Below are 72,089 nucleotides of genomic sequence, written 5' to 3' on the forward strand. Positions count from 1 at the left end.
TGCACAGAGAATACAGGGCGTTTCAAAAAGAAAGAGCAGATTTCAAACATTTATTTCTCAAAAACTACAAATGATAGAAACACAATTCAAACGTTTCTTGTCAGAGAAAGGTTCAAAGTTTTTCAATGGTCCGCGCAGAAGTTCCATGCAAATCCGCAGTGGCGCTGGCGTTTGTTTGTAGGAAAATGGCGACGACACCACAGGAACGATCATTTTGTGTGCTGCAATTTGCAAAGTTAGAGTCCATTGTTGGTGTGCAACGTGCATTCCGCCGTCAATTCAACAAACAGCCGCCTCGTCATAAGCAAATTTATGAGTGGCATCACAGATTCGTAGAAGATGGTTGCATCTGCAAGCGAAAAAGCACGGGTCGTCCACGCACATCGGATGAAAATGTCGAGCGTGTCCGTGCAGCTTACGAAAGGAGCCCTAGAAAATCCACGACACGGGCAAGTCACGAACTAAACATGTCTAAAACAACGGTATGGCGCGTTCTGAGTAACCGTCTGCACATGAAGCCGTACAAACTGCAGTTATTGCAAGCATTGCGTCCTGACGACCACAACAAAAGGTTCGAATTTTCAACTGCAATTCTACAGGACATGGAAGAGGACAATTTTGCCGAACGATTAATTTTTTCAGATGAATCAACGTTTCACATTTCTGGTAAAGTTAATCGGCATAACGTACGAATTTGGGCGAGTGAAACTCCGAGGGACGTTATTCAACATGAAAGAGACTCACCAAAGGTTAACGTCTTTTGTGCAATTTCGGTAAACAAAGTTTATGGACCTTTCTTTTTCATGGAGAAAACTATCACAGGAACCATTTACCTGGACATGTTAGAAAACTGGCTATTTCCTCAACTTCAGGAAGATTCAAATCACTTCATCTTCATGCAAGATGGCGCCCCACCACACTTCTCTGAACCTGTACGACGGTACCTAAATAACACCATTCCAGGACGGTGGATTGGAAGAGCAGGAGCACAAGATCAATGTCATCGTCTGTGGCCTCCCAGGTCACCAGACCTTACTCCCTGCGATTTTTATTTGTGGGGGTACATAAAGGACTGTGTTTATGTCCCACCTATGCCCGCTACTCTTCAAGAGGTACGACATCGAATTGTTGCGGCCGTGAATTCGGTAACTAAAGACCAGTTGCGTCGTGTGTGGCAAGAAATGAGATACCGGTTTGATATTTGTCGTGTAACAAATGGTGCTCATATTGAGGTACAGTTTTGATATTTGTTGTGTAACATTTGGTACTCATATTGAGTGAAGGACCGTTGGAATTGTGTTTCTATCATTTGTAGTTTTTGAGAAATAAATGTTTGAAATCTGCTCTTTCTTTTTGAAACGCCCTGTAGTTTAATCATCGCTGACACTTAGTTTCAGACTCATCAAAAAAAGAATATATGCTTGGAAGAGACTTGAAGACACCTTAAGCTTGCAGATTGATAATAGAATGGTAAGACAGAGACATCGGAAACAGATTTTAAAACATAAGACAATGCAGGGGCCAGATGAAGACTCTGGTCACAGTTTAGTGCTTATCAACTATAGGCTGAAAGTGAAGAAACTGCCAAAATGTAGGACATTAAGGAGATAGGACCTGAATAAGGTGCAAGAACTGGGGGTTGCTGAGAGATTCATAGGGTGCATTAGGCAACGATTGACTGTAAGAGGGAAGAGGAATACAGCAGAAGACGAATGAGTAGCTTCGAGAGATGAAATTGGAAGGAAGGCCTGAATTGGCCGTAATTTTGATGATTTATTAACAGAAAAATTGATTTTCGATCACAATATGATCACCTTCATCACTTTAGCGTACAAATTAAAGCTCGTAGGCTCTGGTGTCTAGTTATTAGCAGTGATCGTTTCATAACTTCTGTTACTGCTAATAACTAGACACCAGTTACCTACGAGCTGTAGTTTGCGTGCAAAAGCAGTGAAGATGATCACTATGTGATCGAAAATCGCTTTTACTGTTAATAAAGCATAATAATTACTGCTGACCTTCCTCCGAATTTTATTTATGATATGGTAGTTGTGCACACAGCACTCCATGGAGTCGCCAATCAATTTGAGAGATGAAATAATGAAGGCAGCAGATCATTAGATAGGTAGGACAATATTGAATTCAATTTAGTAAAGAAGAAAATATAAAAATGTAGCAAATGAAGTAGGCGAAAGGGAATACAAACGTCTAAATAATCAGGATGACAGGAGGTGCAAAATGGCTAAGCAGGAATGGCCAGATGACATATGTAAGTATTTAGATGGATACCGTCTGCAGGGTCCTTTGGACAATAGAGAAGTAGCTTTGTAAATATCGAGACTTGAGATAGAAAAACAACACTAAGCAAACAATGGAAAGCTGAAAGATGAGAATAAATGGATGGTCTATATAAGGGAGATGAACGTGAATACAATATTATAGTAATGGATGAGGACGTAGAGGAACACGAGATGGAAGATTTGATACTGCGAGAGGAATTTGATAGAGCACTGAGAGACCTATGTCGAAACAAGGCCAGAGGAGTAGAGGACATTCCGTCAGAACTGCTGTATAAATGGGAGAGCCAACAAAGACAAAACTCTTCCATTTGGTGTGCAAGATGTATGAGACATGCGAATTACCGTCAGACTTCAAGGAAAATATAATAATTGCAATTTCAAAGAAAACAGCTGCTGACAGATGTGAATTTTACCGTACTGTGAGTTTATTAAGTTATGGTTGCAAAATACCATCACGAGTTTCTTACAGAAGAATGGAAAAACTCGTAGAAGCTGACTTTGGAGTAGATCAGTTTGGATTTATTTGGAAATGTATTACCACATGTGCAATACTGACCCTGCAACTTACCTTGCAAGTGTCGCAGGGTATGAAAGGGAATCAGTGGTTGATTAGGAACTGAGACAGGCCTGTAGCCTATCCTGGATCTTACTCAGTCCGTACACTGGGCAAGCAGTAATCAAACCCACGGAATAGTTTTGAGTAGGACTCAAAGTTCAGGGAGAATAAATAAAGTCATTGGACTTGACAACGTAGTTCTGTCAGAGACAATAAAGTCTTACAGGAGAAGCTGAAGGTTGTCTCCGTTGATCCATCGTGGATGCGGGACAGCGGCTGGTCATTTATTTATGAAAAACTAATCATTAAACACCCATACGTTTTTAGAAATGGTTATTTTATTTGCAAGACCAGTTTCGGCAATCCATTAACTCCACCTCCAGGCGGCTGCGTGTTAAAAACATCTAGTATAAGTATAGTATACGAAAATTGATATTCTAGAAAATGAAGCGTAGTGAGATAAATTCTCAAAAACCTACAAAATGCATTGGGCGGTGTTAAGAAGTGTATCTGTGCACACAATGCACAACGAAGTGGAATAAGTACACTTGCTGGTTAGCAACGAAACTAACTACTTTGACATCACAGAGTTATAATAGAACATGTCAAACATTTCAAAAACATAAATTAGAAAGTGTACAGAATCAGAATCACATAGGAATAATATTTGTCTAGCTTTTTTAAAATTATATCCACAACCCTTACAGATGAGAATCACTCTTGTTCTTAGGAAACACTATCGGCACTCAAATTAAAAACTCGCGATACGACATATCAAGTACACAATATTGTGAATACCTATTGATTAAGCAACACTAGTGATATATGAGATGCATTTATGACAGTATCAAAAATCTCTACCAGAGGCAAAAAAAGGGCGACAAATTACTATGTAAATGATGATAAGTGAAGAACCTGCAAGGAATACTCATAAAATAGTCAGAGGGCGTAATACTGTATCCCAAGTAAAAAATGAAACGATATGACTTATTGTGTCTTAAACATCAATTAATTGGCGGGTGGACAAACAAGGGACCCCAAACACCATACTATTATGTTGACGATATATTCGTTGTATAATGGAAATAAGAACGAGGCACTCAGACTACAAGAAATTTTTAACTCTTTATACCACAAGTTTCATTTCACTATGGACTTTCAAGTTGAGGGCTCTGTTAACTTTTTTTATTTACACGTAAGTAAGAATGGCCAGTGTTCAGAATACGAGGTTTCTCGTAAGCAGACAGCAAAATTGTCATTAAAGCTGCGAATTCCGATCATCATCCATTACGGAAGAAAGCATTCTTTCTTTCAGTTTTTCACAGGCTAATATTATTTGCACTTGAACAGGTGGCAACTGCATCGATAAAGCCTCCATTGTAAAGATAGGCATTGTAAATGGATGTAGAGAAAATGATAGAAAGGAAATGGATAATAACTTTGTGAAAGATGCGCGAAGTGAAAAGTTTATATGCTATTAACACACTGGGGAAGCTCCTACGACAAAATATAAGACTGTCGGTTTATAAATTTTGCTGTTGGTGGTCTATAAAATTAAGTGTGTAGATTGTGACAAGTTTTACATCGCACAAACTTGAAAGGAGTTCAGAACTCTACATAGGGAACCGGTTATCCTGGGTGTGATAATAAACTATGAGATCATTTATGTCAGTTCATCAATCAGCTTCGTGACATCGAAAACAATTTACATATTCTTCATTATAAGAGTAGAGATGTTAATTTGGATACCTCAGAGGACCTAGAAATTTTCATACATACAGGGCGCTTCATGGCCGATTAGTTAATAGCCAGATCAGTGGAGCAGGAGATTGGTTTTTAATAGTTTTGATAATGGCTTCAATTGCCGTTGGAAATACAACTTGTAAACTCATTGCGGCCACCGTTTATAACACCTAATGTGCAGTGACGTTTGCTGATACTTTGAGTATATTTTTATATGCATTTATTTTTCACATATGTATCATTTTCTGTCATGTCTTACACGTTTTTATGCCTTTTCGCTTCATTTGTGTCATTGTGCCGTGCGCGGTTCGTGTTCATTCCTTTTATTGTTTTTCATCTTCTCTTACGTTACTGCCGCCTCGTTTCCTTATTCCATTTACTGGCGTCACTAACTTCCTGACGTATCTGCCGTGAGTGGCAGCAGCAGCGCTTATCGATAAGTGCACTGTCGTACCATCTCTGCAGCGACCGATAGTATTTCTGGGTCGTCGTGTATCTCGAGTTCAGTTGTGAGCTCAGTCGGGACGCTGCAGAAGTGAAGTTGGGGACAGATAGGATTTGCAGACCGCTGGCCACACACGTGAACTCACCGACGGAAGCAGATTTGAGCGGAGACGACAGTTGGTTGGTCGTTCGTTCGGTCGTCTCATCGGGTGTCGTGTATTTGATTTTCCGATCGCTTCTTTACTTTCAATTGGTCATCTTGCGGGACGTGGGTCGGTTCCTTCCTTGTGCAGAGATATCGGGTGGCCAATGTGCCGGTGTTCCCTCTGCATGGTTGGATCTGAGCCAGTGTCTCCGGGTCGTCTTGCGTACGAGTTGATTTCGGACGCAGCAGCAGTGAAGTCAGAGACGGACCAGCAGTGAGTCGGTGGATGGAGTCTGTGGAGTGAGTCGGTGCAGTGAGTCGACAGAGTAAGTCAGAAGGCAGACAGTCGCATGATAGTCAGTCGGCTCTGAGTCTCAGTCGCTTTTGGGTTGTGAACTGAGTCGGGTTCGTCGTTACTCGGCTGTCGGACGAGTTGGCAGTCAGTAGCAGGCAGGTCCGCACAGTGCAAGTACGCTCCAGGACCGTGGCTGACGCAGATGGAAGGCCATTGCTCGGTCGGTCGGCTTGTCGTCGGATGGCGACATGTGATCGTCTGATCACTGACATCAGTATCAGACGGGCAATAGTGGGCAGCCTGCAACAGTCGGGTCCGAATGGTGTTAGTATTCGCCGGGACCACTGTGGGCGAAAATGGGCTCCCGTTGGCCATTTGCTTGGCTGGTCGTCTCAGTAGGCGACGCCTTGGACCCTCAGGACGAACACCATTTCCAGAGTTGGGATGTAGTTGGACCTCGTTGGTTTGTTAGGACTGAGGAGGGACAAAGTCTCCACAGTGTGGAGCCAGGCCGCGGAATTTGGTGGAGGGCACGCTCTGTTGCAATTGGAAACGACGCTAGCTGTGTGAGTAGCTTTTCGCTTTCCTCCGAAGCAGGATCCTCAAATTGAGTAATTAGTTACCTGTTCTTAAAACGCGACTGTAACGATTTTTTGGTTATTTGTGGATTGTTGTTTCCTCAGCCGTTGACGCGTGTGATGACAAGTCATGTGTTTTGTTGCAAAGAATCTGCAGCCTCCCATAGTCACTTGACAGCTGTGACTTGTGTTTTCGGTTATTCTTTTAAACTTGTCTTGAGTGGTGTTTGATGCCTTGATCTTGGTGAGGCCGAGTTAGAAGTTATTGGTATACTGGTTTATACATCATCGGCCGATATTTTCCAGTAATTGTGCAGTTGTATCTGACCATTGGGAAATCGGTCAGTTTGTCGGTCGGTCGTGAACCGTCCCTAGGTTGTGTTGCCTTCCGATTAAGAGGTTGTCTGTCTGGCTGCCTGTCTCACGTAAACGTGCGGTAGTGTTACCTTCCCAGGCCGATCCTTGGAACCTTCTGAGCGCCGTTCCCTGTGTTTTACATAGTGATTTCCTTTTTAGTCTTAAGTACACTGTGTGACCTTCAGCCGAGTTGCAGCATATTAAAATTGCAAGGATGTTCTTCTTAGACCTTAAGCCGTGAACAAAAATTTGTTTCTTGTTTGGTATGTGGCCTTCCGGCGAGAGTTGTGTGAAGCATTTTAGGATAAAGCCTTTACCCGACTTTAATTGAAATTTAGAAGATCTTTCCTTTAGGCCTTAAGCCGTAAAATTGTTTTCTGCATTGTGTTTGGCCTTCGGCCGAGTTTTAATCTCTCTTAAATTAAAAATTCGAAACCCTTGTCTTGCCCTTCAGTCACAAGATTGTTATTCTTTAGTAAGAGGCCGTCTGCCCAGTTTACACGAAATATTTTAAAATGAGGCCTCCAGCCGTTTCAAATTGAAAGCTCTTCTTCCGAGGCCATAAGCCGTTAAATTGTTTTGCTGATATGCGGCCTTCGCCAACTTTCAGCCTATTTAGATTAAACTGTGAACATTTTTATCTCGGCCTTAAGCCGTAACGCTGTTCTTGTTTAATGTGAGGCCTTCAGCCGATTTCTATGGGAAAAATTTTAGCTTATGCTTTCAGACTGTTTATATTGAAGATAAAATAAATTCTAAAGAAGTGAGACCTCCAGAGGAACTCCTCTACCTCAATTACTCGCTTAGGGCTTGTGTGTTGGATTTTAGATGTGGCCTTCAGCCGATCTAAATTAAATCAAAGGAGGTCTTTCGTTAAAATTTTGAGAGATTTGATTCTTGCTTGTGCGATTGTGTGTTTTAAGAAATGAAGTTTATATGTTGAGTGCAACTGACAGTAACATATTTTGGCCCCTTACCACAAATATAACCGCATCCGTTCTGTCCTGCTAGTCCAGGGATTTCAGTCAGTAATGTGGATATACATCTTATATTAAATTTCCTGGCGTTGTATTAACCCACGGTCAAATTGCAGTAGGGTTTTGAAATACATACTGTATTCGAACATTATGAAGTACCTCGACGAAAACGATTTATTGATGCATAGTCAGTACGGTTTCAGAAAATATCGTTCTTCTGATGCACAACTAGCTATTTATACCCAAGAAGTAATATGATATGTGCCACAGGGCTTTCCAGAATTCATCGTAAATTCCGAAGCCGTCGCTAAAATACACTCATATGTGGTCAATTACTGGCAGATTTTCCGAAGTTTTTCGGTAAGAAGGCAATCTTGTGTGCTTCGACATAGGTTTTGAATATCCTGAATGAGCAGCCAGTAAACTGGAGCATGATATCTTATATACCACACTTTTGTTCAATTTTAGAGAATTTTATTTATTATGTGGACTAGAAGGTATCCTCACTTATTCATGGTGGAGAAAGAAATCGTTATTTTTTAAAAATAGCTGAGCAATTATTTGTGAAATTCGGCTAGATAAGCGATGCTTCATTCTTTATATTCGTGTTCACAGAGTGCATTTTTTCTGTTTAGCAATTGACCATGGCAATATTTTATTATTGTGCCAATTTCTGTGGTAATTCTATTTTCTCCCAAATCAAGTGAGTGTGCTTTGCGGAGTGGTGCGTAAGTGCTCCATGTTTGTGTGGCGCGAATTGGTGTTATATGTCTTCAGTTTTTATTGTATGTTATAGATTTTAGTAGCAATGAAATTTATGCTATTGTCGTCCTCATGCTACACAATTAATTTCATACCATCGTGGAAAATGTTGCATTGTGTAAGCAGTGCTCGAGTCCCCTCCCAAGTATAATCATGTACAAGCAATTTATCATCAAAATACCTCAAGTAGTATACTGTTTTTTATGGAGCCTATTTACTTCCTTGAAAACATTAATTTCCAAATGATTCAGAGATACATTGTGCAAGATGTATGAGACATGCGAAGTATCCTCAAACTTCAAGAAAAATATAATAACTGCAATTCCAAAGGTAGCAGATGCTGACAGATGTGAATATTAACGTACTATGAGTTTAATAAGTCATGGGTTCAAATAACAAACACGAATTCCTTACACAAGAATGAGAAAATTGGCAGAAAGAGACTTTGGAATAGATCAGTTTAGATCGAGAAGAAATGTATTAACACATGTAGCATTACTAAGCCTGCTGCTTACCTTAGAAGATAATTTAAGGAAAGGCAACCCTCTTTTTATAGCATCTGTAGACCTACAGAAATTTTTTGACATCGTTGACTGTAATACTCAAATTTACAATGTAGCAGAGGTAAAACACAGGGAGTGAATGCCTATTTATAACTTTTACATAAACCAGATGGCTGCTGCAAGTGCCAAAGTGCGTCAAAGGGAATCAGTGATTGATAAGGAACTGAGACGGGGTTGTAGCATATCCTTGATCCTATTCAGTGTATACAACGAACAAGCAGTAATCAAAACCACAGCAAAATTTTGTGTGGGACTTATAGTTTAGGGAGAATAAATAAAATCTATAGGGTTTGCCGATGTCAATGTAGTTATATCAGAAACAACAAAGGGCATAAAGGAGAAGTTGAAACCAACGGACGGCCTCTGTCGATCCATCATGGATACGGGACAGTGGCTGGTCAGATATTTATGGAAAACAAAATCCAAACAGCCGTACGTTTTTAGAAAATATTATTTCATTTACACGACCAGTTTCGGCATCCCATTAATGCCATCTCCAAGTGGCTGCATGTTAAAAACGAGTATACCTTTTGTAGGTGTCAAGGTATACAGCAGTTGAGTTGACGTAACAGAAAGTAAATTGCAGTGGTAAAAATCCTCAAAAGCTTACAAAATGCAGTGTGCAGCGGTAAGAAGAGTATCTGCGCACACAACTCATAACAAAGCATCGAAGCTAACTACTTTCACATCACAGAGTTATAATCGAACGTGTCAAACATTTAAAAAAAAGTTTAGTAAATCAGAAGCACAAAGGAATAATGCTTGTCTGGCTTTATTATAAAAAATATCCACAACACTTACAGACGAGAATCACTCTAGTTCTTGGGAAAAACTATTGCCATTAAAGATAAAAAGTCGCGATATGACATATGGAGTACACAGCAACGCGCATACCTATAGCCTAAGTAGCACTAGTGATATTTCAGATGTAGTTATCACAATATCAAAAAACGCTACCAGAGGCAAAACATAACGGCCGACAAATTATTAAGTGAACGTCAGTAAGCAAACAACTTGCATGGGATACTCATAACACATCTAGAAGGCATCATATTATATCCTAAGTGAAGAATGAAACGTCATGACTTGGTGTCCCTTAAATGCTACTTAATTGGGGGGAAAATAGCACAGTGGAACAAAGAAAGAACCCCAACACCAAATTTTTATGTTGACGATGTATTCGTCGTTTTTAATAAGTGTAAGGATGAGTCGATCAAGCTACAATAAATTTTCAACTCTTTACACTAAAATTTTAACTTCATTACGGAGTTTTTGGTTGAGGGCTAGCTTAACTTCTTGGATTTTCAGGTAAGCACGATGGCCAGTATTCAGAATACGAGATTTTTAGAAAGCAAACAACAGGAGATGTCATTATTGCTACGAATTTTAATCCTCCCCGATTACACAAGAAATGTTTCCTTTGTTCAGTGTCTCACAGGTTAAGACAATTTGCAATTCACCAAGTGGAAACAGACAGTCAGATAGCCACCACTGTACATATAGGGACTGCTAACGGATTTAGAGAAAGTAATAGTACGGAAATGGGTGAAAAAATTTTGTCGAAGACTCACAAAGAGACCAGTATAAAGAAGGAAGATGTCAGATATGTTGCTGAGACCCACGTTGGCCCAACCTCTCTGAAGACTAGTAATGAGTTTAAAAAGCATAATATGGTGGTAAGTTTCAATGCTATTAACAGACTGGGGAAGCTCCTTCGACATAGCATAGAGCAGCCTGTTACTACAATTTTCAATGGCCCGTCTACAAGATTGAGCGTGGAGCTTGTGACAGATTTTATTTCGGACAGACTGGGAGCGAGTTCCGGACGCAAAATAGGGAACACTGTTGTCCTAGCTGTGGTAGTGTACTAGGACCTCATTTACGTCAGTGCACCCGTCAGCTTCGTGACACAGAAAACAAATTACAGTCTTCATTATGAGAGTAAAGTTGTTTAACTAGATATCTTCAAAGACCTAGAACTTTTCATACATAGAAGACCCTTCCATGAAAGTTTACTTAATGAACACATCACTGGAACAAGAGATTGTTTTTTCATACTTTTGAGTATGTTTTCTGTAGCGATTGGAAGTAAAAATCGTGCACCCTTTGCGGCCACTCTTTATAACAACAAATGTACAGTGGCGTTTGCTGCAATTTTGAGTATATTTGCATATGCTGTAATTTTCACATCCGTATTTTTGGTGTCATCTTACAAGTTTTTATACCTTTTCGCTTTACTTTTGTCATTGTAAGTAATCTGGATATACAACTGTTTTAAACATCATTATGATACTGACGGCGAAGCCACCTGGCGTTGTGTTAGCCCAAGTGTCCTCTATCGGCCGCAGGGCGCATTAACTGCAACTCTGGCTCTGGAAAATTTTGTTTCTGTATATGCGAGTGGGAAGCTATTGTACCTGAAATACCGTATGCATTTCTTGATGTACGGTACTTACAACTGCCTGTTGAGTTCGTAAAATTGCGTATGGTATGTACATTTTCGCCTACTGAGACCTTCGATTTTTTCAGCAACCAACAAGAACTTTTAGAGTCAATTTTATTACATTTGTCATGGTTACCTTCTGGTGCCTGACATTTCAGTCTTAGATAGAACAAATGATCCTCCTTTATGCGCCACTATGAACGTTAACTAGTATCCTTTTGCTTTGTAGTCCGGTTGGTTTTCGTACACTCACTCTGCTTTTAACCTGACCCTTTCCCTCAGTACCTTCTGTGCTATAGCTTTCTATGTGTTAGCTACAATCTGGCTGCGTTTCATCATTCATTACACAGGTTGGTACCTTGTATTCACAAGTGAACAGTAATGACATAGTCAAGTGAGACCCCTTATGGTTGACATGTTTGTAGGGGTTCTCTACTTGTTCCTACCTAATATTTTCTGGACAGTTAGCTGATGTTTTAGGAACAACATATCACATCTTTTCATCTTCATTTTGGTGTATAGTGTTACGCTCTCAAGGTATTTTATGAGTATCGCCCGCATATTCTTTTGTTACCGTCATTTACTCAGAAATTTTGTCGCCCTTTGGGTTTTTCCTCTTTTAGCGCTTTTTGGTATTGTGTTGACAACATCTGATATATCACTCCTGTTGATAATATTTAGACATTATGTATGCAGAATATAGTGTACTCCATATGACATATCGAGAGATTTTAACTTTAGTGAGAGTAGTTTTTTGTAAGAACTAGGGGGATTCTCATCTATAAGAATTATGGATATTTTTTATAAAAATGTAGACAAGCTATATTCGTTTGACCTTCTGACTTTGTACATTTTCTATGTTTGGTATGATCTATAGCAAGTCTATGATCTCAAAGGAAATAGTTTCGATGCTAACCAGTGGGTGTTACGTACTGTGCTTTGTTGTGCTGTTTCTGCATGGGTACACTTTTTAATGCTGCATACTGCATTACGTAGGTTTCAAGCGCTTTTATTTCTATGTCTTATTTTCTCTAATGTCAACGGTTGTATATCTTAACATATCGTACACGTATACTCGTTGTTTTTAACATGCAGTGGCGATGAATTGGCGTTAATGAGACTCCCAAAATGGTCGTGTAAATAAAATAAAAATTTCTGAAAATATACGGCTATTTGGTGATTTTTCTTTACCAAAAAGAATGGACAGTGTCTTGAAAAGAAGATATGAGATGTACATCAACAAAAGCAAAACAAGGGGATTGGAGTGTAGTGGAAATAAGATCAGTACCATTAGAAGGTCATAAAATTGACTGCCCTGATTTCTTCTGAACGGTGAGTTCTTACACTGGTTATGAAATGCTGTTAAATAGCGTGAGTTCGTCTCAAGTGTGTAGGTTGCTGTTAACATGGAGAGAAATGAAAGGTCAGATTTCTAATATTATTGAGATTACTGTAAAGAATGGTATTTTTGTGCTTTCTTATATTGTACTGATGCATGGTATAAGAAAAATTCGTTACGTCTCAACCATCCATGCATGTTATAGATTAACATTTGTATTCGGTTACACATGTGATAGGAAGTCCACTCTCAAGACAAGTACCATATCTTACCTGTGATGGGAAGTCCACTTTGAACACAAATACAAGATTCTTTGTATTGTAAAAGTCAAGGTTAACTGAAGTAATAATTTTTTGTTAGTTATCTCAGTTCATCATATAGTTAAAGTAGAAAACATGTAAATTAACAATCGTGCTGCTTAAGAGTGGACTACATCCACACTATTGTCTCACTGGCACAGCAGTACTCACAAATGCACATGCGACCTACTAATTTTAAAAGTTGTCTTAATCATATGCATGTATGGGCGGAGTAGTTGCTGAGGTGGGGAAGTTGTGGAGGGGAATTGGTATGCCAGATACTTATGAAGTATCAGGTACCAATTTATTCGAATACAGTGTACAATAGATCTTCATGTGCTATGTAAACATTCCTTCTTGTAACTTTTTGAGTGATGAAGCAAATAGGACCGTAACAAAGAAGAATAATACCGGAGTACTAACAAATTTTATTCTGATTCGAGATATGAATCTGTGAAGTTACATTTATCGTATTATACGAGGGAAGTCAAAAAGTAATAAACTCTTCTTTTTTTAAGATGTTAAGAATGCAACTACCTGGGTTGAAAACACAACATTGACGATTAATTTAAGTATTTTCAATATAATTGACGTCTATTCTCACTATCTAGATCCGTCTTTTAACAATGGCATATATTTCAATACAGATAAAAGCTTGGTCCTGCTTCCGACGCATTTGATGCAAGAACGTTTTCACAATGTCCTCATCTTCAAGGTGAATCCAATGATGGGCTTCCTTAAGGGCCGAAAAAATTGGAAGTTTGATCGTCGTGTAAAAGTAGAACATCCGCCATAACTTTCGTTGGGCAAACTCTCTGAAGACGTGCTTTAAAGTGCTAGGAGGTAGCGAAGTTTCGGTCTGTAATGATTGACGATCCCTGCTCCAAAAATCGACCATAATCACACACTTTGAATTCCACAATACGGTAACATGTTTTGAACTTTTCCTCCTCCAATGAGTTTCTGTGTTGCTATTCCATTTACAGCCTCCTTGATTCTGGTTAAAAGTTTCTTCTTTGGGTAGTTGCTTTCAAGAAACTCCTCTCTGTCCAAACGGAAGCGCTGCATGAGCGGAGAGGCCGTTCCTATTCTGGCCTCTTTATCGTGATCGGTTAACGTTCTTGGTCCTCAAGATGCACAAACGGTCGAGTATCCTAGTTGTTGAATAATCCTAATCGCCCTGAATTTACTGAGGGAGGTAATGGGAGGCAAATCATATGTAGTCACCCGGTGACCACCACTGACGAAGTCGACTCGCTGAATGTTATGTGGAAGCCTTAAAAGCACCAGTCTGCCGCTCAGCGATTCATCAGCCAACGGTGTTTGCCCTTCACTTTTGTTACAGCGATAAATCCATTTTCTAAAGTTACTGATATCCACTGCTGAATCACCGCACACATTTTCTGTCTTCCATTAATACAAATGGAAGGTTCACCTTCTGCATTCAAAAATTCTATCACAGTTCGCTGCGTAATTTGAACATCGATGAAGATCGTTTTAGAAAGTGACTACATCTGGTGACAGGGGATGTTACTGTGTCACTGGTTTAGAAGAGAAGCGATGAGGAATAGCGACAAATTAAATTTTTCATTTACCAAACAGTATTTATAAAGGTGAAAGTAGGTGGAATTAGATCTTGACTAACCTTCGTACATAACATATGATGCCATAGCAATAACCTACATCTCATTACCTAACGATAAAAAATACTTCTCTTTTTACATAAAAATTAAAATATTCAGCGAAGGACTCTTCTTGGAACTATATTTCGCGGTGGTGAATGGGATAGTATTCAGTACAAAGGAAGTATGAATCATAACGTCTTGAATCACCGATTATTTAGTGTTTTATTAAGTCACAACATCGCTTTCGGGTCCTTTGGATCCATTATTGTTATTGGTAACATTTCTCTGAGTCCCTTCACTCAGTTTAAGCCATTATGTTATTGTCGTACGTCGTATATTATCGCCCTTGCCGTGCAACCATCTTCTTCCCACCTGTTTCCGTACGCTACTAGTCATTGTACGAATATGTAAATGATTCAGTTCTATGCTACTGCTGCAGGCCGTTAACAACAGATATCGGACTCGTTCCATGCATCATATTACTGGGGCAGAAAAGTACATTATTGACAGACGTAAAGTAGTAATTTAAAACGAGTTTTTAAAATTTCTGAAATAACCGTGAGTAGCAGAAGATGCCAATTGATTCAACCCACGTGATTTTATGCAAGTGAATTGCTATTTGCTCGAACAGATGATTGTGTAATGTTACCAAATTGGTTTTTGTCTTTTTTATGATGTGATAAGTTTGGTCCGCATGCCGTGCAATACCTTACCCACACGCGAGGAGATTTCAGTGAAGAGCCACAACGCTAGGCAAGCTTTGCGGAGATTGTTGACGGATCCAACCCTCTATCTCAGACCAGTCCTTTTCCACTAAAGTGCAGGCCACGTCGTTCTGATCTGACCAGAGAACTCTAACAGCGAATCTATGTTAAATCGGCGGATTTTCGTTGTTTATCCGCGGTAACAGGACTCCGCGCGGTACTCGAAAGGCCAGAGATCATAGACGACGCATGTCTGAAGTCGTCGGCAAATTATACGCTATGCGCTCATATATTACTCAAAAAAAAAAAATGATTAGTTGATTGCAGAAACTCAAAACCTCACCATATAGATGTGAATCAGAATCTTGAGAACTCATCTGCGAAAACTGAAACATCGACATGCTTGGAACATGACGTTCTAAAGCCTTGGAAAACTCCAGCAACTCCAAACACTGGTAAACAACGGTTGTAACACTGTTGGGGGATAATATAATAATGAACATGGAACGAGAAAATTTCTATAGACACTTCCAAAGGGTTGTTTTATTTAAAGGATGATCAAAAAGACCGTCTGATTTCGTTTCCATTTGAGCGCATATGGAATGTAGCGGGACACCCTATGCTGGTTTATAAGCACTAACATATCGGCAAGAGATTTGAGTGACATTCGGTAAATGCAAAGACGTTTTTCGGTATGAAGGCAGTGTGTGCTTTGACACAGGTCTTGAATCTCCTGCCTAGAGGCTAGTAAACTGGTGACTGATAATTTAGATACCACACTGTTGCTGAATTTTAGGGAATTTCGTTTATTCTGTGTACTAGAAGGTATCCTAACTCATTCACAGTGCAGAACAGAAACGTTAGTTTTAAAAAATAGTTGAGCAATTAATTGCGAAATTGGGCCTAGCTAAGTGATGCTTTATTTTCGTGCTTTTGTGTGTATAACTTTTCTGTTTTCTGTGTAGCCAATGACCATGGCAATATTTTATAACTGTGCCAAATTCGGTGGTAAGTCTGTTTTCTTCCAAATTAACTGAGCATGCTTTGTGGAGTAGGGCCTAATTGTTGTGTGTTTGTGTGGCATGTGTTGATGTTATGTATCGTCAATTTTTGTTGTTTGTTGTAAAGTTTAATAGCAATGAAAATTAAGATATTGTAATCCTCATGTCTCACAATGAATATCATACAATCGTGGAAACTATTTTATTGGGTAAGCAGTGCTTGAGTTCCGTGTCTTGTGTCATGATGTAGATCCAATTTATCATCAAAATAGTTCAGTTGAAATACTGTTTTTATTGGAGACTATTTACTCCCTAAAAACATTATTTTCTAAATGATTCAGAGATACATCTGCCAGGAAGCTTGTTATACTCCTGCACATGGCTGGACCCCTTTCTGCTGATAATCTCTCCCATAAAAATTAAGCAGATTACGAGATTATATGTCCCTTTCCATTAAAAGATTTCGTCAAACATTAATATTTAAATAATTTTTAAGAACTATAATAAATTTCGTTCTTTACATGTGTGAAATTATTTTATAACCGTAAAGTATAAGAAGAAGCTTCATGTTCGTTCGTCTTGCATTATATTATATTTGTGAAGTGGGTTAAAGTGTATAAACAAGAGAGCGATTTGAGCAATGTGTTGTGCATTTGCGACATCAATTAATGGAAATTCCTGACATTGAAGAATTTAAAACGTTATCCCGGATCATTTTGAAAGTGTTTCACTGTTTATTATCCGTTGGTCGATCCGCAAATTTTGCAGTTTAACAGCTACCATTCGCACAAGAGAAACATACAATTTGCGTGACTTCGCTCAAGGGCCACCGTAAATAATGTGTTAAGTGTCGTCCACCCAGATAATGGACTAACAGGAGCCAAAATGTATCTTGTGACTAAATAAAATAAGAAATTCTATTTGACTTAATTGTATATTATTAATACTTTCTTTGAGAGATCCTTGTACATTGGTGAATCGTATGATATAAATGACAGATATTTATATAAATATGTATATAAAAATCTTAATTTTGAGTAATACAAAGGGCTTCATAGCTTCATAACGGCTGGAAACGAATAATTTTTAGGAATATGATACCACTCAATGTAAAGAAAAAGAAGAAAGTATAGTAGATGAATATTTTGTTAAGTTACTGTAGCGTATTCGAAACTGATTCTAATTTACTTTCTAATAAAGCAATATGCAATGTTGGTAAGAATGTAACGTATCATGTTTATAAGTCATAAAAGAGATCTGTGCATGAGGAACAGACGAGGAGAAACAGGAGGGATAATATAATGGTAACACATACTTTTGGAAACCACATTTTAAATCCTGAAACATTTCCATGGGCAGATGGTGACCATGACCACAATTTATTGGTTCGGAACAGCAGCGTAACATTGAACATAAAACTCAACAAATATAGGATACTAACGACATGGTACCTGAATCAGTTCAAAGAAGCAGAGGTTGTTAACGGGTTCAAGAAGAGCATCAGGTAACGATTGAATGAAAGAGGTGCAAAGAATGCAACAAAAGACGAATGAGTAGCCCTAGGACTCGAAGTAATCAATTGACAAAATAATTAAATAGGCTGAAAGACAAACTCAGTACAAAACCGTGCATGATGCACAAAATATTAAATGTAACCGGCGAAACGAGAAAATATGAAACTAGAACCAATACACAAATTGTACAGAAACGAGCCTGCAGTCGAAGGGCACGAAAGCGAAGTAATGACTGAATGCGAAATCAGGCAGTTTTGTAACATATCCCCATACAATAATAATTCTCTATGCTGAGTAGCCAATAAAGGAAATCTAGGAGAAAATTGGAAAAGGAATTTTCGTTCAGTGAGAAGAAATAGTTTTGCAGATGGTATTTTAATTCTGTCAGAAAGAGTTACGGACATATAAAAACACTCTATGAAATGAATTCCGTGTTGGAAAGAGGTTTCACAAGAATAAGTTTTGAATGAGAGACTGATGCAACAAGAAGAGCCAATGAGACACTGAAGGGAAAAATATGTGATTTGCTATTTGGGAAGCTAAATAACTGATTATGGCTGGAGTACTGAGATTGCCGATAGCACGAAACGCAGTTCCGAAATAGAAAAAATTGTTCTCATGTAATGTAGATTTAACTATTAGGAAATCTGCTGTAAATCTGTTTGTCTGGAGTTTAGATTTATACGGAAGTGAAGCATGCACGAAAAGTAGTTCAAACAAGATGAGAATAGAAAGTTTTTATATATGGTACAACAGTAAAACTTCAGTAAAGAAGCATGCGGACACATTTTAAGGCAGGAAGCGATCAACACGTTAGTAATAGAGATATGTGTGGGGGATAAAATTGTAGGGAGAGACCAATATCTGAATACAGCAAGGAAGTTCAAATGGAACTAGGTGACAGTAATATTTCGGCGATGGGGAGGCTGCATTTAATAGAACAGTATGGAGAGCTGCATTACACCTCTTTTCAGACTAAAGACGACAACAACAACAACAGCAAACTGTGCTTACTTGACTGCTAAAAGTCTGTATAATAATGCACTGTTCATGCTACTTGGGTTCGATCTGACTTTCTGTCTTTTAAACTGATGGCTTATACGTGTATCAAACGAACTGAAATTATGCTTGTCGTTGTGATTTGTCTGATTATCTTAAAATTCAATTCTATGCAGCACGGTAGCTAAACGTTTAAAATCAGTAACCATTTCTTTTACTACTATGTTTTCCTTCATTTAGATCATCACATTAATGATAAACCACAACGAATCACTTAAATAACTGAAATACATGCATCGTAATTTTCAAAAGGGGAGCCGCAAATACTGTGTGGGATAAGCTCTCTCATGGTATCACCGACTATAAGGTGCATATTTGACAGAAGAAATATGCTATGAGTTTTTCCTGTTATCCATTCACTGTTAGCTGCGGGGTCAACATTGTTATATTAGCTTTGTCAGCTATAATGACATTAATTTGTCTGCAGGATTCCCTTCTTGCAGTCATTACTCAACCTGAGCAGATACTGTGTACCCAATCTGTCTGTGTCTTGTGTAGATATGTTCAAGTGCGAAGACATTTTGAGAATGTTTCCGTAGCATGTAAATGAGGCGGGACGTGGGTACCAGCCCGGTATTCACCTAGTTGGATGTGGAAAACCGCCTAAAAACCACATCCAGGCTGGCCAGTTCACCAGCTCTCAACATTAAGCCGCGATTTAATCAGAGGCTGGCTCGCCTCCCCGTGTCCCGGAAGCTGATGCTTTAGCATTCTCGGATATCCGGGCGGGTAAACACTTATTACTAACGATAATTTTTGCCAAATGCTTTTAATTACATTTCACTTGTTAACAATGGGAAGAAGATGTTATCCTCTGGCTGTCTTTACTTTTATGCAATAGGAAAGCTACTTAGGCTTCATTTAAACGGACAGTGGTGCACACAGATAATTTAACACAAGGCTTGCGTTACATTATTCCTAGGATGGCACTAAAATGTGCAAAAGGTGCTGGAGCACCTCTATGAGAGTCGAACACAAAAGAATTTCAGCAGCCAGCGAACGACACCTGAACCACATGTTATGTTATCAATTTCTTCTTCCGTGTCGCTTTCGTTTATTGCCAGATTTTCCAATGCTTGCCACCGCACAAGACCTGAACCATGTCTTACCTCGTCCGACTCCTTACCTTTCTCTGCATCTTCTTCTTGCTCCTCCTCCTCTGGAAGCTCCTCCAGCAGCCGGCGTTCTCTGGGCACAATGTCCTCTGCTCCCTCCTGTGGCGGCGGCTGCTCGAAACCCCCACCTGAGGAAGAATAAATGTGATAGATGAAGAACTGGCAGTTGTACTGTTTATAATTCACGCGTGATTTATCGCTTTTAACTGGGCTTCCACATTCTGAGTTTCAGGCATCTACTTTTGTACTCAACGTAATGGTCTGGCATCATGACTACATACGAATTACATACACGAGTCACCTTTTAAACCGATAAACTCTCCTCCGTCTCGCTTTGTCCTCTACAATGCTACTTCGCAGAGTCATTTGCACAATATATTAAACGATTCTATTTTCTGCACAATGATGCTGGTATCCTGGTTATATATCATTCTTACTTACGCTTTCGTGCAGAGCGCATCACGTTTATTATTTCTTCCTCAAAACACATGAACAAAATTCACACCGATATAAGGCAAATTCGTTTCTCTTTGTAGAGATATATGCGATATAGCTAAACGGATTAGTGCTGTCAGAGTGTTCATATCCTTTTTCATCTCAGTAGTCTCACAGAATTGCATTATCACGTAAGAATGAGATTGTTTCGTAGTTGTCTGATATCACTATGCAAATCAGTGCCCTGATGACCGTGTATCAACTGCTACCATTTCCGTTCTAATCATTTAAGTCACATTAAACATCGTACGTACTACATAATCCAAGAAATGATGGAATAGTTGTCTTAGTACTACGATGAGAATGGAAACAGAGAAATAGAGTGTTGAGGAACACCAAAATTAGAAACAACACCTTCTCGTTGCGTATTCCCAAAACTGATTATTCTCCCTCCTTGACTATTCTCAAGCTAGTGTGTAGATAATATCCCTCCACAAATATTCCTCAATTACATAATGGCATCAGTCGCTTCCACACCTCAAATATGTCTATGAATATATCACAATTGAAGTATACTGTTTACAATGAAACAAAAAACTTCTAGAATCTTCACGATGCACAAAATCTGCGATAATGTACTACGGTCTTGAATCATTTAGTACCACTAGAATTAACTTTAAATTCAATATTCAACTCTAGACGAGCTGTGGGTACTTACAGTAATATTCCGGCAAACCCGGCCAGTCGCCGTCCCAGGGATTCTCTTCTTCTTCCACAGGATACTTACCACCACAGGAGCCTTGAATTAAGTTAAGAACTGCCTCCAGCTCATCCCTGGAGTAACTGTGTACCAGTGGTACACAGCGACAGTCCTCCAGACCACCGCCTGTCTACAAATCAATAAAATATTATGTGAGATACAATGAAATGTGTAATATATAAGATAATTTTAGTAACGTATGTAAATCCGTAAAACGAAATACAGGTATAGTGATATTCTCCTGAAGCACTATTTATAATGCGAATGCACACAGAAAAGCAGAATATTATTCACATAAATGCTGATGAAACAATTTTGAAGCCGATACTCACAGGTTCGTGCTGATTACATGCATAGTTCGGAGATAGAAAATTTGGAATTGACAAGCCAGCAACGGCCATACCTGTGTACAGACCATTGTAACGTGAAAAAAAAATATAATTTTATCAAACACGTTTACCGGAACGGTAGAAAATGAAATAAAGACACATTAATTGAAACAAGTATTGTCGGAAACGTAAGAAATAGAGATGCGAACGTGGTTACACAGGTAACAGGTAGACCTAAAAGTGGGAGGGATACAATATGGGTGCACCATTTGTGTGTCTACGTGAATACATTTATGTTAACTCGTATTTATCTACACGCCTTTACATACATAAAGATACAATTACTCACATGAGACTTCCCTACATGTGTTGCCAATTCATATCGAGTGCAGCGATCCTAACTCACTATTTATTAGCGTTCACATCTATCTACAAACAAAGTAACGTCAACGTATCAGAAATAATAGAAAATTCGTAAATCTCATTAAATTGCTATCATCGTTTTTACTTCGCTTCATGAGATGCAATATCAAATTCTGTTTAGATGCCACAAACTCCCGTAAACGCAGTACAACTAGAATCACATGCACTAATGCCGAAGAATTAAAAAAAAAAAATAATAAAGGTGACGAATCGCTTTCTGTCGCTGGAATAAGTGTAATATCGCTGGACGGTAAGCGAGAAACGTTCGCCGCATCGTATCTCGATCTGCTAAATGCTGGGCAACTGCTTAAGCTGTCATGTCATTCGTTACAATATCAAATGTCGTACTCGCATAACACGACGTACAGGATATATGTAGCTTTTACACGCGTAAGTCTGAGGCGAAATGGAAATTTGGCTTACCATCGTTTGCAATCGAAGAGCACTCGGCTCGCAAGGCATCGCAACGGCAATCTTGAGCCAACAGACAGGGATCGTTTCCCCGGAAATGAATTTACCGATCGTCAACTGTCTTCATTTGTTGCGTGCGCCGTGACGTAACGTGGGTGCTACGTGCATACGATTCAGCGAGAAGGCACGTCATGTGGGAAGCAGTTCCGCATCTGCCACAACAATGTTCTGATATGGAACGTTAACACGAGATAGTTATTTCACTGAATGCCTGGTTTTATCAGTTTTTGTATATATTTTTGTGTTTCGCGGAGTCCTACTTTTAATTCAATGTGTGATTGAGCAACATTACTTTGATATTGTATTAAAAGAAATGTTTCTAGCGAATATAGTGATTCAGGATACTAATGCAACAGCATTGTCCGTCAAATGGTGTGGTACCGAAATGTAACTTATTGATTTCATTATTCGTAATAAGTAGATCACCTAATTTCTAAAATCTTTTTGGCACAACTTGCCTCTTAGATATGAAAACGAAACGATGGCGGTGCTGCAAATATCGACCAGTCGGTAATTTCCATGATGTTGGCCTATCGAAGCAGCGGGCTGCAAGCGATAGATATCGAACGTGCAATTCCAAGTCGATCACGTGACGGGGGCGGGCGTAATGATAAATTATTTTCGAGATGCTAGGAAAACCAAAACGATTTATGGCAGTAGTGAGTGGATGTCTGGTATTGTAAACGTTTATTCGGCCGATTGCTTCACGTGGAAGAATCTAATTCCATGGTTATCCAATGTAGAAAATTGTTTGAATTTTTTATCGGAAATGTGACACTCCACCCATATTTAAGCGTGAAATTGACAGAGTCTACCCATGTTACGGCAAAAACGGAATGCTTCCCGTAGCAGAGGAAAGTCCACTGGACCTGACGGGATACCAATTCGATTCTACACAGAGTACGCGAAAGAACTTGCCCCCCTTCTAACAGCCGTGTACCGCAAGTCTCTAGAGGAACGGAAGGTTCCAAATGATTGGAAAAGAGCACAGGTAGTCCCAGTCTTCAAGAAGGGTCGTCGAGCAGATGCGCAAAACTATAGACCTATCTCTCTGACGTCGATCTGTTGTAGAATTTTAGAACATGTCTTTTGCTCGAGTATCATGTCGTTTTTGGAAACTCAGAATCTACTATGTAGGAATCAACATGGATTCCGGAAACAGCGATCGTGTGAAACCCAACTCGCTTTATTTGTTCATGAGACCCAGAAAATATTAGATACAGGCTCCCAGGTAGATGCCATTTTCCTTGACTTCCGGAAGGCGTTCGATACAGTTCCGCACTGTCGCCTGATAAACAAAGTAAGAGCCTACGGAATATCAGACCAGCTGTGTGGCTGGATTGAAGAGTTTTTAGCAAACAGAACACAGCATGTTGTTCTCAATGGAGAGACATCTACAGACGTTAAAGTAACCTCTGGCGTGCCACAGGGGAGTGCTATGGGACCATTGCTTTTCACAATATATATAAATGACCTAGTAGATAGTGTCGGAAGTTCCATGCGGCTTTTCGCGGATGATGCTGTAGTATACAGAGAAGTTGCAGCATTAGAAAATTGTAGCGAAATGCAGGAAGATCTGCAGCGGATAGGCACTTGGTGCAGGGAGTGGCAACTGACCCTTAACATAGACAAATGTAATGTATTGCGAATACATAGAAAGAAGGATCCTTTATTGTATGATTATATGATAGCGGAACAAACACTGGTAGCAGTTACTTCTGTAAAATATCTGGGAGTATGCGTGCGGAACGATTTGAAGTGGAATGATCATATAAAATTAATTGTTGGTAAGGCGGGTACCAGGTTGAGATTCATTGGGAGAGTCCTTAGAAAATGTAGTCCATCAACAAAGGAGGTGGCTTACAAAACACTCGTTCGACCTATACTTGAGTATTGCTCATCAGTGTGGGATCCGTACCAGATCGGGTTGACGGAGGAGATAGAGAAGATCCAAAGAAGAGCGGCGCGTTTCGTCACAGGGTTATTTGGTAACCGTGATAGCGTTACGGAGATGTTTAACAAACTCAAGTGGCAGACTCTGCAAGAGAGGCGCTCTGCATCGCGGTGTAGCTTGCTCGCCAGGTTTCGAGAGGGTGCGTTTCTGGATGAGGTATCGAATATATTGCTTCCCCCTACTTATACCTCCCGAGGAGATCACGAATGTAAAATTAGAGAGATTAGAGCGCGCACAGAGGCTTTCAGACAGTCGTTCTTCCCGCGAACCATACGCGACTGGAACAGGAAAGGGAGATAATGACAGTGGCACGTAAAGTGCCCTCCGCCACACACCGTTGGGTGGCTTGCGGAGTATAAATGTAGATGTAGATGTAGATGTAGCATACACATCAAATGGACTTTCTCATGACGACAACGTCGACGACGAGTGAAGTAAGTCGTTTATTTGTAATTACAACTAATTTAGCAACTCTCTTCTTTTGCCGTTTCTGTAGTGACTGCTATAAACATGCTCATAACGCCCGCCACCACAGTCCCGTAATCGATTTAGAATCGCAGGTTCGTTATCTATGTTTGGAACCCGCGGCTTCGATAAGCAAACATTCTTGGAAATTACCTACATGTCAACAGAGCAGTCCAACTCAGGACACTACAATGTCTCTGTCGTTAGGCCTGCATCGATAACAGAGGCCACGGGAGTAAACATCGTGTCACAGTCGAGACAACATATTAGTCTGTATTCCGTATTATATTCCACATTCTTCAGTGTCTAAGGATTTAGCGCATATGTAATCCGTGAGATCTGTCGGGACTCCAGGCTACACGAGCCTTGTTACTCCTACCGAGAGAAATGTACAAATAGTTTTACGCTATGTTAGCCTTTAGCTACTAGACGCTACGTTTAATAGGAAGAAAATTAAACTACTAGTAAAATGCGTTCATCAACTCAGTACCTGTACAGTGACGTATTTCCGGATAGCTTCAAGTGAAAGTATGAACAAAAGTAATAAGGATTATTTCTGAAATCTACGTAAATAATTCCAAGTTTCTCTTAGTTCAGACGGTAATAGGCATGTCAATTATGGAGAGCCTCCATTTGTGCGCACAATAGTTTTCATTGTTACTTACAGACACGCACGCTGGAGTTGACAGCGTTGAAGACCATTGGTCTGGTAAACAACGTCCAGCACTGAGGTAGTAGTTATGACCCGCTAACGGAAATTTTTCCCCGAAATTCACAGCAGGCAATGACACTCTTAAGCATTCTCAGAAACGTATGTAGAACGGGACACATAGGATTGTTTGTGGTGAAACAACTAGAATTCACCTCAACCAAAATTGAGAATTACATAAAAAATACTTCTTCCGGGGATGGGGGAGGGGTGGGGGAGTGTTCATGCTTTGCTTGTCTCAAGAGGACAGTGTATTCTAATACGTTTGGAATGTCAGTTAAGGAAAATATGTATCGTTAATTGATGGTGTCGTTGAATTTGGAATATAGTGAAAGGAACATTTGCCTCAATGCCCATGTTCCAAGTAGCAGTGGACAGACTGGCAGGAATGGAACAGGACACTTGATATATTCGGAGATTCTTATGTTTGAGTTCAAAATTAATCCTCTAGTAAAACTTTTTTACGATGTAAGTCATGTCCATGAGCCGAAGCGAGCCAGGAGTTGTCAAGCAAAGCGCCAGGATAGCAGAATTGCGGCGAGCTTGAGACAATTACCAGGGAACAATTCTTTAATTCGATTAGCTTCCGTCGCCGTCTTTATCATGGCGTTGAAAATTTGATAGAATAATCTTTTAGATGATTGAACTTTTAAAACGCTGTACCAGTTTGTTGATTCAGTAATTGTAACAATGTCACTATGTTGTGATTACACCAATGTAGTTGGTGTTCGTCATTCCCCAACGTCAGTATTACATTTGATACGACAGTTAATCCGTTGGGTATTACAACCGAGTGTAGCTGGATTGATTACGTATCAGAATTGATATCATCAAACGAATCCACTACATTATTTTGTAATGGTAATTTAAATTTAATTTTCACACACATAGTAGTCTCAGCAATTAAGGCAGCAGCAACAGCACATTTTATAACTTTTGTGCTGTCTGTTCTGTGATCCCTATTGTCACAAGACACCTCGAATAGAATAACTGATTGAAGCTATCATGGTATGATTTTCGGAAGAAGCGTAATGGTGAGACAGACAAGGCCACGTGATTAATGTCTCTCCTACTGTTACATACGAATTGTAGTAATAGTGTGTATCATAAGATCCAGCATCTTGTTAATCTAGCTGAGAATGCCTAAGTAACCGACGTCTTACATCTGGTGTTACGCACTCGGATAACAGTACCATGTTCTTCCCCAAGTGAAACTTGCGGATGTCTTAACCGTCGGGATAGTGACGCCCCATTTCACTGTGGGCAGGCCATTTCATTGTCGGCACATGTGTGGGTGGAGAACAGCAGCGCGTGTATCGTTTGCCGTTTATAACTGGATGAAACGTTCGGAGTGGCCACCGGGACATGTACAAGTAGAGTGGAATTCTGACCAACAGGGAATCGTTCTTTGCACACAGGACCTCCGTCGCAGCACGTGTAGTATCAAGAAAAGGCTCGCAACGCATTGTGACACATGGACAGCTGTTAAGTGTTCGATCAAAGCTCAGGCTGCTAACTAGTTAATGTATTTTACATTTGACGTACATACCAGCATATTTCGGTATGTGGAACTATGACTGTACTGATGTACAGTGGTGACGTCCTCGACGCTTAGTTACGTCCTTGTGTCGGTCCAGTGGTAGTGTGTATCCTCGTACATTAAAGTGTTCGAATACCTGGTATTTGTCTTGCAGATCAACATCTGCAATAGTGTCCAAGTCATCATCTGGTTGTCCCCGTCTAAATCACAAAGGACATAGTGGGTTTTTCTCATGAGGTGATCTGATGCTCAGAGTACCATTTATGTACTGATTATAAATCTGCGACGCAATTATCGCCTATGAAATTGTAATTAAATTCCAATGAGCTGGAAGTTATCGGTGAGGTGGTTGACCTTCCAGACTTGAGTCTCACAAAAGTCTTTCATCACATGATCCATGGTATTTTAGTAACGCACCTTTCCTGAGATTTTCTTTCTTCATTTCTGAAGGAATAAAACGGACATGAATGCTTTTCGTGAAATGAGTAGACTATCTAAACGAAGAAAGTTTACTATCTCTGAGTATTATTAGTATAGATTTGTGGCCATAAGGTATTAATGTGAAAACTACCATAAACCTAAGACCTGATCACTGAGTTATGGAGATATGCTTGTAGCGATTAATAGGAACGACACGAAAATTTGCTAGCGGGCATGTTTTACAGGTGTAGAAGACGTACTTAACATGCACAAGAAACATGAATCTGGGGCGCTAGAGCTAATGCTACCAGGTGACATGAATTGAGCAATAAATGTTAAATGTCTGATAATGATTTAAAGTAACTGTTTGTAATCGTCGTAGCATATGTGAGTCTTCAACGTCCCCTCTTCCGTTATTCACCACGTCAATTGGAGATAACGAATTATCGTACCTCTTACTGTGTAGTAAATAATTGCACTACGAATTTAAGTTGTGTTTGACGAATTAATTCGCACATATGACGGTCTTTAGTGACTGGGTGTTGGGGATATAGTCTCAAAGCAGAAATGCACTCAAATTCAGAGGATGGAGTTTTCAAGAAGTCTCCCGAGAGGTTAGGTGAGTGTGGTGGAATTATTCTCTGAAAATAATGGAAATTATTTCTATTTAGTTTCATTCTATGTAGCTTCATACGGACAGTATAATGCAATTTGTACTTACACAAAGAAAGAAAAGCACATTAGAAGCACTCTTAGTGAGATGCTGAACATATCATCATGCCAACATACATTTCTCATTGTTTGAATTTGTCCGTACAGTTTGGTGCATCTGTCGACATTGAAGATATATGAGAATAGCCTGTAGCAAATTTTGGAAAAAAACGAGGTGTGCGCATTAAGTTAACAGTACATTTACTACTATAAAATCAACAATATACTTCTGGCGATAGTAGGAAGCACTCCTTACTACAGAAAATTATAATACAATCTAAAGTAATATTTTCGGCAACCGACTTCCATATGTCTAGAAAGCAGAATCCATTTGACACGTTGACGTTCTTCTTACATGTAAAGTAGAGTGATGATATTATTCTCTTCGTTTCAGCGTGATGCGAGTCGTTTATATTCCATTACGTAAGTGTATGTGTATGAGAAAGATGTACCTAGAGCCATTTGCTTCATTATACCTATGTTTATGCGATTATTTTACGACCAAACATCTTTCTCCATTATTACCAAATGCTTGGAGGTTAAATTATGTTATTTTGAAAAGTACTAAAATAAGTGTCATTTCTTTTAGGTAAATGTGATTTTAGGATAATGCATGCTTTCTCATTGCTTAGAGAATTAACCTGAATATTTTACATGTTATGGCCCACGCAGGGGATAGACAGGAGGGCTGATCCAAGCAAAATGCACACATCATCAATTCTCAGTGTAATCACTGCTATTATCAACTGAGATATGTGTGATACAAGTAATCACATGGACCCCATCCGCAAATGCAATAACGAAATTAGCTCATCTTAGGATTCCGGTGCAAACGTGCTCCATTATAATGTCTTGAGGTAATTCAAGACCATATGCAAACGGTCGACGTTGATGATGATGATGATACGTTTCTGAACAACCTTAACGGTCCCTCTGCGATAGCCAAATGTTACGCAGTATTGTGTATTACTTCTTGCCTTATGATGCTGCCATCGCTCATCGATGATAATGCAGTTCTTAAGGAAGTAGGTGACTTAATCTTTATCAGAGGATTTTAAGAAGGAAATCAGTGTGTATTAAAACCAAATGTCATTTGCCTAATGAAGTCACCAGGGTCCCTGGTTCGCCTGCTAGCTAGCAATATTCTCACCTCCACTTCAAATCTAACTAGCGATCATGGTGCCCTCTCAAACACAGATGTGCCTTGTGTTCACAACCGAGTTCCATTCACGCAAATGTCTCGTGAACATGGTGCTCTCTATGCTCAAACACAAGCAGTTGTAGCTAACCTTGTCTTCTTTTGTTCTAATGTATATGTTTTTCAATAAGGCATGGATGTTAAAACTTTGTTGTACGCGGATGGTTTCCCCACAATTCTTCATAGTGAGACACGCGGTATCGAAGGTGCCACGCCCGCTTACTACGCAATTGCTTCCACATCTCATAACGTCTAAAACTGTCCAAACGAAAGTGGATAGAAAAATTACTCTGTCTCGTTTGTTTTGCTGCACAGGTGTACTATGTAAGATGTCAGGTCTCGCTAATACTTAACTGTTTAATAATGATGTGGGAATTTAGAATGCCAGACCATATTCATGTGAGAATTTTGAACGCCAGACACAATCGCAACAAGAAACTTTTGTGCTGCTGATTAAATAACGTGACTTCATTTTTTGCAAAATGCTGTGATTATTTTAAATACTGAACAGACATTTCGTATTACTGCAGGCTGCTATCGGACACATTCACTTCTCTCCCAACATTATTTCACTCCAGCACATGTTTAAATAAAAATTTTGGGGTCTCACAAATAGAGAACAACTAATAAACATGAAGATAATGCATCTCGCAGCTGATGTGACTGGCAACCTTGCAAATCATTCAGAAATCGGAAAATGCTAAAGCAACGGACTTGATATGGAACCCAAAATGCATTGCTTGCATACGTTTTTCCACTCCGCTTTGCACCTAGATGACGCACGTACCGCTAAAACGTGTCACTGATGTCCTCTTCGACACTACCTCACTACATGATGCACAGACGGCAACAGACTTGTAGTAGGTGTTGAAACGTGTGGATAATATCCTGGTACCGCTTATATGCGCCGTCAAAATGCCACAGTTTTTAACAGTGGTACGTACTGATAGGTTTCACCTGCAGTTTCGGTTTGAAATAATTAATTGTTTTATAATATTCTTCTCAATTACTCGTTTATGAGAACCCTTCTGTCCCTCATTGCCATTTTTTTCAGTTTAGTTAAAATGGTGGTATCTTTGCTTGTTCTTCATACCCACTATCAGCATTTATGTTAGCTGCTAATTAAATCGTCAAACCAAATGCAGAACATCAAGTCACAATACTTGATACAGGAAACTGATAGCGCACGCCTGAATCTACAGCCAGTTGAGATAATGTATCGCTATGACAACATACCAGTTCCCGTTGGAGCACTTAATCAAACTGCTGAGATCATTCGTCCCCAGTCTTACACATTACTTGAACTACTTTATGCTAAGAACAACACACACACCCATAGCGAGGCAGGACTCGAACCTACGGTGGCATGGCGCCACAAACCGCAGGGCAACTTCTCGCGGCCACTGAATCCAACTACTGAATGTGTAGTACACACCACAGCAACCAGAAAAGATTGAATGCCCGGTCGTGAAGGACGTAGAATGGTTTACTGAATTAGCTGAAAATGGTGGACAACGCTTCATGACTCTCGAAATCTCCAGCGTTTCTTCTGAGGCATGAAAACGAGGAGAAAAGAAGTCTTCTAGCCAGAAGGGGCGAGAGGCAACATTTCTTCTTGGACTCAGGGCCACAACACTTCGTTCCAGGCCCGTGGTGCCACTGTCACAGATGATGAGACACGATCAGATTTTCAACACCACAGTCATACTCTGCCCAAGATTGCGCAAAGTGTGCTAAAGACGTGTAGTACTGGAAACAATCTTTTGTGGCGACCGCCAATTACACTGATTATAGTTAGATTTTAGTGTGCTACATTCATTCACGCACACAGGAAGTTCAACTAAGTGTGCGCCTAGGCAAGGGAACTAGTAGCTGTAGTTCTTTTCTAGGTCTGATTCTTCACGCATGCCGCCATTTGTTTGTCAGATTTCGTGCGCGAAAACAGTAACCTGTTGACTGTCACAAATAGATTTCACAGTTACCCAACATCATACATTTTGCGTTACTATTTAGTATGCGACTATAAAAAATTCATTGTGAAGTAAATTAAATTCTGATGCGATTCAGTTTATTAACCATTTACAATAATGTTCTCGAAATAATGGAAAAACTAGTATTCCAGTCACACTGAAGATATTTCAGTGTTTCTGCTTCGATATTCATTGTTGTCGTCGGCAGTCTCTAAGATATTTATTTTCTTCACAGACTAATACATGTATTTTACATGAGATATTTGTGTAATTCCTAATTGATTCATATACTGAGAAAATCCACAAAACATTCGTCTGTAATGACGTTTGGAAAAGTGGAAGGATGAAAGGATGAAAAAACGATTCCGCAGTCAGCAATTTTTCATAATGTAACATCCGTTACTAGGGGTACTCGCGTTGTCATACGACTCTTATTTTAACACAAAGAGTTAATGATCCAGAATTGGTTAATTTGCATTTCAATTCGACATAACCATTGAAGTAAAAATTTAAAAAAAATGGTGATGGTGAAGTGGAGCTGCCGACATTACAATTTGCAACCTAGATCGTCGCTCACTGAGCCACACACGTCATAACGACTCACAAGCGGACACTGTTATTTCTAATAATCGCTAATATTTTCCAAGTCACTTTTTTCCTTCCTGTGACAACAAATCTATCGACGTGGTATGTTACGCAGGGTATTCAAATAAAAAGTTTCGAGAGTTTATAGTGGATATAATATGCATAAGAGGATGCAAAAACATTTAAGTTTCATATGGTGCATTTTTTGTTGTGACATACCAATATATTTCTGTAACTAGTATCTGTCTGTGTCTGTGACTGGATTACTGCTCAGAATGGAAGCCATATACCAAGTGCAAAAATGCTTCGTATCCCAATTCAGTGCCTTTCAGAGACCGCGTCCTTTTGTTCTAAAAACACGGGATCATGGCAAACCTCAAAAAGCTTTCCCAGCTGGTATGGAACAATGGTTATTAGAACATGTGTACGACAACAATCCAACGAATGCAGTATAAGGTATTCAAAAATGTGTTGCCTGGGGAGCCTTGCATGAACAGTAGCTCTGTCCCCGACATATGGAGCGAGTCCAGGCTTTGCTGCCAAACGAGCGACATGCCAGGTAGGAGTTCTGCCAGTCGTTTCTCCAAACGAGTGCTCATGATCTGTAGTTAACAGGGCAAGTGTTGTTTGCTGATCAGGTGAGCTTCAGGAGAGACGGTATTCTAATTTTCCGTTATATGCGTATACTGGCCGAAGGCAACTCGGACACACTTGAAGAGAGACAACACCGACTCATATTTAATATCCATATTTCAGCATGTGCCAAATGGGACAAGCTACGTTCTACAGAACACTTTGGATGTTACTAAATATCGCCACTTCCATTAGACCCCGTTACCTGTAGAATTTGCCATTCTATGAAACACTGAAATCGAACTACGTCCATGATGGGACAGCGACCTATTTTCTAATTTGAGAGAGGATACACTTAGAATGAGTATTTTAGGAGTGATGCATTGGTCTGCAGTAGCCAACATCTTGACCAGCCCATTCTCCTGAATTGACTCTGTGGATGTTTGACTTTAGGGCCAAGTAAAGACCTTGGTGTGTGCAGTCCCAAATGTGATGTGTGTACAGTATGACAAAGCGTGTTTACTGCCTGTGACATAATCCCAGAACAACTAGGGATGTTCCAACCAATGGATTATTCCATGAGGCCTACGGTGGGTGACAGTGCTACAATCGCTGCCAGTAGCGTTGGGCACATGTTGTGAAGACTAGCGCATGTCCATCGCGATCATTGACAGCAGTGACAGTAAACCATAGTTCCGGAGGTATGAGGAATTAGCAGCATTGCGGTGTACTGCATTCAAATACATACAGTTTCAGGTCACCCACTTCCTCCTGATTGGACTTTTTAGAAGACAGCAAGGAGACGAAAACTTTACACCAAGGCAAATATCATGTTCATATACTCTCTATATACTCTCTTCGTCACAAAAAATGAAAGTTCATATTCCAAGCATTAGTGAAGCATTTAACCCATGCAACAGGTGGCTTCGAAGTGGCTTGAAGTTTTATATGCTGTTTTGGTCATTGCCATTCTATATAGTTTTCTACCCATGTGGTCTACATTAAAAGCATTGAATTACATTACATGCATTGACCCATAGACTCACAGTTGAAATTCTATATAGTTTTCTACCCAAGTGATCTGCATAAAAAGTGTTGAGTTACATTACATGCATCGCATAGTCTCACAGTAAGGAAGAAAATGTAAATGTAGGGAGGTTGCAGCTCACCTTACACAAAAGCACTGGTGGGTGTAGGGGGTAGGAAGGAGGGACAGACAGCCTTTAAGAAAGAACATTCTGAGCACTGGTCTGTTTCAATTTGAGAACTTCCTTCTCTCTCCATCCTCTTTTTCACAACAGTGATAATAATAAGATGGGGTAGTATTAACATTATGTGTTCCTTATTTCATTCACGTAACAGAATCAGACGCTGTGGACTGACAGTAACACTAGATGTCAGTACTGTACAACATTTTTCAGTCCACAATAGGAAGAAGAGAGAGCACAGAACGTAATCAGACATTAATATATAAATGTGAATGTACATGACATTATTTAAACGAGTATTTCAGAAAACATTTCATGAAGAAGTATGTTCTATTTTCTAGGTGTGGTGCGACTGCACAACTGCTAATTATCTAGTAATCTAAAGCCTAATAAGAACATTCAGAATGTCCAAGACTTCTTATTTTATGTAGCAAAGTATCTACCAGTAAAATGCAGCAAACAAAAGCCAGTAAGTGAAACAGAATGTGATACTTCCATTTGTTATTAGTTAACAATACACATCACTACCTGTACAATTAAGGTTTAAATTAAAGAGCACAAATAAAAAGCACATACAAATTAGGTGGATGCAGAAACAGACAGTAGCATTCATTATATATGTCAGTTAACACTGTGTTATAATACCCAAAAGCAGGCTCGTAACATGAAACCAAAGACTAATGAAAAAATATCAGGGAAAAAGATGGTGCAACACTTAACCTTCAAAAGCAACGTATTATCTAAAGAAATGTTTTATGAGGGCTGATATTCACATGTTGTCCTCAAAACTAAGCGGATTATGTAAAGAAATAAGAAATATTTTTACGAGTGCTGAAATTTACATGTTATACAGTTTCTCAAAGTCACAAATTGTACTAACACAGGCCACTTTACGTTATATGACTACATGCTAGCAATTGTTCCTGTGCTACCGCCTAGGAGTAGGCGACAATTGATATGTACCACGGATTTTTGTTAAAGAACGTTGATGTGCATTGAACGATGGAGATAGTAAAAATGAATGTCTCTATCCTGACCAGAAATCTGAATAGAAAGCATTGAGAAACATTTAGCTATTAGAGCAGCCTCTTGCAGATAAAGAAAATGTAAACCCCACAGTTACAAAGCGCTGTATAAAATACTATTACATGTTTACATTAACGAAAGTGAAGAATGTACCACATAATACAAGTGTGTTCACAGAAGACAGCCACATTTTAATTACTGCTAAATCGCGTGTTACATACAATATTTGCACTTTTGGTAGTATAAACATTGGCCACAACGAGCAAAGCTACATAGAGGAATGGAAAAAAACATGAACTACTGGATAACAATTAAAGATAACCTTTAAAACTCAACATAAATTAGACATTCCTAAACTGGAGTCCCAAATATAAAATTTTTTTTGCTGTGTATCTCGATACATTTCTTCAGTCTAGAGAGTGTAAAACTACAAGCACAGAAAAAAATTGTGTAACATAATGCATCTCTAATTCCCATTAATGCTAAACATTTTGAGCCAGTGCATGAATAGCAAAGGTTTTACTGACCATAATCTGACCAAATACAAAACATATTTTCAGACAGAATCTCTGTCTCCTCCATACTGCGTTTTCTGCAGCTGCCTCTGCTGAGGTGTTACTGCACTCATTTTCTCCGTAGGGATTCTCATGGCACAGTTAAGGTATCCTTCAGTTAGCTTTTGTAGCTACTTGAAAAACATTGTTGGTATGATATTGGACTTCAGTTTCATTTTGCCATCGCTTTCTCCACCAGGTCATCAGTGAAATCTTTCTACAACACAGAAGAGAAAGAAAGCATTTGTATCATGATATCAAAAATACATGTATTGTCATCATTACACTGAAGAGAGAAGGAAATAGCAAGAAAAAATCTGAAAAAACAGTAAAGAAAACTCATGAAAGCCATGTTAAATCATATGGTATCACTAACTGCATGTCACTCAGTGAGGTGTTTGCAACTCAGAAGAGTCTGTCCACATTTGATACATCGCCATATTTTTATTCTATTTTTATGAGGATAAGGTGTGCTGTAATATATCGCACACAATCAATATACATGACAAATGTCACGTCTCACAGTATCATACATAACGCAATTCGTTTTATAATCTGCTGGAAAACAAAGATCACTTACTTCACATAGATATGAATACCACGTCCGTTTCATAAGGCTGCTCAGTCACTTATATCACCTCGGTTCACTGGAGTTCTCGACTGCTTCCTTCTTTCCTTATTCCGCAAATATACTAGCGTACAAACTCCACTTTCTCCAAAGTAGAAGATAAGAAAGCAGCACAGAATGGTGGCTGAATGAACAACAAATCGTCAAATACGTATGGCACAACTGAATATCGCTGTTGCTTCAAAACAGTACCGAGTTCACCTCAAAATTCATTCTTGTTTGTACTCGTGTTGAAGCTCGCAGATGTAACACCTGTGCAAATAGGTGTCTGAATTAAGTTCAAACATATACACAGAGAACAACAACGTTTGTAACTCTGATTGTTTCCGTTGGTCTCCAACACAACAATCAAATCTCAGAAAGCGATACGCCGAGAGAGAGAGAGAGAGAGAGAGAGAGAGACAGAGGCAGAGATACCTGTGGCAGAAAATGGCGTCGCAACTGATCAGCCAGTCACGCTCGATTTCGCCTAGGGCCATTCTTTCCCTGCATACAGGCTCTCTAATCACGCCTGCTGAAATTCAGATGTCTCACATAATTACGTTATACGCACTTCTCTTTCAGTAGTTCTTATGAGCTTGCGGGGTTCTGTTATTCATACCATTACTGCGATGTGCTCCAGGCTCAGCTATAACCTGAAGCATAAGAGCGATCCTCTCAACAGTAACTGTCATTTACGTATTCAGATTTATCTCCATGGTCATATTTCTTCAACAGATTCAGTATTTAGAGACGGAAAGGCAGCGCTTGTTCAGATAACAGCTCACAGCAATACTGCACACTGGGCAGAATGCTTCTGGCTGACCAGGAGAGTTCGCTACGCGAAGTGAGTGCACCGGAATAGTGGAGCTAGGTGATACAGTTGTTACGCCATCAACATATCAGTTGGGGCCCACGAATGTAACTGCCTCAGTGGATCGCAACTCTCCGAGCATTGTTGCATAGAGAGTGTAAATAGGAAGTTTATTTTGTTATGAGAACATAATTTATCGAAGGTTATCTATGAACAAGGATTCAGATGGTTACGATCTTCAACTGCGTTATGTGTAAAGCTGTGGTTGTCATTTTATTAAATCATGCATTATATGATGTATAGCATGTACTGCTAAATGTGTTTTTTATGGGAAAAAATCGATTGGAATATCTATAGAAAACTTAAAGCTTGACTCATTTACACACCTTGAGTACGATCTTAAGCCCTTAATCTATCGGTACTTTCCTGCCATCTGTACAGTTTTTGTGGCAGATACATAGTCTTTTGTCGACAAGGATATTCTTAAACCACGTGTGCATTAAGAGAGGCTGTAAACAGAGATATGAACCCCGAATATTAAAACTCAGTTCATATCATTTTAACTACTGACTCACATCGGATAACAAGCGGATTATTGACAGAGATGAGCTCATCAGCTGCCTGCAGAGACATTTGAAAAATGCACCCAGTGAAATTTGTACCCAATATGTCTCTCAACTACTTGCTCACTATGTCACAGCCTACCTGCTCCATCCCCGACTTTCGTCCTCAGTGGGGTGCTTTGTGGCCCTGTTCCAGACCCATCGACGCCTCAATGCAAATGAACAACAGCGTAAACAAAATCCTAACGTCGGAAGAAGAAAAAGAGCGTCCCATTTGTTAACATAACAAATATGTGTGAATTCATAAGGGACCAAACTGCTTAGTCCATCGGTCCCTAGACATACGCGAATTAAACTGACTTTAAGTTATGCTAAGAACAACACACACACCCATGCCCGAGGGAGGACTCGATCTTCCGGCGGGAGGAGCCGCGCATTCCGTGACATGAGGCCTCAAACCAAGCGGCCACTCAGTCCGGCTAACCCTGTATGATATTCCCTCTTACATGCGCAGATGGCACTGGCACTACTGGTTAAAACATTTTATCTTACTGTTCCTTTATGACGAGTATATTCATCTACATCTGTATGACTACACTGCACTTCTCACTTAAGTGCCCAGCAGAGGGTTCATCAAACCACTTTTATGCTGTTTCTCTGTCGTTCTGTGTCGAACAGTGTAGGGGAGAGAAGAGCACCAAAGACTTTCCGTGTCAGTTCTGATTTCCCTTATGCTATTACAGTGATCATTTCTCCTTATTTCGGTGAACACCAAGAAACCGCTTACATAACTCGAGGACAAAGTTGGAGATTGAAAGTTTGTGAAAGGTCTCACAGCAACAAGGGGCGCTTTTGTTTCAATGATTGCCACTCCTGTTCGTGTATCAAATCAATGACACTCTGTCCCCTTTCTCACCACGACACAAAACCAGCTGCCACTATTTGAATTTTGTTGACGTCCTCTCTCAATCATATCTGTTAAGGATCCCATAATGCACAGCAAGATTCTAGCAGAGGATGGACAGGCGTAATGAAGAGAGCCTCTTCAACAGATCTGTTGCATCGTCCAAGTGTTTCGCCAATTAACTGCAGTCTTACATTTGCCAATACCACAATGTCATCTATGTGATTGTTCCAGTCAAGTTGCTCGTACCTTTTGTCCGTAGATAATTTGTGAAATTGGCAATATTTAGATTTGTGTGACTCATCGCGACACTGAAATTTAACGGATTCGCTTTAGTATTCATGTGGACGATCTCTCACTTTTCGTTTCTTAGGGTCATTTGTCACTCTTCACACTGTATGGATACATTGTGTAAATCACTTCGCAAATGGTTTTGGTATTCTGATAACTTTACTAAACAGAAAACAAGCTAAGATGACTGCTGAGATTGTCTCCTAAATATTGAATCTGTGCTGAGCTGCTATTGTGGAAGAATCTCACAATATGAAATACAAATCATTCTCAATTGGCACAATATGACATTGCTCAATTCTGTTACAGTGGGTAGTGTATTGGGAGCTCTGAACGTTAGATTCGTATTACGAATCTAAGCTCCATTTTAAAAAAGTGACGTACTTCTCACAAAATGTTATGCTATCAACGAAGAGGAAGACTCTGATTCTATTACACTGTCTTATATCTTGACTAGTAAAAATAGGAATACGATAAAAGAGAATACAATATGCTCAGGCGGCTATTTGCAGACAATAGTTCGATACCGATGAATTGCAGGTGTTGTGATTCTGAATTTCATTATGCAGTCCACGTATACTAGTCATAGTTGTGACTTTCCTCCTGTACGTTAGTATGTAATTTTTTTTCGTTGTGACAGCTCTCCACCCAGTCAGAGATGGGCAGAGGACTAGACAACCTTCTAACTAATGGAATAATGCTTCTGGAAATTGATGCCATTCCGAGAGCATTACCTGGAGTGTGTGACCTGACGGCGTACATCTCTTACTCGACGAAATCAGTTGAACTCAAATGCTACATATCGAAGATTGGAAGATTTGTGAGCATACAACAGGTAAGTGACAATCCGACAAAAGTGAGTAGAGAGGTTAGCTCTGTACCACTAATTCTAAATGTTGTGAGCAAGTATATAATAGCATCTAACACACGTCTCACGATGTGACTTCAGTGATAAAATTAGGGGCTAATCGAAGATTTTTATTGAGAGGCAATCAGCAGTAGATGTTCCGTCTTTCGTTTTCTCGATAAATAAGGGACAACATTTTTCTGTGACTCTTGTGTGCCTATAAATGGATGGACTGATATATTAATAGGTAGATTAAATTTAAAACTACAGCTATATGCATACTTTGCGAGAAATCTATGGTGCATGGCGGAAGGTACCCTGTACCGCTGCTAAGTCATTTCCCTTCCTGTTCTACCTGCAGATAGATCGAGGGGGAAGAAATGACTGCAAATACGCCTCCGTATGAATGCAAATTTCTCGTATCCCATCTGTGTGGTCCTAATGCGGAAACAACGTTGGCACCAGTTGAATACTTCCGGGATTCCTATTTGATTTCACAGAGCATCCACACACTTATTTGGCAGGAACCAATAGTAACACTTCAAGAGGGCTGTGTTCTGAGAGAAACCTCAGTCTGCAGGCTCAGCCACCTTTCAGGCGTTGTGGTCGTCATACAGTTATTTTGATATTGTTCACTGGGTCAGTTCTCCAGGGATATTTCGAAAACACACCTCACAACGTTTTGGTTTGCAGGTGGGAGGAGGTGATCCATATTGTTCAACATCTTGGCATTTACCCCAGAGACATTTAAGCGCTCAGTCGTTCTGTAAAGGATGGGGCAACTGTTGCGATTCTGAAATCATTAACAGACGTCCATCAGAGCGGTACAGGTCTGATGTGTGGGCAGAGGTTTGTGACACGGTGGCGACAGTGGCAGGTGTTCACACAGGACCCGGCGTCGGCGGCAGGGATGTGGCGGAGGTGTCATGGGGGTGAAGCAGAAGTAAAAAACACTCCTGGACCTAAAGATTCCTAGGACTCAGCAGCATTAGTTTGGGAGCAGTAAACCGGAAATCTAAGTGACTTGCTTCCACTAGGATGACAAGGTAACCCAGGGACAGAACGTAACTAGCAATGCATATCTTCAGCTGTTTGACGACGGATACCGCCCATATTGGTATCGGAAAAACTGACGACCTAGCTTTGGGAAGCCGCCAGTGACGACATACAAGCGTCTGCAACGGTTACCTGGCGAGCGTAATCTGACTGCATGAAAAAAATTTCTTACCACGCATGGGGACTCTCATGATCAATTTCATTAATTATTCAGACAATTAGATATCAAGGACATGACTTAAGCTGGGTGGAATCGAGGGTGAGACTACCACAGATATAATTATCGAGATGGAGTGGTAATGAGGCGTTTTCTCGCTGCTGCGAAATCTGTTAACGAAATCTCTCACATGTGGCCATCGCAATGAATGGATTATATTACCAGATTTATAACGTGATATTCCATCTGTAAAGTTTGGAAGTTAGGAGACGAGATACTGGCAGAAGTAAAGCTGTGAGTACCGGGCGTGAGTCGTGCTTCGGTGCTCAGATGGTAGAGCACTTGCCCGCGAAAGGCAAAGGTCCCGAGTTCGAGTCTCGGTCGGGCACACAGTTTTAATCTGCAAGGAAGATTCATATCAGCGCCCTCTCCGCTGCAGAGTGAAAATCTCATTCTAGTAACTCTCAGTGCAATGTCGATAGAAGTCGTTAGAAATAACATGAAATGTAACTCCTTTGTAACAAACCACTGCAGACCACGCACCGTTGAAACAAAATATTCGGCACACATTTAAACTTTCGTCGCTGAGACTTTGATTTACCCTGTATACATATAAAATGGCCTTCTTTTTTAGAAAGACAACACATCTTATCCACCTTCATGTATCATCTGCTGACTCACAGATAAAAACCATATTTTATTTTAAACAACACTTTGTCGAGTAGACGAGATGAGATCTTCAAAACTCGTGTTTGTAATTTGGCATTACAGTTAATATTGAAGCATCTCCACTCAGCTTTATCAGCACACACCAAATAAGGGCTGGTTGTGGCTAGTGCTCGTCTGTTCTACCTGCCGGACTAGTTGTGGAGTTGAGGTAGGGAGATCAACGGAGAATTCCTCGACTTCTCTGACCGCAATTTACACTGAGAGCAGATTTCACTGGGTGCAGTTTACAGTACACCATCTACAAGCATTGAAATAAATCATTCATGAAGACTGACTTTTTAACTGGACCAACTCATTCACAACCTTTGCAAGTAGAAACCCCATGCAGTAACCAGCTGCTTGTCACATTCGCGAAATCCCACATGGATTTGGAAGATATTGTGCATCCATATTGAAAAGTAACTAGAGTTGTTTGTGCTTCCACATATATACAGATAAATGATGCCTGTTCTGTCACACATGTCCGACAGAAGAGACACAATATATCTATATTTAGAGGAATTGACTATGAATGATGACTCTGACGACTTTACGAATGTACTAAAAACACCACTTTATTCTTTCTACAGGGCTCATGAATACACAATTCGATTAATCGTGCCAATAGAGATATTTAAACATTCTTCTTGCTCACCTCATGCAAAAGGAACAGGAAGAAGAACTAATAAAAGACACCATGGGATGTACCTCTGTAATATATTTCACAGTGATTTGAGGGGTTTCTATATAGTCGGTTGGTTGGTTTAATAGAGGGGGGATGGAAGGGGGGACCAAACTGCTTGGTCATCGGTCCCTTGTTCCAAATAAAACAATATCTCACGCTTGAGAATCAAATATACGATATGTATAACACAGCACAATTCTAGAAAATTGGATCACCAATAACAGCTGTCAATTATAAATTTTTACCAATCACCAGAAATTTTACCTCCACCAAGTTTTATGTCAGTCCTAGGTAATTGCATTGATGAATTAAAGTCACCCAACCCAGCTGACATAATCTGCCTCTCTGAAAACCACGTGACCACTGGTATAGGAACTAGGCCTAAGTACAATGAGAAACTCAGACAGGAGAGTACTGCAAATGTTAGAATAAGGAAAGGTTCTCATAAAAGTATAATTAAAAATAATGTAAGTATATTTCATCAAAATATTGGGAGTTTAATGAATAAAATAGATGAGCTTCTGGTATGTTTAGAAGATTTAGAAGCTGAGGATGTAATAGATATACTATGCCCATCTGAGCATCACATTGTTACTGATATGGATCAGGTAAATGTAAGTGGATATAAGCTCTCTGCACATGTAATGAGAGAAAATATGGAGAAAGGAGCAGTTGCCATATATGTCAAAAGTTACCATTGTGCAAAAAGTATAGAAACAAAAAAGTTTTGTGTAGAGAAACATATAGAAGCATGTGCCTGTGAGCTTAAATTAAATAAAGGCACATTTATAATTGTAACTGTATATAGGTCCCCATCAGGAAATTTTCATCTATTTCTGAAAAATTAGGACTCCTTGTTGTGCTATCTGTCAGACAGGGGGAAGCAAATTATTATTTGTGGGGACTTCAATGTAGATTCTCAGAAAGAGGTTAATCGGAAAAATGACCTTGAAGTATTACTCGTTTCTTTCAATTTGACACCCGTTATTGATTTTCCTACTCGGGTGGTAAAGGATAGCAGCTCACTGATAGATAACTTCTTTATAGACCAAGATAAGTTTAACCAGATAAATGCTCAGCCTGTTTAGAATGGTCTTTCTGATCATGGTGCACAGCTAGTTACAATATATGACATAGGTCCATTCAGCAATACTAAACAGTCCTCCAAGGTAGTACGTTCAGTCAACGATTTAACAATTGCAAATTTCAGGGAAAGCCTACAGCAGTTAGACTGGGATGAGGTGTACCGTGAACCTGATGCCAATTTAAAATATAATTTGTATAATGACATTTTTGTAAATGCATTTGAAAACTGCTTCACCAAGAAATAGTTAAATATACTCGCAAGAAACCTTGTATCAAACCATGGCTTACTAAGGGTATAAGTAACTGGAAAAGAGAAATGTATCTGACAGCAAGAAAGAGTAGTGACCCAGAAACTATCAAACATTATAAAAACTACTGTGTTATATTAAGAATAGTTATTAAAAAATCCAGAAGTATGTGTATCATGTCTGAAGTCAGCAACTCTGATAATAAAATTAAAAAAATTTGGAATATTATTAAAAGAGAAACAGGTCAACCAAGAGCACAGGAAGACAGTATTACCATCAAATTCAATGAAAACTTTACAAACAAAAAGTCAGAACTTGAAAATGTTTTCAATAATCATTGTCTAAATGTTGTGGATATAGTAAGATCCTGGTGTTCATTAGAAGATGCTAGGCTGTTAATGCAAGAGGCCATACCTATGCAATTTGATACAATTGATATCTCACCCACTTCTCCCTCTGAAATTAGGAAAATAATAAACTTGCTTAAAAGCAAAACTCACATGGAATTGATGGCATTTCCAGCAAAATACTAAAAGCTTGTTCTCAACAGATAAGTAAGATTCTCAGCCACCTGAGTAATAGCTCTCTGGAACAGGGCATTTTCCCTGATAGACTGAAATATGCTGTTGTTATACCTTTGCATAAAAAGGGGGTTGGATCTGATGTCAACAATTACCGTCCAATCTCCCTTCTAACTGCTTTATCCAAAATTTTTGAGAAAGTAATGTATTCAAGAGTAGCTTCACATATCTGTAAAAATGAAGTACTAACCAAATGTCAGTTTGGTTTCCAGAAAGGTTTTTCAACAGAAAATGCCATAAATGCTTTCACCAATCAAATTTTGAATGATCTGAATAACTGAACACCACCCATTGGGATTTTTAGTAATCTTTCAAAGGCTTTTGATTGTGCAAATCATGAAATTCTGCTAGACAAGCTCAAATATTGTGGCATGAGTGGGACAGTGCACAAATGGTTCAATTCATACCTAACTGGACGAGTGCAGAAAGTTGAAATAAGCAGTTCTCATAATATGAAAAGATCAGCACATTCCTAAAACTGGGGAACTATCAAGAATGGGGTTCCACAAGGGTCAGTCTTGGGTCTTTTGTTGTTCTTAATACATATTAATGACTTGACATTCTATATTCATGAAGAGGCAAAGTTAGTTCTCTTTGCTGATGATACAAGTATAGTAATTACACCTGACAAACAAGAATTAAATGATGAAATTGTCAATACTGTCTTTCAGAAAATTACTAAGTGGTTCCTTGTAAACGGACTCTCACTGAATTTTGATAAGACACAGTACATACAGTTCCATACAGTGAATGGTATGACGCCATTAATAAATATAGACCTGCATCAGAAGCATATAGCTACAGTAGAATATTCCAAATTTTTAGGTGTGTCCATTGATGAGAGATTAAATTGGAAGAAACACATTGATGATCTGCTGAAACGTTTGAGTTCAGCTACTTATGCAATAAGGGTCATTGCAAATTTTGCTGATAAACATCTTGGTAAATTAGCTTACTACGCCTATTTTCACTCATTGCTTTCATATGGTATCATATTTTTGGGTAATTCATCACTGCAGAATAAAGCATTTATTGCACAAAAGCGTGTAATCAGAATAATAGCTGGAGTCCACCCAAGATCATCCTGCAGACATTTATTTAAGGATCTAGGGATATTCACAGTAGCTTCTCAGTATATATACTCTCTTATGAAATTTGTTATTAACAACCAAACCCAATTCAAAAGTAATAGCAGTGTGCATAACTACAATACTAGGAGAAATGATTATCTTCACTATTCAAGATTAAATCTAACTTTGGCGCAGAAAGGGGTGAATTATACTGCCACTAAAGTCTTTGGTCACTTACCAAATAGTATCAAAAGTCTGGCAGATAACCATCAAGTATTTAAGAAGAAATTAATAAAATTTCTGAATGACAACTCCTTCTACTCCATAGAGGAAATTTTAGATATAAATTAAGAAAAAAAAATTATTAAAAAAATAAAAAAAGCACAAAAAAAGAAAAAGTTGTTATATTAACTTATGTATGTTGTTAAATTAACTTAATTATGTCATGTATTGGAAAATTTGACTCGTTCCACATCATTATGAAATATCGTATTCATGATCCATGGAACTAGTATTAATCTAATCTAATCTAACAGAACGGAAAGAAAGGAAAAACCACAAGAAAGGAGGAAAGGCAACAAACACTAAAAGGAACAAAAGTGGACAAGAAAACAACAGAGAGATACAAGAAATCGGCAGAAGGGAGTCAAACAACGAAGCAGATTACAGTGGCTAGTCGACCACGAAAATAAAAAGGAAAAGCCAGTCACTCTGCAACTCATTAAAACCTCCCCCAGCAATGCACTAGGGCGGAGGACACAGATGGACAAAGGACATGCACTAAAACTCAGATTTAATGATAAAACCCACCCTCACGGATAAAACGTAAAACCAAATCAGCTGATGAGGCGTTGTCAGCTAAAATCAATGGTAACGAGTCCAGTAACCGAAGATGAAGTCGCAGGGCAGCGAAAGGAGGACATAACTGAAGAATATGGGCCACTGTCAAACAGGCGCCGTACTATCACTGAGGTGGGTCTTCACGGTGCAGGAGGCAGCCGCGGGTTGTCCAGGCATGGCCGATGCAGAACCAGCAGAGAAGGGGTACCAGCGAGAGGCCCTCATCAACGACTTCCACATTTTCGTTGTCCCCTTAATGGCTCGCAGTTGGTTGTAAGTACTGAGATTTTGCCATTCCGTCTTCCAAAGCTGAAAAACCTTGGGGCGAAATAACAGATGCAGGTCAGTTGCAGGGATGCTGATTTCCAGAAGCGGTTTCCGTGTAGCCTGTTTGGCCAGCCTGTCGGCAAATTCATTTCCTGGGATTCTGACACGACCAGGGCACAGATCAACACTACTAAACGACTGGAATGCTCCAAGGTATAGATGGACTCCTGGATGGACGCTACCAAAGGCTGAAGAGGGTAACACTGGTCGATAACTTTCAGGCTACTTAAGGAGTCAGTACATAAAAGAAAAGACTCCACGGGGTACGAATAGGGATACTGAATTGCACAAGATACGGTCACAAGCTCTACAGTGAATACACTGCAGGCATCAAGTGAGGAATGCTATTCAATATGGCCGCCGTGAACGTAGGCAAAGTCAACGCGACCATTAGCAATCGAGCCGTCGGTGTAAACCAGTTCAGAGCCCTGTAACATGTCAGGAATCGAGAGGAAGTGACAGCGGAGAGCTTGCAGGGTTAACGTAGGGCCACGTGAAAGGTCCCAACGAAGCTGCGGCCGAGGCGTACACCATGGAGGCGTACGTGAATGGAGAGTAAAGGGAAGGGCTACAGTTCAGAGAGAAGGGAACATACACATACAGTAATCGTTAGCGCTGACCTGTGCTGCGGATGCAGGAGATGGACTGCCATGGGTGGGAAAAGGAGATGGTAATGTGGATGCTCAGGAGAACTATTAATGCGTGCAGCATAACTAGCGAGCAGTTGTGCAAGTGTGATCTGCAGTGGAGGGACCCCAGCATCCACCAGTACATTGGTCGCCAGACTCGTTCTAAAAGATCCCGTTACTAGTCGAGCCGCGTATTGGTGCACAGGGTCGAGTAAATGTAACGCTGAGGGCGCTGCCGAACCACACTCCCATAGCCAATTGAGAATTGTACAAGAGCTCTGTAGAGCCACAGAATCGTAGTGTCATCTGCACCCCAATTTGTGTTGCTCGGGCAATGGAGGGTATTTAGGTGCTGCCAGCACTTCCACTTAAGCTAACAAAGAAGAGGAAGCCAAGTCAATCAAGCGTTGAAAACCAGTTCTAAGAATCGATGTCCCCCCTACAGTGAGTGGATCATCATGAAGGTAAAGTTCTGGGTCCGGATGTACAGTATAACGCTAACAGAAGTGCATGACACACGACTTTGCGGCTGAAAACTGGAAGCCGTGTGCTAGAGCCCGTGACTGCGCCTTGTGGATGGCTTCCTGTAGGCGCCGCTCAATAACACCAGTACTGGAGCAGCAGTACGAAATGCAGAAATCGCCTGCATACAGAGATGGAGAGACTGAAGGCCCTACAGCTGCTGCTAGACCGTTAATGGCGACTAAAAGGAGATAGACACTCAATACGGAGCCCTGCAGGACATAATTCTCCTGGATATGGGGAGAATTAAGGGACGCACCAACTTGGACATAGAAAGTACAAAGCGACAGGAAGTTTAGCATAAAAATTGGGAGCAGGTCCCCGGAGACCCCACTCATACAATGTGGCAAAGGTACAGTGTTCCCAGGTCGTGTCGTATGGTTTACGTAAGTCAAACATGACAGCAACCAGGTGCTAGCGTCTGGAATTGCATATCACAGCATCGTCTTCCTGTCGGTTAAATTTCTCGTCTGTAGCACGTCATGTTTGTGGTGTAGCAATTGTAATGGCCAGTAGTGTAGTTTTCCGTCCCCAGTGGCAGCCATCGCTACAGAAACACTATCCTTAGGAGAATCCAAGATCCTTTGAGGATGTTTTGTTCCCCTTCTAACAATTACATCGTTCCTCCCATGGTCGTCACACAGATTGGTCTCATCATAATTGCTACATTTTTGCGATCGATATTTCCCATTTTTCACTAAAATTCCGGAAATATGATTTCACTGTCTCATAATTCACTTCAGCACGCTGCCTTTTAATGTTCTCAGATAGCCGGACGCTTAATATGGCAGAGTGACGCTGTTCAAATGGCTCTGAGCACTACGGGACTCAACTGCTGAGGTCATCAATCCCCTATTACTTAGAACTACTTAAACCTACCTAATCTAAGGACATCACACACATCCACGCCTGAGGCAGGATTCCAACCTGCGACTGCAGCGGGCGCGCGGTTCCAGACTGTAGCGGCTAGAACCGTTCGGCCACTCCGCCCGGCAGTGACGCTGCAAGAATGAACGCGGCCACTCAGTCCCTGGCATGTTAGAAGTAAAGCGTTTTTCCACATTTTTCAAGATATTCTTTGACTATGTACCTAACATTATCAGAGGTAAAAGGAAAATCCCAACGTGCAGCCTTTAAAATGCCACTGACAGGTGTGTTCTCTTCAATGGCATTTAAGACAGAAGGCCTTCTGATCACTGGAGGGTTTGTACTATCAACTTTATTCCCTAACGTTGAACGTGGTACAATAAATTTGCTTCACGCCTTTCTGAACGAAAGTTTTCTGACCTTACAGCTGCAACAGCCTTTTTAATAGTTTCAGGATCATAACTGAGCCTCGGAAGAGCGTCAAGCCTCCTTTTGTAAGTACGCGGCATTGTCCGATATTACACCAACGTGTGAAAATAGTTCGCTAGACATTAGCGAAAGTGAGTTATGGGGACAACCTGTATTCATATTTCCTTCTTTACATTTAAGTAAGTAAACTATAAGCCAATTAAGCTTACCAATTTTTTTATCTTCTTGTACAATGACGAAAGTATTCGCATAAAGATAACTATCAACAATTGTACGCTGTGCTGTAACCCGCTACACACCACTGCATCAACTTCCAGCTCCAACAACGTGTGTTCGTATATGCTTCACAATACTTAAGGATTCAACATCAAAAGGCGCGTGACAAATAAGAGCTTGTACTCAATTATACCAACGTAAGAATACGCTGTTCCGTCCGAAATTACCCCTGTCTTCGATATTTCCCCATCTTACGGTATGTATTGTGTTATTTTCAGAGGCTACAATCTTTTAAATTCTCAAATTCATATATCACATTTTAATTCTTATATATTTTCAAGAAAATTGGTGCGTTCTCTTGGAAGACACCGTTCGTGGAAACATACGGAAAACAGAAATTCTGAACAATACGAGCATGACCCGTAACAGGTTTGCCACAGCGACATTTTTCCGTATGATTCTCACTCGACAAAGAAACGTCGTTGAGTTACTGAGTTTTTCAGGCGTTGACAGTAATTTCGCGCCAAAACACGTGTAACGGATCACTTTACCGAAAACTGACGTTTTTAGTTGATTATGAATCAACATATACAACAGGAATTTCACTGACGACAATTTCAAATTTTTTTCTATTCATTTACTGTCATTTTTTAAAATTCATTCCCGATACAATTACTAGACGTTATTTCAGTATGCACTGAAAAAAAATTCGTGCAGTAATCTTCTATGGACGTGGGTAGATAAAAGAATAATAAAAATTAAAAAAATAATAAACGCGTTTCCGTGAAGCCTCTACGCTAACCACTGTGGAGCCGCTTCGGTTGAACTACTTCTTCGCTCAAGGCACGCAAAGTACCTCGAAAACTTTGACCGTCGGTTTCTCGGAAATGATCGAGTATTTACGGAGAAGCCGAGACAAGTTTTCGCCTATTTTTACTCCTATTCCACTGAGCGAATTTTCCTGGATATCGGTTTATGGCACCTGTCGTGTTCACCTCGTACGTTACAGTGGTGGATTCGCTAGTACAATAATTAAGGTAACCCCACTATCTAGTAAACGAAATTAGTGATCCAGCACTATTAACTTTATTTATAAGAAGGCAAGTGAAACTGGCTCACTGCAAGCGACGAACCGGCTTGAAAGAGTAACTGTATTGAACTCTACCAAAAGAAACGAGGCAGCATTAAAAACGAAAAAGACGTAACCTGACATTTATTTGTGGAGGGAAGACCGTTAGTGATTCTGTTTGAACCAACAAACGCTCACTTGAGAGTGGATTGCTGGATATCATTTTTTCCGATGTGAGTCTGATACTCATTTTCTTAAAAAAAAGATTCAAAAACAATATTTCGAAATTCATCAGTGGAGACGAGACGACATTTAAGAACATGCAATGTTCTCGGAACTATATAAATGTAAAAGAAGTGTGCACTCGCTTAGAATCTAGCAGGAGGCCCAAAATTTAGAAGTTCAACGGGCTGCCATAACACAGCAAATTTCCAACGATTAAAATTACCAGCAAATCTAAGACAGGTAGTGATTTTATCACAGGGAATTTCAGTTAAGCAACCCAATTAAAATCATAAAGTTAAACCCTTATAATGACCACAGCTGCCTTGATAGTTAAAAAAATATGGGCACAAAAGAACCCCCACCCCAAGAACTCAAAATGGCGCAGTATACATGCAACAGTTCAAACACGACCACTAGATCTGCTAAGGAAAAACAGTGACAACAAAAGTGGAAGTGGTTTCCGACGGCAGTGGTCTTAATACGAGTATTAGACTGCTCGAAGTACGAGACTTACTCGACCAAACGCCAGAGCAATGCAGCCAGGCCGTACGCGCACAGGCTGCTCAGTATAACAGAACGGCTACATCGTCACAGGAGGCCGAAATTTCAGAATACGGCGTCCAGCCACCACAAATACTTTCCAGTACTAGCAGCGAAGCCAGATACCCAATGCAAAAACGGCACAGAGCCGAGTGGAGAGTCTGAATCAGAGGCTGAGACGGTTCTGCGACCGTGTGGGCTGCAGATTCCTCGGCTTGCGCCATAGGGTGGTGGTGTTTCGGGTTCCGCTGGATAGGTCAGGAGTCCACTACACGCAGCAAGCGGCTACACGGGTAGCAGGGGTTGTGTGGCGTGGACTGGGCGGTTTTTTAAGTTAGATGGCCTCGGGCAAGTACAGAAAGGGCAACAGCCTCAAAGGGTGAGGTGCAAAGTCAGGACATGCGCGGACCAAGCAGCAATCGGTATTATAATTGTAAACTGTCGAAGCTGCATTGGTAAAGTACCGGAACCTCAAGCGTTGATAGAAAGCACCGAAGCTGATATCGTTATAGGTACAGAAAGCTGGCTGAAGCCAGAGATAAACTCTGCCGAAATTTTTACAAAGGATAGATTGCATGCTGCCGGTGGTGGCGTGTTTGTCGCTGTTAGTAGTAGTTTATCCTGTAGCGAAGTAGAATTGGATAGTTCCTGTGAATTTTTATTGGTGGAGGTTACACTCAACAACCGAGCTGGGTTAATAATTGGCTCCTTTTACGGACCTCCCAACTCAGCAGCATTAGTGGCAGAACAACTGAAAGAAAATTTGGAATACATTTCACATAAATTTTCTCAGCATGTTATAGTCTTAGGCGGGGATTTCAATTCACCAGATATAGATTGGGACACTCAGATGTTTAGGACGGGTGGTAGGGACAGAGTATCGAGTGACATTATACTGAGTGCACTATCCGAAAATTACCTCGAGCAATTAAACAGAGAACCGACTCGTGGAGATAACATCTTGGACCTACTGATAACAAACAGACCCGAACTTTTCGACTGTAAGTGCAGAACAGGGAATCAGTGATCATAAGGCCGTTGCAGCATCCCTGAATATGGAAGTTAATAGGAATATAAAGAAAGGGAGGAAGGTTTATCTGTTTAGCAAGAGTAATAGAAGGCAGATTTCAGACTACCTAACAGATCAAAACGAAAATTTCTGTTCCGACACTGACAATGTTGAGTGTTTATGGAAAAAGTTTAAGGCAATCTTAAAATGCGTTTTAGACAGGTACGTGCCGAGTAAAACTGTGAGGGACGGGAAAAACCCACCATGGTTCAACAACAAAGTTAGGAAACCACTGCGAAAGCAAAGAGGGCTTCACTCCAAGTTTAAACGCAGCCAAAACCTCTCAGACAAACAGAAGCTAAACGATGTCAAAGTTAGCGTAAGGAGGGCTATGCGTGAAGCGTTCAGTGAATTCGAAAGTAAAATTCTATGTACCGACTTGACAGAAAATCCTAGGAAGTTCTGGTTCTAAATCAGTAAGTGGCTCGAAACAGCATATCCAGACACTCGGGGATGATGAAGGCATTTAAACAGAGGATGACACGCGTAAAACTGAAATACTAAACACCTTTTTCCAAAATTGTTTCACAGAGGACGACCGCACTGCAGTTCCTTCTCTAAATCCTCGCACAAACGAGAAAATGGTTGACATCGAAATAAGTGTCCAAGGAATAGAAAATCAACTGGAATCATTCAACAGAGGAAAGTCCACTGGACCTGACGGGATACCAATTCGATTCTACACAGTGTACGCGAAAGAACTTGCCCCCCTTCTAATAGCCGTGTACCGCAAGTCTCTAGAGGTACGGAAGGTTCCAAATGATTGGAAACGAGCACAGATAGTCCCAGTCTTCGAGAAGGGTCGTCGAGCAGATGCGCAAAACCATAGACCTATATCTCTGACGTCGATCTGTTGTAGAATTTTAGAACATGTTTTTTGCTCGAGTATCATGTCGTTTTTGGAAACCCAGAATCTACTCTGTAGGAATCAACATGGATTCCGGAAACAACAATCGTGTGAGACCTAACTCGCTTTATTTGTTCATGAGACCCAGAAAATATTAGATAAAGGCTCCCAGGTAGATGCTATTTTCCTTGACTTCCGGAAGGCGTTCGATACAGTTCCGCACCGTCGCCTGATAAACAAGGTAAGAGCCTACGGAATATCAGACCAGCCGTGTGGCTGGATTGAAGAGTTTTTAGCAAACAAAACACAGCATGTTGTTATCAATGGAGAGACGTCTACAGACGTTAAAGTAACCTCTGGCGTGACACAGAGGAGTGTTATGGGACCATTGCTTTTCACAATACATATAAATGACCTAGTAGATAGTGTCGAAAGTTCCATGCGGCTTTTCGCGGATGATGCTGTAGTATACAGAGAAGTTGCACCATTAGAAAATTGTAGCGAAATGCAGGAAGATCTGCAGCGGATAGGCACTCGGTGCAGGAAGTGGCAACTGACCCTTAACATAGACAAATGTAATTTATTGCAAATACATAGAAATAAGGATCCTTTATTGTATGATTATATGATAGCGGAACAAACACTGGTAACAGTTACTTCCGTAAAATATCTGCGAGTATGCGTTCGGAACGATTTGAAGTGGAATGATTATATAAAATTAATGCAATTGTATGGCGGGTACCAGGTCGAGATTCATTGGGAGAGTCCTTAGAAAATGTAGTTCTTCAACAAAGGAGCTGGCTTACAATACACTCGTTCGACCTATACTTGAGTATTGCTCATCAGTGTGGGATCCGTACCAGATCGGGTTGACGGAGGAGATAGAGAAGACCAAAGAAGATTGGCACGTTTCGTGACAGGGTTATTTGGTAACCGTGATAGCGTTACGGATATGTTTAACAAACTCAAGTGGCAGACTCTGCAAGAGAGGCGCTCTGCATCGCGGTGTAGTTTGCTCGCCAGGTTTCGAGAGGGTGCGTTTCTGGATGAAGTATAGAATATATTGCTTCCTCCTACTAATACCTTCCGAGGAGATCTCGAATGTAAAATTAGAGAGATTCGATCGCGCACGGAGGCTTTCAGACAGTCGTTCTTCCCGCGAACCATACGCGACTGGAACAGAAAAGGGAGGTAATGACAGTGGCACGTAAAGTGCTCTCCGCCTCACACCGTTGGGTGGCTTGCGGCGTATAAATGTAGATGTAGAAGTAGATTGCTAGAAATAAGAAGTCAAAAGCATAAAGCCCTTCTAGCTTGTAGGTGTTCGCAACACCGTAAAATCCTTTAGCAATGTCGGATGAAGTGGGCCACGCGTTCGACGACACTCGGCAGCAGGCAACCAACTATGCAGTTAGTGCGTGAAAGTAGACCGCAGTGACGCAAAGCAGAGTCCTCACTGTGGCGGTGTTCATATTCTTGTGCTAGAGGTGCGCAATTGTTGAACCGTAACTCGGTAATTAAAACACCCCTAATAGCCTCAACGGCAACGGTGTGACGGCCTGTAAACACACCACTCAACGTTACGAACCAACAGCACCACTCAACGACGAATTACACAGGCACGTACGTTATGTGATCGACTATATGGTTAGCACAAGTACCAGCGCTTAGATCAAGAAACACGTGAAATCCTTTACGAACCCGGACCATAGGATTACGACCACAGTACGACGGCACGCCGGAACTCGACATGACGTTGCAGAGCCCCTAGACATCGATGTCATTGCGATAGCCGCTGGTCAAATGCTAACAGCTCGCCAGGCTGTCCTTCTCGCCTCGTGATCCCTCCGGCCATTCGCACAGTCACCCGATATCAGCGTGCAAAACACAGCTCACAAACGACTGGAGAAATGGACAGAGAAACTATATTCACGAAGAAACAAGTACAGTTATCCCTTCCAGGACTCGGTAACATGTTTCCTCAAACTATTAAGATGAGTGATTGACTCAAAAAAGGCAAGAAGAAAAGGCCGAAAGATCAGTAACTACACGCCCGATGTCTGTGGTCAGCGTAAACACGTATTACTGTTAATCTAACCGCACGTTGCCTAATCTGAGATCTAAACATCCTACCCACATTGCTGAATTAAAACTTCGCATTGTTCGCTGTCCTTACCAGTGATTGCGTCTGTAGATGACGCCCTCACTTCTATTGTGAGCAGTGTACGCAGGTTGGTTGCTAGCTTAGCATGCCTCCGCTGCCCAGCGATGCTGCTGGTTAAGTCCACTGCACTGCACAGTGCATGGTGGAAGACTTCTGCCTCGAATGAAGGCATGCTCACTGAAACCGCCCTCTACAAATCAGACTGTGCTCTAAGATTTCTCACCGCAGAACCAGGTTGCAACGTGCGCGTGGCTCACTATCTGAGTTCTGTTCAGCTCGACCTTTCTGTCCCCGTGACCAGTCGCAAGGCAGACACAAGATGCAGCCCCCAGTTAAAATAACTGACAGTAATATTTAACTTCCAACACCATAGTCGGCACAGAAGAGCCAGTAGAACACGGTCCTGCCTGAAGCAGATGCGTGCCCAAGCTCACCTCCTCAGCCTCTCACGCTGGTGTCATGCTCCTCCTCTTCCTCTTCCTGCTGCAACAAGAATGTAAGTCAAGAGACAAACATGTAACTTATAGTCCACAGCTCTTTCGAGAGGCTCTGGGAAAGATGTTATCTCCCTGAAGCACTCAGCCACTGCGTTCTAAACGTTATGCTTTTTAATGAATGAACTTTTCTGGCGTCCAGCTATGCGCTGCTGGAAGTTCAGTTTTACTATCCAGAAGATCTCTCAGCATTGCTCACTGGCTATTTCTAACGAAAGGAGTTCGCTTTTGAGTCTGCAGAATGTGGCAGTGCGAGACCCCTTGCCGTTTTCAGACACACTATGCCCAGTACATGGTCCTGGCAGACTTCACCTGCCTCCCCATAGTAGCACCCAGTCTGGCAGGTTCCCAGAAAAGAAGAGCACAGTAAATTCCTCCCTTTTCACCAGCGCGGGACTACAGAAATATCTGCGAATGCTAGCCTGCTGTCTACTGAACCACATGTAAGAAGAAAGTAAGGAAATCAAACCAGTTGTAAAAATCACTTCATATGAACCTAGTATATCAGCGAGAGCAAACTCACGAAAAATCGATTGTAATTCTGTGGTATACTGAATTAAAAATAGGAGGAGGAGGCCCAGACAAGGCTGCCGCCTCCCACTGTCCCTTCATGATATGAAACATATCCACAAATCCTGTCCTACATTCAGATTAAAAGTTTTTTTGACAGACAAATATTTTTCTAATACAGAGTCGGAAAAACATCATATCAAGAAGAAGGAGTTTTGCGACATAAACGAAAGTTGGTAGGCCTGAAAGATCATCACACCAGTCACGTATGAGTGGCGCTAATAGTGTCACATTAGGAACAAAATCAGATTTACTTCAAATACACAACTTAATGGACGTGCGCGTTACTTACCTCTGAGATTGGACGTGTTGAGCTGATGTTAGTCAAGAACGCCTTTAAAGCGACAAAGACCATCACCTCACTGAGTTTGAATGAGGTCGGGTGATAGAGCTACGAGAAACAGAGTGTTCCTTCTGCGATACTGAAAAAATTCTTGGCAGGAATATGTCCACCGTGCATTATTATTGGCAGCTGTGTCACGAGATTGTACTATCGCAAGAAAACCGCGCTCTGGACGGCCAAGGGCGCTACCCAGAGGGAAGACCATCGTGTTCTGCGCGTAGCTCTGGCGCATCGTACTGCACTTGCTGCAGCAATCTGAGCAGCGGTTGACACCACAGTGACACAACGAACTGTTACGAATCGTTTACTTCAAAGATAGCTCCGAGCCAGTTGCCCTGTTGCGTGGATTCCAATTACCCCAAACCACGGCCGTTTGCGACTTCAGTGGCGTCAAACAAGAGCTCATTGGAGCAGAGGATAGAGGTCTGTTGTGTATTCCGATGAAACCTGTTTCTGCCTCGGTGTCTGTGATGACCGTGTATTAAATAGGAGGAGACCAGTTCTGGGCCTGCTAGCAGCCTGCCTGCGTGCTAGACATGCTGGACCTACACCTGGAATTATGGCCTGGAGTGCGATCTCGTACGACAGCAGCACCAGACGCGTGGTTATCCCACGCTTCCTGACGGCAAAATTGTACATCAGTCTGGTAATTCGACCAGTTGTGGTGCCGTTCATGAATAGTATTCCGGGAGGTGTTTTCCAACAAGACAACGCCCGCCCACGTACCGCTCTAACCCAAAGCGCTCTACAGAATGTCGACATGTTGCCTTGACCTGCTTTCTCACCAAATCTGTCTCCAATAGACCTCATACATGACATTATCGGACGTCAACCAGCATAATCCACAACCACCACTAACCGTCCCTGTATTGACCGACCAAATAAAACAGGCATGGGACTCCATCACACAAAGTGACATCCGACAACTGTACAACACAATGCATGCAGGCTTGCGTGCTTGCAATTCTGGTGGTTACACTGATTGTTAATGTACCAGCATTTCACATCTGCAATGGCTTGTCTCGCGCTTACAATAATCTTACAATTTTAATCGTTTAAATATGTTACCTAGACAAATGTATTCCCGAAATTTCATTACTCTACATTAATTATTTTTTGGTGCTGCCATTTTTCCGTCAGTATATTAAGAAAATAATAGCAAATAATTCTTCTGGTACTATAACCATTCTTTCTAATCCAGGTACACTGTAATTTAAACAAGTTTTCGCTCCATAGGTCTTTCTCTGTGTTTGTGCCGCATCGTCAGTGGCTATTCAGTAAACATTTTGCATAAAGTTTCTTGTGTGTTACATTGTGATTCCTACAGAATTAAAAACAACTTTGCTTACGTATGGTTTGTTTTGTACTCGTTAGCTACTGTTTTGAGTCTCATTTTAGATGTTTTTAAGACAAATGATTTTTTCTCTAATTGTTGGCGGAGCCTACAGTCGAAAAAACCTTCATGTTTTCTTATATGAAGTCAAAATACTATATGAAGATTTATGAAAGTACACTAAACTGTAGAAAATCGAGCTGCAGTCAAACGAAAATTAGTCTTGAGAAACTCGAGAGAAGCGAGTCCTGGAAGTAAAATTTTTTTTCGACTGAAACGTAATAAAAAAAACTATAGGTTTCAGAAATAATGAAAAGTAACTACAAACGCCAGAAGGAATGTGTAAAACTCATATATGTCGCAAGTAAAATGGTATTTGAGTGTATAGAAGCCAAAATATTAAAAACATATTACGTATGTGAAAACATTACTCATCACTTTTGACAATACTTTACAAACAAATGTGAAATACATCTGCTGAGAAAACTCACCTCAATTGCTGTACGTTTAATATAAAAAAAGCATGCTTATTATATAAAATAACTGCTGGGGATAGTCGCCCAAAAAATCTTTTATACCCTTACGTGGTACAGGTAAACAGTAATAGCGGCGCTATTTGAAACAGTTAAGTTGCTATCTGCTAGTTCTAACCTTGGCCCACGTATTTGTTATTAATGTTCAAGGCACAATAAATAGAGTTGGTAAACTGTTTCCTGTAAATTCATGCCCTTTACAGAATATTCAAGTAAGAGCTAGTGACCCTGGATATTTATAAATGATTTCAGTCTATGTGGTTTGGGTTCGACCTGTAAACCAAAATAAGTTATTTTTCTCAGAACAGAATTTCGGAATCTTGCAATCTGTCAAAACATCCTTCACAGGACGGATGGCACTTCCCTTCACTACAGTGGATAAGCTGTTCTAGTAGCTAAATTTGAGACTCCCTCGCTTTGCCTCTCCCCATTCACTCTTTCAACGTCAAGACTGCATTCTGGAGAGCTTCGTAAGCAATGGTTGGTGGTGGGGAGGGCTGGGAGGAACAGATACAACGTTAGTACTAAACTTTAAGCGTTCATAAAATACGTTAAAATTTCTATATTGCACGAGCATCAATTCTTTAAATACAAACAAAATTTCATTTTATGGACTAACAGGAAATTAAATTCATACAGAGTAATGTTTTGATCAAAAAGCTGCGGATATGTTAAGAAAAGCTTGCAGAAACTTCTTTATTATAACACTAAGTAGCGTAGACTTCCTGTTATTTTTGTCAAGTGCTGAAGGAAAATTCAGTGAACATTCTCTATTATATGCAAAAGGCGATAAACATTTGACATATATTGCTAATAATTGTATTATCATTATAATATATGCTGAGCTATTTACTCTTTTTGCTTTTGTTCTTAACAAAGGGAGATCTTCAAACAATTAGTATTTAATATTGTCAATTGTGTTATGTTACACAATAAATGTGTTTAAAATAATCTAGTTAGAAATTCGGCAGGTTTCGATCACCTCAAAGGAGGCAGCAGGTTCAGAAAGCTTTATGTTGTCTATTTTAAGTTTCAGCAACTTTTAATTTGATGACCAGGCTGTGATAGACTGTGCCTTAACTAAGTTCGCTTGTCGTTCTCTCTGTTCCAGCCACAGCCAGAAAAGATGCCACAAGCATGACAGAGCGGCTACCATACCGTGATAGAAAATTCGTTATGACGACAAAACTGGAAAAGCAATGATAAAAGGTGCAGAATTGTTTTATAGTAATGCAAATAAATATGAGTAAATAACCTTCAACATTGGTGTTATGTAACCTTATTCCATCTTTAACTACACCCCTTTAAAATACTTTCTGCTGCTTAAATGCCATAGCAGTACATTAATCAGATATGACTATGCATTCCAGATGTATGCGTGTGTGACTGTTAGTAGTTTTAATAAAAGTGATGCACAGTAATTGGCAAGCAAAACAAGGCAAATCTGAATGTATATACATCTCTGACTGCCAGCATTGCCTAGATAAATAATGTTTATTACAACCATCGTTTACCTGTAGGGTTCCACTGCTGTTCGAAGGAAAATGAAGGATGGATAGGGCTTAATGTCACGTCCATGAAAAGGTCGTTAGAGACGGAGTACAGACTAGCTTTGAGGATAGGCCGTATCCTTTTAACGAAATCCTTCTGGCAATTGCCTAAAGTGATAGAGGGAAGTCCAGGAGAAACTCAGTCTGGATAGCTGGATGGGGATTTGAACTGGCGTCCTCCTGAATTCAGGTGCAGTGTGTGGCAGCCTTGTTCGCTCCCTGATGACCGAAGGCCTCGCACATTGCTTTCCTTGTTCTCATCATCCCGCTGAATACTGCTGATGAATATCCCTGCACTCTTTTCGATATCTTCTTTTTAGCCTTTCCCACTTCGCTTCCTGGGGATCCTGTCATTCTTTCCTGTCGTAGCATTGCCATCTCTGTGTTTTCGCTTGGGCTATATATTATCTACTAAAGTTGTGTTTCTTGCGCCTTTATTTGTAATTCTTCCTCGACTATTTGCATTTATCAAGTTTCTTTCTGATTTTGTTTCCACATCCAGCATCAGGATTCAGTGCAGTGGGTTCTACGTGAGAGTCACTATGAAAACTTTTGATGAAATGTTATGGCAGTCTTAAACATTCGTGTCATGATGATAAATATCAGACAGTACTGAAAGTAAATTGTTTTAGACACTGGAAATTGATACATATTGTAAGAGGAAATAAGTATTTCAGTGCAAAAGTGGGGTTATGTGGTCGATATGTGGCGTAGCAACATGAAAATGTTCAAATGTGTGTGAAATCGTATGGGACTCCTAAGGTCATCAGTCCCTAAGCTTACACACTACTTAACCTAAATTACCTAAAGACGAACACACAAACCCATGCCTGAGGGCGGACTCGGACCTCCGCCGGGAGCCACATGAAGTTCTATCATAAACATAAGGTTATGGAAAGCTGTGTGTGTGTTTGTGTGTGTGTGTGTGTGTGTGTGTGTGTGTGTGTGTGTGTGTGTGTGTGCTGCAGCATGCGTGCATATATAGAGAGAAGCTAATATAAAAAGAGAAGCTAAATCATACAACAGTTCCACTCGTATCCGTGGTCCAAGATCAACGAGACTAGTAATTATATAAAAGTATAAATTCGCCGTATACACCTCAAGTCAATATCGTTTATAATTTCAGATATATAGACTGCTATGACCACCGACCTACTATCGATATAAGCCACCTGGTAAGGAATGCCTGCTAGTCAGACACACACACACTGACACACACACGCACACACACTCAGACACACACACACAAACACACACAGTCCGTGTATTATCAGTGAACGTACTGTCCATGTGTAGAATGGTGAAACCGCGCGATCTGTCTGAGTTTGATTGAGGATAGATTGTGATAGGAAGGCTCGGCACGAGCATTTCGGAAACTGCACGACTTGATGGGTATTCGAGGAGTACTGTGGTGACTTTCAACACGTGGTGGAACCAAGGTGAGACCACGTCCATTTGTCATGAGGCTGGGCGACCATCCCTCATTAAAGATGTTGGACTTCGTAAGCTGGGCGGACCAGAACCAACGACACCACGACGTCGGCAACTATGTCTGAAAGGGGCACGTGACCAGCGGCAGTGGAAGTTGACGCAATGGCAGAGTGTTGCATGGTCTGATAAATCACCGATACCTTCTTCAACATGCTGATGGGAGGGAGCGAATCCGTCGTCTTCCAGGGGAACATCTCCTTGACACCTTTATTTTGGGACGCAGACAAGCTGGAGGCGGCTCCATTATGCTCACAGGATCATTCACTTGAATATCAATGGGTCAGTGGAGCTCGCGCAGGACAGTGATGGCCGAGAAGTATCGTACACTGGTTGCAGACCACGTACACCACTTCATGACGATCGTGTTTCCCTATGACAGCGGCATTTTCCAGCAAGATAATGCGCTATGTCACAGGGCCAGGAGTGTGATGAAGCAAGTCAAGGAATATAGTGTCCCCCCAAACTCTCCAGATCTGAACCTGCTCAAACACATCTGAGAGGAAACGGAATGTGGCCTCACTTAATCTTGGAAAACAGATACCAACAATTTATTTTTATTGCCTCAAGTTGCTTTTATTTTATTTTCATTACTATCAGAATATAATGCTCCTGAACTGTATACTATATCTGCAAAATTTGATAAATCAATACGACCAAATGTTTCATTCGTATTAGCCATAGCAATCAGCTTTCCTGTTAAGAGGTTCATTAATCCATCTGTGCCTTCATATTCTTTTACACCAACTGTTAATTTGCCTCCACTGAATTCAATCAGGAGATGAAAAACAATTTTAAATATGGCAACCGGTCTTCATCCAAAAACTTCATCTTCATTGGTGTTAATATGCTTCAATATTCTTTCATTATATTTACTTTTTTAACATCACCCTGAATCTAATGTTTTAGCTTTATAATAAGAGGATTCGTTTCCCTTTTCTTCTTAAGCTTTACACGCCAACATGAATAGTCGTTGCCACATTATATATATATATATATATATATATATATATATATATATATATATATATATATATATATATATATATATATATATATAAATGAAGTTTCTGTGGGCTCTGAGTAATTTTTCTTTAAGATTTTCTTAAGAGGTGAAAAAGCATATAAATTCGAAGAACTGACGATTTGGAAAAAGTGAGCAAGAACCTACAGAACCATCCTACTCACTGATGAACTTTCCATATCCCTCATTGCTTCTCTGATGTGTCGTGGGGGCTAATCACTATAGCCCTGTCCTACACACTTTTTGATCCAAGTATTGGTTCTTGGTCTTTCAGTTTTGGTCTTCCAGTCTTGGTTCTTGTACGTGTTGTATACTACCCATGTTTCCTTATGGCTCACCCCTAGTTTTCACATGTTTCAGCCTTAGTTTCCAGAACGATTTCAACTTGTCGAACTCTTTTTCAAGGTCAATTGATCCTATGAACGAGTCATGATTTTTCTTCAGTCTTGCTTCCATTATCAACAGCAATGTCAGAACTACGTGTCTGGTGTTTCTACTCTCCATTAGGCCAAACTGATCGTCGTCTAACACATCCTCAATTTTCTTTTCCATTATTTAGAATATTATTTTTGTCAGTAACTTTGACGCATAAGCTATAAAGCTGATAGTGCGATAATATTCACACTTACCGGCATTTCGTATCCTCAGAACTGCGTGGATGGCATTTTCCAAACGTCTGATGGTCTATAGCCAGTCTCATGCATTGTACACATCAATGGAATAGCCGTAATGGTGCCACTTCCCCTAATTACTTTAGAAATTACGATGGAATGTTACCTATCCCTTCTGTCTTCTTTGTTCTTAACTCTTCGAAAGCTCTTTAAATTCTGATTTTAGTACTGGAACCCTAATCTCTTCCCTGTCGACTCCTGTTTCTTCTTCTGTCATCAGACATGTCTTCCGACTCACAGAAGCCTTCAAAACTTTCATTGTACTTTTCTCACCTATTCCCTCCCTTGTCTACGTTTAACAGCTCAATTCCCATTGCACTTTTAATGTTACCATCATTGCTTTTTGTCTTTTCTGTATGCTGAGTCAGTACTTCCGACAGTAATTTCTTTTTCGATTTCTTCATGTTTTTTGTCTAACCCTTTCTCTTTCGCTTCCCTGTACTTCCTATATATTTCATTTCTAAGTGACTTGTATTTCTGTAGTCCTAAATACTCCCCAACACGTTTGTTCTTCCCTCTACGTCGATCAAGTGAAGTATTTCTTCTGTTAACCATGGTTTCTTCACAGTTACCTATCTTGTAACAATCTTTTTCTTTTGAACTTCTTTGACTGCCCTTTTTAGAGGTCTTTTCCTCTTCAAGTGACATGTCTACTGAGCTATTAATTATCGCAATAACTATACCATGGGAGAACTTCAAGCATATGACTTCAGTCTTAGCATTTCCATATCTCACTTCTTTGCGTACTGCTACACTGTTAAACTTTGGTCTACTCCTCATCATTACTAAATTGTGGTCTGAGTTTATACCTGATCGTGGATGATTCTGTGTACGCCATACAAACCAATGTCTGATATGAATCACTGCCTGACCATGATGTAATCTATCTGAAATCCACTGGCCGATTCCAAGTAGACAACATTTCGTAATGATGTGGAATGTGTCACTTAAACATAAGTTTTCTTTACGCAAAACATATAATTATTTTTTTACAGTTACTACTTCATAACTAAAAATTCATCTATTGATTAGAAGGAGTAGGCGTTCGGAAATTCTTTTAATTTGTTTTTAAATGATGGTTGGTTATCTGTCAGACTTTTAATGCTATTTGGCAAATGACCAAAAATTTTTGTTGCAGCATAATTCGCCCCATTCTGTGACAAAGTGAGTTTTAATGCAGAATAGTGGGGATCATCCCATCTTCTAGTGTTGTAGCTATGCAATTCGCTGTTATTTTTGTATTGGGACGAGTTGTTAATAACAAATTTTGTAAGGGAATATATGGATTGCGAAGGTAATGTGAATACCTCCGAGTTCCTTAAATAAATGTCTGCAAGGTGACCTTGGATAGACTCCAGCTATTATTCTGATTACACGCTTTTGTGCAATGAACACTTTTTGCCTTAATGATGAATTGACCCAATTGCCATACGAAAGCAGTAAATGAAAATAATCTAATAGGCTAGTTTGCTGATGTGTTTATCACCAAAATTTGCAGTAACCCTAATAGCATAAGTAGCTGAACCTAACCATTTCAGCAGATCATCGATGTTTTTCTCCCAATCCAATTTCTCATCATTGCATACGCCAAAAAATTTTGAATATTCTGCCTTACCAGCAGACTTCTGTCCATAGTCTGTATTCATCAATGGTGTTCTACCATTTACTGCGTAGAATTGTATAAACTGCGTTTTCTCAAAATTTAGTGATAGTCCATTTACAGAGAGCCACAGACGTCATATTATAATTCCTGTTGTCGCATGCAACATTTGTCCCAAAAACTTTTCAGCTACTATCATAGATTCGGAGTTATTCTAGGAGCCGATAGTTAGTGACTCACCCTGTATGTTATGAACAATAAGGGACCCATGGGTGAACCCTGTGGGACATCACCATTCTTGATACCGTCCCAGTTAGAGGGCTCTACTGATTTTTTCAGACTGTCTCTACTGTTAAATTCAACACTAAGCATTCTTACAGTTAAATATGAATTAAACCATTTGTGCACTGTCCCACTCATACAATAAAACTTAAGCTTATCAACAAGAATTTCATGATTCACACAATCGAAAGCCTTTGAGAGATCACAAAATATCCCAATGGGTGATGTTCGGATATTCAATGCATTTAATATCTGATAAGTGAAAGTATGTACAGAATCTTCTGTTGAAAAGCCTTTCCAAAAACCAAACTGACACTTTGTTAGTACTTCATTCACATATGTGATGCTACTTTTGAATATATTACTTTTTGAAGAATTTTGGGTGAAGCTGTTAGAAGAGAGACTGGGGAATAGTTGTTAGCATCAGACCTATCCCCTTTATTATTCACTGGTTTAACAACTGTTTATTTCGGTCTATCAGGAAAAATGCCCTGTTTCAGTGACCTACTGCATATGTGATTGAGAATCCTATTTATTTGATGGGAACAAGTTTTAAGTACTTTGTTGGAAATGCCATCAATTCCCTGTGAGATCTTACTGAGTGAATTCATTATTTTCCTAATTTCAGTAAGAGAGTTGGATTGAGTTTCATTTTTATCAAATTGCATAGGTATAGCCTCTTCCATATACTGCCTCGCATTTTTAATGAATAAGTTCATCCAATTTTCTGTACAACATTTAAAAACGATTATTAAAAATGTTTTCTACTTCTGACTTCTTGTTAAAAAAACTTTTCATTGAGTTTGATAAAAATACAGACTTCCTATGCTCTGGGTTGCCTTGTTTCCCTTTTAAAATATTCCAAATTATTTTAATTTTACTATCAGATGTGTTAATCTCGGACATAATCCACCTACTTGTAGACTTTTTAGTAACCTTTCTTAATACAGTGCAGTAGTTTTTATAGTGTTTCCCGGTTTTGGGATGATTACTCCCATTAGCTATAAGACACATTTCCATTTTCTGTTTACAAGATATTGTTATTCCTTTAGTAAAATGGTTCAAATGGCTCTAAGTACTATGGGACTTAACATCTGAGGTCATTAGTACCCTAGACTTAGAACTACTTAAACCTGAGTAGCCTAAGGACATCGCACACATCCATTCCCCGAGGCACGATTCGAACCTGAGACAGTAGCAGGTGCATGGTCCCAGACTGAAGTGCCTAGAACCACTCTGCCACAGTGGCCAGCATTCCTTTAGTAATCCATGGCTTTTTACATGGTTTCTTACAATTATATTTCACTATTTTCTTAAGGAAACTGTTTTCAAATATCCTGAAAAAGGTATCACGAACCTGGTTAAATTTTAAATTGGCACCAGGTTCCATATGCACCTCATCCCAGTCTAACTGTTGCAAGCTTTCCCTAAAATTTTCAGTTGTTAAATCGTTAACTCAATGCACTATTTTGGACGACTGTTTTGCATTACTGTATGGAGCTATATCATGTAGTGTAACTAGCTGTGAATCATGATCAGACAGACCATTCTTAACAGGAAAAGTTTTTATTTGATTTAATTTATCTTCACCTATGAAAACATTATCTATCATGTGCTACCTTCCTGTACCACCCGAGTAAGAAAATCAATAAATTGAAAGAACCAAGTAATACATCAAGGTCAAGCTTTCTGTCAGACTCTTTCAGACAATCTACATTGAAATCCCCACAAACAAATATTTGCTTTCTCTGTCTGACAGATAGCACAACAAAGAATCCAAGTTTTACAAAAGTAGTTGAACATTTCCCAATGGGAACCTATACATGGCTAAAATTATAAAACTGCTATTATTTAGATTAAGCTCACATGAACATGCTTGTATATGTTTATCTACACAAATTTTTTTTAGTTTCCAAATTTTTCATACTGTGACAGACTTTAAAATATATGGCAACTCCTCCTCTCTGCGTAGTGTCTCTACTTTCATGTGCTGAAAGCTTATATCCACCTACATTTACCACTTCCATCCCTGTGACTATATGATGTTCAGATAGGCATAATACATTTAGTCCACCTTCAGCTCCTAAATCTAAACAGATAAGAAACTCATCTACTTTGTTTTTTAATGCCATGATATACTAACCCATTCTTCTACTCCTGTCAGTAAACCGTGTTTGAATCCCCGAATTGATTTGCTGTCGGTTCTGATGATGACTGAATTGTTCACAGTAACTCACTCTCTGCCCTACTTTTCTATTCATAGCGAATCATACTGCCCTTATAACAATTTCTGCTGTTGTTGATATTATTCTGTACTCATCTGACCAGTAATTCTTGTCTTTTTTCCACTTCATTTCACTAACATTCTCTACATCTAGATTGAGCCTTAGGATTTCCGTTTCCAGATATTTTAGCTTCTGTACAACGTTCAGGCATCTGATATTCTCACGGTCACCTTCCTTTGGCAGTCCCCTCTATGAGATCCAAATGGAGAACCAGTCTGCAATCGTTTGGCAATAGAGATATCATCATGACAATTTTTCAATTGTGGGTCTCATGTCCTGTGCACACACATTGTGTGTCTTAAATGTAGTGGTTTACTTTGCCTTGAGCATCTCTCCACTCTTCCGCCCTCTTTGACAAGGCAGATGACGGAAAGAGGGTGACTTGTTATGCCGTATGTCTTTGGCCGCCATTGTCGATGATTTTTATTCAAAACTGAAGCTGTCGGTCACCAGATTATCATCTGCTCCCTCCATTTGCCACCAGAGGGACTGCTGCCTCCCTGGGCTCGGTGGTATTTTTAACAACTCCCTCTGCCTACTTCTTCTACTCAGAGGTCTGAATGTCCTTAATGTATTCGGATGACCATGGTCTAGGACAAGCGTCTTTGTTTAATAATCTGAAGATCCTCAGTCCCAGGTTCAAAACCTATCACCTGAATTTTGATTAGTAATTGCTACTAGGAGCTGAAGACTTCTGGCATAAGAAGTTACCATCATTCTGTCAACAGCCTTCTCAAAGAGGGCACAGGAGTGGACAGAGGTTCTGGGCACTCTTTTATCCTTGGGGTGGGAAACTGCTCCTAAAGGTGGAATATTCAGCAATGATCAATGGGATGAGGATGCAGAAGACAATGAAAACGACTGCATTAAAGATACATAACATGTGGCCTGTAACTGAGAAGGTATCATGATGATCTCTCCATTCGCAAAAGATTCTGCGATAGCCCCAATTCCGATCTCTGGGAGATGACCATGATAAACAGATTGAATAATCAACGAAAGGATAAGGTTCTACGAATCAGGCCGTGGAATGTCAGAAGCTTGAATGTGGTTGGGAAAGCTAGAAAATCTGGAAAGGGAAATGCAGATGCTCAATCTAGATATAGTAGGGCTCAGTGAAGTGAAAAGAAAGAAGACAAGGATTTCTCATCAAATGAGTATAGCGTAATATTAATAGGGGCAGAAATTGGAATAAAGGTAGCAGGATTCGTTACGGATAGAATAGTAGGGCAAATAGTGTGTTATAATGAACAGTTCAATGAAAAGGTTGTTCTTGGCAGAATTGACAGTAAACTAATACCGATAATGATAGTTCAGGTATAGATGCTGATGTCGCAAGCTGAAGAGGAAGAGATAGAGAAAGTATATGAAGATACTGGAAGGGTATTACAGCACATAAAGAGACATGAAAATCTAGTAGTCATAAGGGATTGGAATGTAGTTGTAGGGGAAGGGGTAGAAGAAAAGGCTACAGGGCCAGGGACAGAAAATCAAAGAGCGGAATGGCTAACTGAGTATTGTAATTAATTTCAGCCAGTAATAGCGAATACTCTGTTGAGGGATCACAACAGGAGGAGGAATACTTGGGAAACACAGGGAGATACGGGAAGATTCCAGTTAGATTACATCATGGTCAGAAAGAGATTCCGAAATCAGATGCTGAATTGTAAGGCATACCAGGAACAGATACAGACTCAGATCACTTAGTAGTAATGATGAAGAGTAGGGTGAAGTCCAAGACATTAGTCAGGAAGAATCAATATGCAAAGATGCAAAGGAATGGGATTCAGAAGCACTAAGGGATAACGGGACATGCTTGGAGTTCTCTAAGGCTATAAACACAGCAACAAGGAATAGTTCTATAAGCAGTACAGTTGAAGGTAAATGGACATCTCTTGTGACTTCCCTTCTTAGAGAAGGGAATTCACAAAAGTTCGAAAACTAGTAGGTACAAAAAAGGTAATTGGTAGAAATACTTCAGCTGATCGATGAAAGAAGGGAATATAAAAATGTTCAGGCATATTGAGGAATACAGAAATACTAGTCGCTGAGAAATGAAGTTAATAGGAAGAGCAGTGAGCTAAGGCGAAGTAGCTGCATGAAAAATGGGAAGAAATCGAAAAAGAAATGACTGTCGGAAGGAGTGTCTCAGCATACAGGAAACAACCTTCGATGACATTAAAAACAAGGGTGGTAGCATTAAGAGTGCAAACGTGAAATCCACTTTTAAATGCAGAGGGGAGGGCGGATGGGTGGCAAGAGTACATGAAGGTCTCTATGAGGAAGAAGATTTATTATCTGATAAAGGAAGAGACAGGGTCGATTTAGAAGAGATAGGGGATCCAGTATTAGAATCAGAATTTAAAGAACTTTGGAGGGTTTAAGATCAAGTAATGCAGAAGGGATAGATAACGTACCATCAGAATTTCTAAACACATTGGGAGAAGTAGCAACAAAACGACTATTCACGTTGGTGTTTAGAATGTATGAGTCTGGTGACATGACATCTGACTTTCGGATTAATACCGAAGTCTGCAAGAGTAGACAAGAGCGATAATTATCTCATAGTCAGCTTAATAGTTCATGCATCAAAGTCGCTGACAATAATAATATACAGAAGAATGGGAAAGAAAACTAAGGATGTAGTAGATAGCGACCAGTTTAATTTTAAAAAAGGTAAGGGCACCAAACAGGAAATTCTGGCATTTGCGGTTGATAATGGAAGCAAGCCCCTCCCCCCTTCCAAGAACCATGGACCTTGCCGTTGGTGCGGAGGCTTGCGTGCCGCAGCGATACAGATAGCCGTACCATAGGTGCAACCACGTCGGAGAGATATCTGTTGAGAGGCCAGGAAAACGTGTGGTTCCTGAAAAGGGGCAGCAGCCTTTTCAGTAGTTACAGGGGCAACAGTCTGGATGATTGACTGATCTGGCCTTGTAACACTAACCAAAACGGCCTCTCTGTACTGGTACTGCGTACGGCTCAAAGCAAGGGGAAACTCAGCCGTAATTTTTACCGAGGGCATGCTTCTTTACTATATGATTAAATGATGATGGCGTCCTCTTGGGTAAAATATTCCGGAGGTAAAATAGTCCCCCATTCTGATCTCTGGGCGGGGACTACTCAGGAGGACGTCGAGAAAAAAAACTGGCGTTCTACGGATCAGAGCGTGGAATGTCAGATCCCTTAATTGGGCAGGTAGTTTAGAAAATTTAAAAAGGGAAATGGATAGGTTAAAGTTAGCTATTGTGGGAATTAGTGAAGTTCGGTGGCAGGAGGAACAAGACTTTTGGTCAGGTGAATACAGGGTTATAAATACAAAATCAAGTAGGGGTAATGCAGGAGTAGGTTTAAAAATGAATAAAGAAATAAGAGTGCGGGTAAGCAACTACAAACAGCATTGTGAACGCATTATTGTGGCCAAGATAGCCACGAAGCCCATGCCTACTACAGTACTACAACTTTATATACCAACTAGCTCTGCAAATGACAAAGATATTGATGAAATGTATGATGAGATAAAAGAAATTATTCAGGTAGTGAAGGGAGATGAAAATTTAAGTCATGGGTGACTGGAATTCGAGAGTTGGAAAAGGAAAAGAAGGAAATGTAGTTGGTGAATATGGATTAGGGCTAAGAAATAAGAGAGGAAGCTGCCTGGTAGAATTTTGCGCAGAGCATAACTTAATCATAGCTAACGGTTTAAGAATCATTAAAGAAGGTTGCATACATGGAAGAAGAACCCTGGAGATACTAAAGGTATCAGATAGATTATATAATGGTGAGACAGAGACTTAGGAACCAGGTTTTAAATTGTAAGACATTTCCAGGGGAAGATGTGGACTCGGACCACAATCTATTGGTTATGAACTGTAGATTAAAACTGAAGAAACTGCAGAAAGGGTGGAATTTAAGGAGATGGGACCGGGATAAACTGAAAGAACCAGAGGTTGTACAGAGTTTCAGGGAGAGCATAAGGGAACAATTGACAGGAATGGGGGAAAGAAATACAGTAGAAGAAGAATGGGTAGCTTTGAGGGATGAAGTAGCGAAGGCAGCACAGGATCGAGTAGGTTAAAAGACGAGGGCTAGTCGAAATCCTTGGGTAACAGAAGGAATATTGAATTTCATTGATGAAAGGAGAAAATATAAAAATGCAGTAAATGAAGCAGGCAAAAAGGAATACAAACGTCTCATAAATGAGATCGACAGGAAGTGAAAAACGGCTGATCAGGGATGGCTAGTTGTAAGGCTGTAGAGGCTTATCTCACTAGGGGTAAGACAGATACTGCCTACAGGAAAATTAAAGAGACCTTTGGAGAAAAGAGAACCACTTGTATTAACATCAAGAGCTCAGATGGAAACCCAGTTCTAAGCAAAGAAGGGAAAGCAGAAAGGTGGAAGGAGTATATAGAGGGTCTATACAAGGGCGATGTACTTGAGGACAATATTATGGAAATGGAAAAGGATGTAGATGATGAAATGGGAGATACGATACTGCGTGAAGAGTTTGACAGAGCACTGAAAAACCTGAGTCGAAACAAGGCCCTGGGAGTAGACAACATTCCATTAGAACTACTGGCAACCTTGGGAGAGCCAGTCCTGAGAAAACTCTGCCATCTGGTGAGCAAGATGTATGATACAGGCGAAATACCCTCAGACTTCAAAAAGAATACAATAATTCCAATCCCAAAGAAGGCAGGTGTTGACAGATGTGAAAATTACCGAACTATCAGTGTAATAAGTCACAGCTGTAAAATACTAACGTGAATTCTTTACATACGAATGGAAAAACTGATAGAAGTCGACCTTGGGGAAGATCAGTTTGGGTTCCGTATAAATGTTGGAACACGTGAGGCAATACTGACCTTACGCCTTATCTTAGAAGAAAGATTAAGGAAAGGCAAACCTACATTTCTAGCATTTGTAGACTCAGAGAAAGCTTTTGACAATGTTGACTGAAATCCTCTGTTTCAAATTCTAAAGGTGGCAGGGGTAAAATACAGGGAACGAAAGGCTATTTACATTTTGTACAGAAACCAGATGGTAGTTAAGAGTCGAGGGGCATGAAAGGGAAGCAGTGGTTGGGAAGGGAATGAGACAGGGTTGCAGCCTGTCCCCGATGTTATTCAATCTGTATATTGATCGAGCAATAAAGGAAACAAAAGGAAAATTCGGAGTAGGTATTAAAATCCATGGTAAAGAAATAAAAAAAAAAGGGTGAAGTTCGCCGAAGACATTGTAATTCTGTCAGAGACAGCAAAGGACTTGGAAGAGCAGTTGAACAGAATGGACAGTGTCTTGAAAAGAGGATATAAGATGAACATCAACGAAAGCAAAACGAGGATAATGGAATGTAGTGGAATTAAGTCAGGTGATGCTGAGGAAATTAGATTAGGAAATAA

Source organism: Schistocerca cancellata, chromosome 9 (genome assembly GCF_023864275.1).
Source record: "Schistocerca cancellata isolate TAMUIC-IGC-003103 chromosome 9, iqSchCanc2.1, whole genome shotgun sequence".
In the NCBI taxonomy this organism is placed as follows: Eukaryota; Metazoa; Arthropoda; class Insecta; order Orthoptera; family Acrididae; genus Schistocerca; species Schistocerca cancellata.